The following is a 71,111-nucleotide window of genomic DNA, read 5'->3' as shown; positions in this document are numbered from 1 at the left end:
ACTGAAATGCAAATGGGTCTTAAAGAGCGGGAGTTAGCCCCCACATTCCAACACAGGTCATAGCATAATTCAATTTAATAACATAACATAATCCAATTTAATTAGACAGTGATGAATTATAGTGGTGAAGCACTGGAAAACGTTGCCCAGAGAAGTTGGGGATCCTGGTAGTAGTGTTCAAGGCCAGGTTGGATGGAGGTCTGGGCAACCTGGTTAGGGGGGTTGGAACTAGGTGATCTTTAAGGCCCCTTCTAACTCAAACCCTAACCCTATGGTGACCTCAGAATGCTACAACAGCATTTCCTCTACTTCTTCCTTGCTAAGACAGACAGTTTGCACAGATCACTTACACAGAACACAGTACTTCCTCCCATTCCAAAAGAAACCCCAACTCAGCTCATCTTTTCATGAATTTCATTTCAAACAGTTAAAATTACTTAGATCCCGCTCAACTACTCATTTCTTAAGTATACTTTTAAACGCACCTCTCCAAAAGTTCAGCATCATATTCAGTGAATTCTAGTTGAGTCCTGAGATAGATTCAACTTCTTTAAGAAAGCAAGTAATTAAACGCCTCCATAAAGAGGCCTTGCCTTCTCTTTAAAACATTTTTGCTCATGAGGGAGTCATACTTCACTCCAAATTTTTCTGAATTACACTGTATCCCTGTATTCTACTGTCCAGGAAAAGAGCCTTGTCTGAAGAACCTGAAGTACATACCTTCGGCCTGGTATCCATGACATACATGTAGCGATTTGAAGGATTTGCTTTACTAATGGCTTGCAACATGTGTTCATCTTCCAGGCACCTGGCACTGAAACCTGAGAGAGGTTGACTGCATCTGCAAATTGCAGCCTACCACAGAAAACAAAGAACAAATTAGCATCAGTTTAATATCAGTAGTTGAAATGCCTTGCATAATTCTAAAAAGACATGGAAACAAATTGCTTTATTCAGCAGATAACATCACTAAACTGAATAAAGTTCCAACTTTTTAAGCACATTACTTGGAGACCTTCCAACACAGTACCTACAATTTAAATCTAAAGGTTTATCAAAACATTTTTTCAGGCTCATTTACATAGGCAATGTATCAGTTTACATAATGGACCTAAAAACCCAAAAAAGTACAGGCTGGAAAAAAGTACACTTTAGCAAAGCAACTTACTCTCTTAACATGAAATGGATTATGTTTGGTTTTACTAACACAAGTATGACTTTATTATTGCAAGCGCAATATGTTATTATCTAAATGTAATTTTTGTAAAGTAATTTTCAATAATATGTTCTATTTCGGAAGGTATTGGGTACCAGAAGGTATCTTGCAAATAGTAATTATCTTCAAATCCATCTAGTTTCACAGTCATCATTCATAAATTCTTCAACTGAGCAAGGTGATTGTCCTTCTCTCTCTCTCCATATTACCCCCTAGCTGAGACAGACTGCTTTACACCACTCCCTGTAAAATCTTATTTCTCATCCTGTAGGTTTTTTTACCTTGCAAATAACTCCTTGGAGAACCAATTCCATTATTCTGTTGGTTTGTTGTTGGTTTTGTTTGGGTTTTTTTACCCGCCATTTTGACCTAACAGATTTTATTCCTGATACATCAGGGAACATAGATCCTTTAACAGAAAGCTATCTTCAGTTACTTTAATGTCAGTTTCTGAAAACTTTAGGAGATTCAACTGATTATCAACTGATTACTTAAGGATTTCTTGTAAACTGTCTTAGTTTAACTCAGCATCCTGTTAGGCATGACTAGTGTCAGCTGTATTTAAGGTTATCATGAGTCACACCATTCTCATAAAAGTCACTGTACTAGAACCTCCTTACCTACACCCCTGAACTACTGCCAAGTGTTGAGAAATACTTTTCAGCACATTTATGGTAAAAGGAAGACACATTATACCTCTTTATTTTTATGATAATATGACAACACTGGGAATCTTCCTTTGCTTCTGAACTTGGAGCTACCAACAATTATGGGCTTGCTTGCAGTTCTGGGAACATAAAGTTCTCTAGGATAGGTTTCACAAATCTGAAAGACACAGATACACAAAGAATTTTACATGCAAGGCACAAAGCCTATCTTAGTTTTATTGCATTCAATTTGAAAGATATTAGGTGAAATAAGAAATAAAGGATAAACACTAATATGTTTCTCTCTCTATATGTAAATAACTCAGACGAGGAGACAAGCCACAGATAAAGTAGTACAAACTGGTATCTAAGTTACACAGCAGAATACTGCCATACTGGCATTCAGTCTCAAGAATGTAATTTTTCAGTAGAAATGGTAAGAATATGTTTCAAATAAAATACTGGAATTATTTCCCTCATTTTTTTGTATTTGCAGACTACAAAGTAAGATGAATTCTAATCTAGGAATCACCCAACACTGCAAATGCTAAAGCAGAATCCTGCTCAGTTAAGAGAGAAATCACAAAGCCGAAGAGCAACAGAATCGCTGGGGCTGGGCCTCAAACAGGTAACTGTACTCTAAGAAACAACCCCAAAGAATCCATGCACACATACTCTCTCAATGAGGCCTTGGGAAAAACTTGGGAAAAATTAGAAAGCTGTGAGATTGCACACTGATTAAGCAGTTTACTCTCTCTACCTTGCAAGCCAGGTGATTTCATAGTATTAGGCTGTTTTCTATAGGCCTAGAATTCGAGTATAAAGCAGGAACAGATTCAGAGCAGAACATATTTCCATTACAACACTTACCTTATAATCACGATTTGCATCAGACAACTGCCAGTAAGCATTTGGCACTCCCATTCTTTTATATTCTTCTGCTAGATCAATAAGCTGCCAGCCTTTGACTTGTTCAGATTCATTTTGTTTTGGATTATAGGAGAAGGCATAAAGTTCTTCATATTTTGCTAAAAAGTAAAGAACATGTAATGGAGAGAAAGTTTCAGGCTTCAAGATTCACAGAGGCAAGACTAAATAGATACCTGGCCTGCCTCAAATATTTATTCTGCAACTATCCTACAGTTAACTGACACAGTTACAGATATTTAGAGGTAGGTTATGAGAATTTTCTTGAGTGTACTTGACCTATTTCAGAAGAGACATTTCTAATGCCATAAGGGCAAAGCACAGGTCACAAAATGAAGACTGACAAAACTGAACAAGGCAAAAGGCAGAATTAGAAGACTTCACAAGAGCTGATAGAACAAACTATTTCGAGAGGCAGGAACTGAAATTTATATCTACTGACCTTTAAAACCAGTAAGTTTTAAAGTTCCCTTTAAAACAAAAAAGATTTCAAAAACTTCGTTCTTCCTAATATGGTATTCACTTATCACAGATGACATTTTACACTGTTCTAAACACAAAGCATAAAATGCAAAAGGCCATACTAACTGACAGAAGTCTTTCGTAAACCTGAAACTGTAGTGTTATTCTAGCATCAATATTTCAGCTTTATTTTTGAAACTGCATGAAATTAGTAACAACTTAGTATTTGCTTAGTAGTTTTTTATCTATGGAACACACAGTTAAGCAAGACTATACGCATTTATATTCAGGGACAGAAATGTAAAAAAAAAAAAATAAAAGGATCTTTCATTCTGTTAGGGAATATCAGAGACCTACAAAAGCCAGACAACACATCTTCTGAATTTTTATGTAGATTAATATTTAATCAATAAAATTCTTTACATACTAAATTCATGTAAGACTTTATATAATGCATGTTTTTTAAAGAAATAAATAAAAGAGCCACGGATTTACACACACACACGTCAACTTGTTATCCATGCATATATCCATGCAAAGTCTTTCACAGTGACAAGTATTACCTGTTTTTGACAGCTGAAGCAAAGAGTTATAAATGTCATGACAATCTCTCTCCCTGGGAACAACAAAGTGAACTATCCTGAAGTTCTTGCACTGGATGACAAGGGGGCAGCCAGAAGTAGTCAAGGGAAGTTTTTCCACTGCAGCAATGTGATGATGCAGTATCTGTGACATACAAAAACTCACAGTGTAAGCATGCTGATGAGAAATAAGAACAGCATACTATTCAGATTAGCAGATGTAAGACACATTATGCAATGCTGAATACGGATTTTGACTAATTTTGTTCATCGATTATAAAAAGAAATACATTTAGAAGCAGAAATCCAAGAATGACATTTTGGCTATGATATCATAATTGATAAAAATTTAATTATTCTCTTCTGGCATTTTTAAGTGTTGCCTAATGTTTGTAAGAAAGAGTAAATATTCTTCTAAACGCAAAAGTGAGATGTAAAACGCCACTGTGGTTGGTCAGTTTGCTTTAACTTTGCTAATTGACAGGCTTATATCTAATTAGGCAGTGTCCAGACAGGGTATCTTTTTTTTGTAAGGATCTACAGGAACATACTTCAAAATTTTCAAAAAGTAAAAATAAAGTAAGTCAGGGAAAAAAATTCAAAGTATAAAAGATACAGAAGATTCTGATAATTTTAGAATTCCAGTATTTAACATCTACAGAATGAACAGGAGATAAGAAAAACATCTCCTGTATTACATACTGTGTCACGTAGACATGACAGCCTCTCAGCTAAATGCTTTTTGGCCACTTTAACAGAAGACTGTCACAGCAATGGACAGAAAAAAGTCCTCCCTAGATTTTTATCCGTGTGGCAAATCTACACAAGATTTAGGTAAATACACGGTCAAGTAACAGCTGCTCAACTGTGGGAAGAAAGGCAAAGATACATTACCTAAACAGAACAAGATGTTCTTGATAGAACTTCAATTACCTCACTGAAGCAATCAACTCCTCTTAAATATTGATCAGAATTTGACAGACATCTGAAAACAATGCCCAAATATGCATTTGCAAAGAGACTATACCTTGAAGACATTATGATAATTATACTTGGTACTTGCACTATCATCAGAAATGCAGTACTCTTGAATATAGGTTTCATTTCCCCAAAATGAAACCTTTTAAGGTAGTGCATAGGGAGACGCAAGCAAATAATGCTTCTGAATCGTGTTCTCCCCAAAAACCCATTTTGTATGAAAGGATAGCAGTTTGGTTTGTACAAAGTTGTACATTGTATTGAAGAATAACAGAAAAATAAATTTTCCTGAAAGCACCATAAGGTATTTAGTCAGACAACCACAATCCAGGGAAATATACCCACAGGGAAAAAAAATTAACCACAGCCAGGGAAAGAAGATTTCATCCTGGAGGACGAAAGACTTAAGGCACTAACTCAAGCTAGGTAGCTGGTCTCCAGTGCAAGGCAGAACTTGATGACCACATGTGTGCCACCAGGGCACTGAGTAGAAAAAACTAATAGGAATTGCTGTCCTAGCCAACTTTGATTGTACAACATTGGTACTGGTCAACAAGAAGCTGCAGTCCCTTCTGAAATGTTTTATTCCAGAGATGAATACTTCTGAAGAAACAGATGCTTACTGCTCTAAAAAAGTGCATGTTATCTTCAATATTTCACCAAAACCTAGATTTTTGGATTTTTGCTGTCTCATTTAACCTAGATAGAATCTAATTACGAGGTAGTTAACACAGAAATTTTAAACCTGATACTTAAACTATCAAGCAGTCTCCCACTCCTGCCTCTGAATTGCGATGCAAATCAGTTATTTAGAGAAAACCACCACACATTGACTCAGGAATACAAGTGAAGGCTATGGAAAAAATTACAGCAGCTTGAACAGAAGTGAACATTTTCAACATTACCTGATGTCAACTGCAGCAGTGTCATGCAAGAGTATAATCTGCAAATCGTTAACTTATTATGATACCATGAAGGAGGAGAGTGCAGGGAATAAATAAGAAGAACGTTTTAGTAAACAAATTCAACCTCAGATCAGGAAGAACAAATGTATCTGGAGAACCCGTGCCACAAGCAATCATTATCCTTACCCATGTCTCTTTCTGGCTTGAATCTATGAATAACAGATGAGTTGCTGTAAGGTATAGAGTTCCCGTCACTGACTTATTGCTCGTGCTGAACCTATCTAGTAATTTCACTTGCTCTACCTGTAAGAAAAAAGAGGAGGGGGAACAAAACTTAATTTTGAATTTTTGCAGAAAGTAAAATCCTAACTTAGCAAAAGCTTTGTCAGTTTGTGCAATAATTTTGAAAAGGGTAGAAAACATAACACAGCACACACAAGGCTATTCAGGACAAACTAGAGTGGTCACATAAGCTTTGAGAAGATTGACTAGTTAAAACACCCTGTTTCAATACAAGAGTGCATAATGAAGGCACAACACCAGGCTCGTCAGAATACTTACTCCATACACATCGACTATTGTTACTTACTAGTAAAAGAGACAAGGATATAATTAAAAAAAAAATATTAATTATTAAGTTTTTAGGGTGCTTCCCCAAAATAGAGTAAATACACACTAACAATTTCCTGTTCTTAAGATGCCAGCAGTGAATTAACAGCTGATCTCAGCAAGATGCTTCACTAGCTGTCTGCAGACTCAAAGCTATAAAGATTATGTTCTCCTGACTTCAGTTCTAGGTATGTACTGTCTTTTACATAATCCTCAACTTTAAAAATCTAGAATATCATAACCCTGCCTTATAGTCAAAATACATTCTAATGAAATGAAAGGATTATATTAATAATTATAAAAACTCATAGAAATTCAAGGACTGTGCTGGCATTTGAAGCAGATATTTCAAGCTTGAGTCTGGCAAGGGCAAATGACTCCTGGTATTCCATCAACATTGTTAACTCAATCCTACAGAAAACATTTCAAAAGAAAGTGATTTCTAGATAGCCTGCATTTTATCAGCTGCTTATAACTTCACGGGCTCCAAAGTTTGCTGTATTTGAAGCACACATTACATGATTCTTGGTGTGCAACGACATGAAAGGCAAATGGCTTATCTCCATGCATTCCTCTATTTCTTGGCAGCACTGTCTCATTAATGCCAAGTTAAAGCTCTTCGCCACTATTAAGTGCATGGCAGAACTCCAAAATCTTCCATGCCAGCCAGGCCATCACTGAGATGAGGTGACTAGGAAAGCCCACATCTACTGTGCCGATGTTAAGCCAGTTAATTCATATGTACAAACATATTTATCTCTAAAAGCACATATAAAACAGAAAAAAAAAGTTTTTTCAATTTAAAAAAGCCAGTTAATACAAAATAGAATGGAGGAAATTAAAATATCTACTAGAAGTCGGTATTATTATGATATTATAGATTTCAGTTTATAAAGCAAAAAAATTGGAAGCTACATGCAATCAGTACTTCAAAATACATTATGCTGAAACCAGCAAAGTATCAGTCCTCAGATATAGAGTAGCATAAGTGAATACAGCATAGCCAAAACAGAGAACTCATATTGGGCAGATCTGCAGCAATAAGTGCTCGGGTACCTGGCACTGCACCTCCCCAGCAAATAGAGAAGTGCGCAGAAACTGCTCCAGTTTTGTTCCAGTAACACAACGCACAAAATCCTAGTATGTGAGCTTTCATTCTCCTTCATGTAACAAGGCAGCTATCCTCAAAGTTAGATCAGGGCAGGCATTAGCGCTCTAGCTTCCTCAAACATACGTAAAGACTTCAAGAATCTGAGAACTAAATTGTAGGTATACTTTTCTTAAAGACAACTGAAATGTAATTTAGATTCAGCCTTCATAGATGACACATTCATTCAAACTGCACTCAAGTCCATTTCTATGGGTACTCAGCTAATTATACACTTTTTTTTTGGTTTTGTTTTGCTTTTTAATTGTGAAGTTTGGCAACTCCTCAGTCATGGAAAAAAGCCATCAGTTTTGAAGATGATGGTTTTGAGAGATTGAAGACCGCTACTAAGTTTTAGCACATTTGTAAACAAGGATCATTTAAGTAGTCAGAAGCAGTATTCTGATGGTAGCTAACACTAATAAATTAGTGAGTTTTTAAACCAGTAAGAATTTGAACAGCGATCTCGATCATACAGAGTATTTACAGGCAAAGAGTCACCAAAAAGTTTATCATGACTAGGAGTTACATATTAACAGGAAAAAAACCCCAAAGGAATGTTCTCGTAGAGGAGACAAGTCGAAATGGAGAGGAAGGGGGAAACTACACTTCTGAGGTCTTGCATTAAGAAAGTGAAAGGATTAAATTCGAACAATTAACCGAAGGCAAAATCAGTTACCAAGATTTTTTCACTGTAACTTTGTATGACATTCACTGAAACTAAAAGGCGTTTTCCCTTTCCCATTTAAGTTTTAGGCTTGCAAATGTAAGTTTAGGATTTAGCAGTCAAGTCAAGCAAACTTTCCATCTCCAGTAGAAAATCCAGAAGTATTTTCACTTGAACAGATTTGACTGAAGAACTTCCAGTCTTTTCTACCACATTTTGCTTTAAAATATCTTTAAGAACACTTTAAAGATTAATTGCGAAATCATAATATTCTTATTTGTAATTTCTCCATCCCATGTTGTGAACTGAGTTTCATCATTTGTTGCTACTTTAGTAGAAAAGTCTCACAAGCAATTTTTAAGTTGACCTCACTTCTGTATTCAACATAAATATGTTGGACAGTTAAAGTTTAGCTTTTTGTGAAATTAATTTCAGGTAGCTGTGCTGACAGTTCTAGAAGAATTTTAATGTCAACATTTCGAGCAAACTGAAGTTTGAGGAGGTATAAAACCCACTTCATCATATTCTCCTAAGGATAACAGCTGCCCTGCAGAGAAGCTAACTTGTGCAAAACTACAGTTATTTTAATTTTATTTTACTTCAATCAAATAAATTGAAAAAAGAAGAGTGCTGTCAGATTAGAAAACACAGGTATGTTTCAGAACAGTTGGAATGAGATCCAACTTGAACCTACAAAAACCCTGAACTTTTAAGACCTACAGTGTTGATTGTACTTCAGGTTTTTTTGCTTCCTATAACTGTAATACTCAATTATTACCATCTAGCCTATATGCATTTTAATCCAACTGGATATTCAATAAATCAACAGTTTACAAAAAGCTAGGCGAGCATCACATCTGTAACCAAAAAAAAAAAAATCGTGCTATTTCTAGCCATGAAATTGATGTTTTCTGAACAGATAAATTTTTTTGTATGAATTATAAAAATAATTGCTTCAGGTAGTAAGTCTTGTATCTTACAAGTTGTGTTCAGGCCCCAAAAACGTGCAGAACCACCACTTGCAGATGCAAAGAAGTCAGCTACCTGTAGCCTTTCTAGTCTCAGTTGCAGGTTTGAAACTTCAACAGCTCCTCTGCTCATCAAGAGACTTCGGCTTTAGTCTAGTTATCATTTTGAACTCAGCTATTGACTGTAACCATACAATATTAAGTTCCCAAACAAGGAGTTTCAGGCTTATAAGTAAACAGGTTGTTACGGAAACTTTATCTCCCATCTGTCAGCTTGGTGAAAGATTATTCCACCCAGTGATTTTAAGTGTCACTAACAACAGCTTCATCAGAGACCTTCCTCCAGTTTCACACATAAACATACAAATGTATATAAAAAATAAAAGGAGCTATACACATTTATATAAAAGTTATATAAGTTATTACTCAAAAAATTTAAAAGCCTGTTCCTTTATGTAATTACTGGTTATATATCCACGATTTGGAACCGAAATATGACCACTCCTTTTCTAAACATACCAGTAAATCTACCTAAAAATCAGACTGCCGAGTTCAGGAATTAATCACAATTTCCAGGACCAAACAGAGAAGGGCAGTCTTTTCAGCAGCCCTTGCAGTCAGGGCAAGTCCAAAATGTCAACTACAGCTTAGCTGGTATTTTTCTGAATAGCCTAATACACATTGCACATGCACTGACGGCTTGAGTCCTTAACAACACTCACCGGAGACTCCAAAATAGGAAAAAACAGAAGCGTTGTTTTCACAACAGATTTGCCTCCAAAGCTGGGAAAAGCCGCACGGAGCCACATCCCGAGCACACAAACCAAGTGCAATTCCCTCCCAGACGGCTTCTCCCCGCCAGAGAACCCCCCGCTACACCACGATTTTCAGCATCTTCCCCTCATTACCGAGACGGGGCCCCTCCGGAGCAGCACTACCGAACTCCCCACCGGAGCTCCCACTCCTTCCAGCGGCACGGGCCGCTCCAGAGCCCCGCGGGGAGGAACAGCCACAAAACGGCAGAAGGGAGGGAGGGAGAACAACAACGCCCTCGCCCGCAGCGGACGGGCCGAGCCAGGCAGGCCCTCCCGGCCCCACGGTTACCGCCGCCGTTCCCTGCCGCCCCTGTGCCGTCCCGCGGCGGCGGCAGTACCTTGGTGGTGCGGATGTGCTCCATGGCCCTGCCCGCCCGGCCGCGGCCGCCTCTCGCCCTCCGCGACACAGCCCAGCCGGGGCCGCTCCGCCAGCGCTTCCGGGCACGGGCGGGGCCGCGCGGGGCAAGGGCGGGGCCAGCGCCGAGCGCGCGCCCTGCAGCGGCCCCTCGCGGCGGGCGGCGGGAACGGCTGAGGGGCGGGGAGGGATGAGGGGCGGGGATGGATGAAGGGAAGGGAGGGCTGAGGGGCGGCGTGGGAAAATGACGGCGGGTAAAAAGGTAACGGTACGGAAGTTACAGGGGAAAACACGGTCGCTACGCCCCCGGTTGGAACGCGGTCGGCGCACCCGACCTCCCACACCCAATACAATCCAAGGGGGACTAAACGGAGGGTGGAGCGGAGCGCAGACCCTGCGGCCAGACTCTGTCGAAACCCTTACGGAGGAGGGAACTCGATGGTACTTTCTGAATGATGAACTGCACAGCAAGCAGCTGAAAGCCAAGGGAGGTAAAGGAAGATGACCTGCTGTTGAACCAGCAACCATGACGAAATCACTCCCCTTGGACTGACATGTGTTCCCATCCCAAGGTTACCTCAGATACTATACTGAGTTACCTGCCCCCAAGGTACAACCACTCATCGAGTAAGATGTTAGACTAAAGTCACTCAAGCTTCACCTAAATGAAAGAAATAGTATAACAGTAAGTTAAGACAGTGGAGAAGTTGAGGAAAACTGCATTGTAACTTCTGGGATCAGTCGATAGGCTGAACATGTCTTCTCCCCCATAGGTACGCATTAAGAGCCATTGTCTATGCACACTGAATGATTATCTTGAGCTAACTTTTGTTAGGGATTAGAGCTTGTTAGTATGTTGCTTTGAATTGGTATATTGCTTTAAATATGTTTTCGTAGTCAGATACTATCACTGGCAGTCCTCGAACCTTAGCCTGTAACAATCTTATTAATAAAGAGTGCTGTTCTGTAACCTGTTAATGTGAGTCCTTCAAGAGCACTGGCACTCGCTGGCAGTGAGTAAACGTGTGGAGACCCAGGAGGTGGTCTTGCTGGTGTGTGACCCTGAGCAAGTCAGTCAAACCTCCCTTCGATCTGACAGACTGCTCAGTGAAGAGTCCAGCACTGACAGGCTGGTTGGGCACAGGGGCCTCGGCTTTCCTGGGGCACTGACAGACTATTCAAACATTAAGGGTTTGAGAAAAATCTCCCCTTTTCACGTGATAGGCAGGGATGGCTGAGGGACAGGAGTGGCTGAGGGGCAGCCTGAATGAAGCGTGGAGCTGCAGCGGGAGGCACTGGCCGGTGGGGCAGGGGCAGCGCCACACTGTATCCCACGGGGAATGGCAGCTGTGCTGGCAGCCACGGAGCTCAGTGCTGGCTGTGAAACTGGCCTGGCAGCCAGGTGAAAATCTGGCACTGAGGAGAGAGTGCCCTGGGTTCTGTGGAGGAGTGACAAATAGGTGTGTGGGGAAAAAAGAGCCATTCCCTGGTTATCCAAGTCTCTCTTTCAGTCTGTGTGTCTTGTGAATGGGGATATTCCTGGAAGATTGTTCTTTTTCTTGTAGCATCCCAAAGAGGTGGCAGTGGGAAATGTTTAGTCCAGCCCCACTGCTTGCATGGGGCTACTCGGAGCCAGTTGTTCAGAAACATATCCAGGTAGCTTTTAAATATCATTAAAGATGGAGATTCTGAACCATCACTTATCTGGGCAACCTCGTTAGTGCTTGCAGTGTTTCCCGATATTAAGATGGAACCTCATGTATTTCAGTCTGTGCACACTTGCCTCTGGTCCTGTCACTGGGCACCACCAAGAAGAGCCTGACTGTCCTCTTTGCACCCTCTCTTCAGGAATATACATGTATTGTAAGTGCCCCTTAAGCCTTCTCCAAGCTGCAGTCTCCCAGCTCTCTCAGCCTTTCCTCATAGGAGAGGGGCTCCAGTCGTGCAGACACCAGGATCTTCACCTCGACCTGCTGCTAGTGCTTTGCTGGTCAACAGTGTCTGAACATGAGCCAGCAGTGTGCCCAGGTGTCCAAGAAGGCCTGTATCAGCAATAGTGTGACCAGCAGGACCAGGGCAGTGATCATCCCCTGTACTCAGGGGTACTCACAGCACTGGTGAGGCAACACCTTGAATCCTGTGTCTAGTTTTGGGCCCCTCGATTCAGGAAGGATATTGAGGTGCTGGAGCTTGTCTAGAGATGAGCAACAGAGCTGGGGAAGGGTCTGGAGCACAAGTCTTATGAGGAGCAGCTGAGGGAGTTGGCGTTGTTTAGTCTGGAGGATCCGGGGAGGATGATTTAAAAAAAAAAAAAAAAAGATGATTAAACATCACAATGGATATCCCAGGGAGCTGGTGGAGTCACCGTCCCTGCAGGTGTTTAAGGAAAGGCTGGACGTGGCACTTAGTGCCGTGGCCTAGTGGACACGCTGGTGTTCGGTTACACCTTGGAACCGACGATCCCAGAGGTCTTTCCCAGCCCAGCTCCCGGGCGTTGCTGTCGCTTTAAGGGCCGGCGGGCGGTCCCGTGGTGCACTGCGGCGGGCGCGCGGAGGGAGCGTGGCCGGCTGTGTCCGCGCGCTTGGTGCCGCCGCTGGTCCGGAGCTGCGCCGGGCCCGATGCGGCGCTGAGGGGCCGCGACCCCCGACCCACCCACCCACCCACCCACCGACCCGGCCCCCGCCCCCGCCGCTGCCGGCTCCCGGCCCCGCTCTCCGGCTGTTCCCGCCGCCGCTGCCGCCATGTCTGCGGGCTTCTCCTTCGGCGGGGGCACCCTGGGCTCCGCGGCGGCCGCCGGTGCGGGAGGAGCAGGAGGAGCAGGCGGGGGCTTTTCCTTCGGAGCTGCCACGCCGAGGTAACGCGGCGCCCCCCCCCCCGCTTCTGGGCTCGGCCCTGCCCCGCGGCCTGGGGCTGTCGAGCGGGCCCAGCTTGGGCCCGTGCGTGTGTGAGGGAGCGGGTCAGTGCCGGGGGGGCGCAGGGCCCGCGCTCGGTGCTTCGCCCGCCCCCGGAAGGGCCGCACGGCCCTCGGTGCATCGTGTCTGCCCCGGCCCTCCCGCCTCCTCCGCTTCCCAGGCTGCGCCTTCAGTACATCGTAGGGAGCGATCTGTTCAGCAGCTCGTAGGAAAGGGAGCTGCTCTTCTCTTTTCGCTTTGTTTTGGCTCTGGGTGCCTCCCTTCGCGGTTCTTCCTGCCGTCCTGAGCGCAGGATGTACATCAGATGCCTATCCAGGTGCTTCTTGGCAGTCAGCCTGAGCTTGTGTGTGCGGTACGAAGCTTGTTGGTGTTGAAACCCTAATGTATAGCATTGAAAGGTGAAATTCCATATATCTTTGCACAGTTAGGTTCGACCTCGTGCTCTCTGATAGAACCTTGCATTTGGTGTAGAGTTTCTCGGAGTAAAAGGAGCACTTTGATGTGCATGTGGCATACAGCAGGCTCTGGACTAAAAGCATTATGATTTAGGTTTCTCAGAATACCTGGTAAAAGTAAAGGTAAGGAAGGAAAGTCTTGTTGCTGGTTTTTCCACCCTTTTCTATTTCTTTACACACAACTGTACTAGCAGAGAGTGTTTATTGTGACCAGCTTGTTGCTGTGCCTCAGTTGAAGATTAGGGCTGTTGTAGGGCTTTGCATCAGAATGTTTCCCAAATGTGATCAGGCAAAATTGATCACTGCAGTGTAAACTAAGCGAATAGGGTGGGCTACTCAAAGGAACTTTACCTGAAGCAGATGTATTTGGAAACACCTGTCAGAAGTGTCAGAAATTAGCATTGTGAGGGGAAGGGACAAGAACGTCTGGATCTGAAGCCCATGTGAGAAGGAACAAGTTTTTTGAGGTCCTCGTAATACTGTAAATTTTGTGGTCATTACACGTTGGTGACTTTTCTTGTGTTACCTGTGCTTGGTTTTGCTGGGAGGATTTGTTTAGGGTTTTGTGTGTTTTGGTTTTTTTTAATTGATATTTGTTTATTTTAATTCTCACAGTAAAGCTTATATGGACTTGGTAAAGAGTTTAGATTTCTTTTGCTTCATGCTTTTTTAATACAGGTTTCCTGTGATTAAAATGAGCAAGTTAAAATAATATTTATTTATTAAAAAGCAATTTTCTAAATGTACTGAAACAAGGCAAGCTCTTTTGTCTTGTTGATCTGCATTTGTTAAAAACTGCCTATTGAATTTAAATATCTTTGGTGATTTGTTTGTTTGTTTTTTTTTTCTAGCTGACACTTTTATCTCTTAAAAAAGCTTAATAGGTACTAATTAATAGCAGTATAGCACTCTGTATTTTTATTAATTTGTTTATTCTTACAAGCAGGGCCAGTCTTCAGGGCTGTTGGTCAAGGAGTGTCATAGAGGAAGAGGGCTTTTTACTGCTCTTTGAACATCCCTCTGAACTGGTTTTCTTGAGAATACATTTGAGACTATAAGAAGCTGTTCTTCTTCTGGGTTGGATCTAAGATGTTATTGCCAGGTGTTGGGAGAAAAGGGGCTTTATTGTCTAGTCCAAGCATAAATGTTGTTCATCAGTGTGATGAGCCCAAGATTATATTCTGTTGGCCCAAAACCTCTATGACATGCCAACCCCTCTAATTCCTGCATTGTACAAACAGCCATTCAGGTACTTACGCACTTTCTTAATTGATGTTCTCTTGTATGTTTTAGCCAGGTGCAATGCTTTGTTCCAGGTCTAAAATTGGTTAAGACTTGACTAGAGTGACCCAAGCTCCTCTTCCTTCCATCTGTGGGGAGTAGATAGTCCTTCTGGCCCATGCTTTCTCCTACGGCTGAAAATGCTGCCATTGCTTTGTTCCTACATTTTGAATCTTTCTATCTTAAAATCCAAGCCAAATGCCACTTCATTTTATTTGGGTTGGTTATGGTTTGGGGGTTTTTTTGTCCTCTTGTAGAGCTGAATTGCATAGTTTGTATCTTAGCTTTCTTCTACTGGAATGCTAAAACGAGGAAATTCTTCCCAGAAGAGTCATCTTTTCCTGGACTGGGAGAAGATGAGAAACATAAACTCTTGACTAGGGAGAGAAGCACTGTGTTATATGTTCAAGTTTGCAAGCAGTTAGGTCATGATACTGAAGTTTGGTATGTTGAAATTTTAGGAGTAAACAAAGCTGAAATGCTTTGAATCCTGTGGGACACCTAGGCATGGTGGGTCTGTGTCTTTCTAAACTCCTTGACTATTCTGCTTCCCAAATAACTTCTTTAAGAATAACTCCCACCTAGATTCTGAACTTGGAACCAACTTTTGCTGGGCTTGCCATAAGTGGTTTTATAGATGGCTTGAAAAGTTCTAATGCAAAAGCTAGTTATAGCCTTTTTTTTTTAAGGATTTACTTTTGGGTTTAACTTATATTAGGAGCTACCTTCATACAAAAGGAGAGAAGAGATAAAGGAACAGTGAGAGAATACTGAACACTTGAAACATAAAAGATTCCTTGACAGCTGTTGCCTGGAAGTCTGAATTGCATTTTTTTTCAGTGCTACTGTTATACTTTTGCAAAATGTGTCTAAGTTAGAGAAAACTTACCTTGTTTCTAAACAGACTCACAGATGGGAGCAGGAAGTTACTACAAATACATTATTCACCTGATCTTTCGTCAATTAAGAACAAAATTTTTAAAATCATAGACTCATCTGGCTGTGATTGGAGATAATAATGATTATTGTGTTCTCCTGTGTTTTGTACAATGACAGTGTGTTCTGTGCTACATGTAAAGCTTGGTCTCTACTTGGCATGAAACCTCTAAAATGCGTAGTTACCCAAAAGAAATTAAAAATGCTTAATTTTCCTAGCGATGACTGATCTCTGATTCTTTCCATCCCTTCACCTGTGAAAATAGCTCCGGAAGCTTATTTGTGTAACTTTCTGACACATAGACAGAAAAGAAAGTATGGTAGGCATGAGTCCTCTGTGGTTGGCACCTGTGTAAAAGGATAGTGTTTTGGTTAGAAAATTAATTCATACTTCAGTGTATTTTGATGGTAAGATAGGGCAAAGTTGTGCTATTGCTGTGTATGGTTCTGTGTCGCTGCTTATCACTTAAGAAAGACAGAAAGCAACACTGGTTGAGGTTTCTGGTCAGAGGTAACTAACTGGACTTGTAACCTGCTTTGAAAAGATCTTCCGGATTTGTTGTCATCTTTGTGCTTCCTCTAGCACTTGTTCCCCCATTTCAGTGGAACAGGGAGAATAATCAGGCAGAACTAATGAGATGATCTAACAGAGAAAAATTGAAATTTCCCACTGGTCTAGCAAGATCTAGCACTTCAGCAGGAGTTGAACAAATACTGGAGTTAGTGTCAGGGAAAGAGTGGGAGTTCGAGAGCTGTGGAAGGAAAAAGGGAAATAGGCTTCCTCTTTCTGTTTGTGAGCAGAAAGTGAGCTTGAACTGTCTTGCACAACTAGGTTGTTTGTGGTTTGAGAAAGTGAATGATGGCATTTTAAAGAAATTGAAATGAGGGGGGGTGGTGGATGTTTTCATTTGGAAATATAATTATTGCTAATAGTCTTATTTTGTAATAGCTCAACAGGAGGACTTAATTTTGGAACTCTGGGCTCTTCCACTGCTACAGCAACTACATCGGCTCCTTCAGTGGGCTTTGGGAGTGGAATTTTTGGATCAAAATCAACCACTGGCTTTACACTAGGAAGCACCAGTACAGGTAGAAAAGAATTCTTGTACAGCAGAAATTTGATTCAGCAGTAAAAAAATAAATTATATGTCCACAGAAACTGGGTCATTATAACGTGTTTACTATTTTACAGTAGTTCCGTAGCTCTGAGTATTACTTACATAGTTCTGTAAAACAGTTTAATTGAGCATCATGCAGTACCAGTGCTGCAGAAACACAAATGCAATTAGCAGAAAATTGCCTGGGCTATATGTAAATTGTTCCATAATTTGAATCCTGATGTTTTTTAGAAATCTAAGTCTTGAGTCCTAAGTCCAGGATGCTCAAAATTATGACGTAAGAATGAGTTGTATTTTGAACTAAAAAATATTTTAAAACATTTTGAAATTGTTAGCATTTGTAATGCAGTAAATGTAATCCTACAGTAGTAAACATTTCTGGATTTGTTGGGGGTTTTTAATGTTAGCAATACACATGAAGAAATTGAATAGTATTTTCTTAGGTCTCTAATTCAGCCTATGAACAGATAGCTTCTTATAGGAGTAACGGAGTGCAAAAGAGTAGAACTTCTCTGACTGGAAGTATTTTTCTTCAGCCATCAAACAGACGTAATGTATTTTACTTTGGCTCCAATATTGCTAGACAAAATAGTCTTTTTCTTCTTGTATGCTGCTATGAGTAGATAGGGAAAGTTCTAAGAACCAATCTACTATAAAATAAATTCAACAGTAGACTGAAAGCCTGTATTAATGTGGTTGACTACATTGGGGTAGTTTTCTCTTAGCTGTCAATGACTCTTCTGATATTCTAATCAGATGGTTTTTAAAATATGAGATGGTGTAACACTGTATTCAGAATAATCTCTTTAAATTACCAGTAGGGCAGAACCCTAAACTGAGACACAGGATTTTACAAGGAGTTTGGACTCTATAATCCTCTTCATTATACTGTAAATCTGCTGGCTTACGTGCTGATGTTATACACTACCGTATGACTGAAAAAAATACTTGATGGAATTACTAGTTTCCATTTTTTTACCTTCATTTGTTTGAAGTTTCATACAATTTGCTATTCTGCTGTGTTCAAATCAGCTTCATTGGTAACAGTTTCTTATAAAGAAAAATGTTTTTTAAAGTCAGTTATGCTTTGATTTGTGCTGCTGGTGCTTACAAATACTGTTTTCTGTGTTAGTGTTTTATTTTGAGCACACTACAGAAGAAAACTTGTATAATAGTTGTCTCATAATGTTGCATTATTTCAGTGTTTTGTTTCATGTTTGTTATTGTCATAACTTCTCTGTGGTCTTCAATTACTCTTCTTACTTTATTTATTTGTTCTCATTCTTAAAGCCGGAACAGCAACAACTATTGCTACAGGACTGACACTAGGTAAGGACGTAATTTGTATTTTAATGTTATACAGACACAAGAAAACCCCAGGAGGTAGATCTTTCCTGTAATGCAGAGTTAGTGATCATATCTGAGCATGTATATGCCAGCCCAAAAGTTAAGGCTGCAAACCAGAGTGAGGCCCTGCACTTCTGGGCACTGTTACTTGTTAAAGGGTTATTCAGTTCCTGTACAACAGTCACAGTGAAAAGTTAGACTTTGTTTTTATGTTCCCCTAATGAGCTTCATCCTTCAGCAGAGGGGAGGTAGAATATGTTATCAAAGAATTATTAATACAGAGTTTCTTGGTCTAACGAACTCTGTGTGGACAGGTCTGTTTGGTAATTATCTCTTTTAGAAGAATAAAGAGGGTTGAACTGGAACAGACTTTGAAAATATTTTTGGTTTCTCTGATGCACCTGGGGTGACTGTTTTTCAGCTGTCATTACAAATACGGGAATATGTGAGTTGTTGTTGGGTTGTTTTGTTTCGCATTTGGGTTTTTTTTCTTTTTAAACATGGGCTGCTGAGGTCTGAGGAGTAACTGAGCTTGAGTACCACAAATGTTGGGGATGGGGGTGGTGCTACAAGACTCACCGAAGTCAAAGAACTTAGGAAGCCATACTATAAATAAATAGGAAAAATAGTGTTGAATAAAGAAGCAAATGAAATGGGCAGAAGAAGGGAGGAGCAGCTGTTAACCCAGAAGAGACTGTGTGATGCATGGAAGCCAGTACTATGGACATGACCATTAATTCTTTTCAATAGCTGAATGAAATTATTTCATCCAAAACAAACAGCAGTTACTGAGAATACAAACAATGTGTTTGCTATTGTGGTTTCTGGATGTATGTGCACACTCCTCTTTTACTTTGGAGTATGGATTCCAGAATGTGAAATGTGTTCCTACCATGAAAACAGCACAAAGTGGGAACTTCTATTTATTTTACTTTAGAAGTATTCAAAAGCAAAGTTTGTGACAGTAACATCCCAACAAGTTTTCCTTGTTTGCAAATTGAAAGGATATGTGCATTCATTTTGGTATGCACATCCAATTGAGAATTTTTACTCTGTGTTTTGAGCAATACTGTTTTTAGCTCCAATTACCTATATTTGCATCATCTTCTAGATACTCTTGGTGGAAGCTCTTTTTTTTTTTTTTGTTACAGTTTTTTTAGATTGCCACTAGATATGATTGCCAGTCCATGATTAAAGCCAATGGGATCCCTAGAAATTCTGGAGCTAAAAATGCCTGTGCAATTGATGTAAACGTCAGAAATTTATTGGAAAGTGCTGTGGGGATAGTTTACGTGATGCAAGTGATCTTGCACACTGTGGTGCTCGTGATGGTTAAATGGGAAGAATGCAGAAAAGATGGTGAATTTAGCATTCATTCTCAAACAGAATGTTCCAAGAGCAATAATTGGTTTTGGGTTTCTTTTAGGCACGCCTGCCACCACATCAGCAGCTACTACAGGCTTTAGTTTAGGTTTCAACAAACCTGCAGCTTCAGCCACACCATTTGCTTTACCTGTTACTTCTACCTCAGCGGGTGGCCTGTCATTATCATCTGCTCTTACATCAACTCCTGCTGCAGGTAGGAAAATGTTTAGGGGTTTGGAGGGGTTTTGTTTGCTTTTTTTAACAGGAAATCTCTATTGTAAAACAGTTCTATGTTTTATTTTTTCATTATTTACATAATTTTATGGTCCTTAAATGAAAAGGTTCATTGGGCTTCTTGAGTTCTAAATTTGAGTACTCTAATACAGATAGAATTATGGCCAGTATGCCAGGTGATGTAGATACTATATAATCTAAGTCATTAGAATTGTAGCAAGAGCTACAAAGAGCAATAGCTGTTCGTCAGGTAAAATCATCTTTCATATTGTTGACCCCAGGCTGAAAGCTTCCTGCTTTCAATGGCTGTGAAGTTTGAAAAATGTCCACCTATTGCAGATGGCCTGAAATGGTTGACTAGTAGCAGAAATAAGTTTTTTTCCAAATTACTTCTCGTACTGACATACACCTGCTGTCACATTTAACTCAGCTGAACTGCACCATGCATGATAATAATTTAGACTGGAGTTTATTTTTCTTAGCCTTAGGAGACTGCATTTGAGCTCAGCTATCTGTGCCCTCTGTGCTCTGTCCCTTTATGCCTATGGTCTTTCTCTACTTGATTCTTCTCTGTCCTACCAAAAGCTGGGATGCTTAATTCCAGAAGATAGCTCAAACTACCATGAAAATGTTCTTGTATCATGTGTCTTGTGTAAATATTTTAATACTAAGCATAAACATTAAAATTTCATCATTTTAGTATAAAAATCAGTAGCATTTATGAGTTCCATTATGCTGTAAAGTAAATTCTGTGCCAGATTCTAGATTCTCTAGTGTTCGGGGGGACTGCCAAAATTTCTGTATAGTTGCAGATAAATATAGACTGATCAGGGTTATGAGGTCATATAACAAAATAACATATAATTCAAAAGTCTATGGCTGTGGTTGAAGAATCTGAAGGAAATAAAAATGTCTGAGTTTATTATCCAGTTATGATGAACATGCTGTTCAGACCTTTCAGTTATTTGAGGTTGTCTATGGACACATTTGAATGCAGTGTCTGCATGAAGCTGGTTTCCTTTCTCTGCAGGAACTACTGGCTTTACATTAAATTTGGGTGGCACAACTGCTCCAACTACAACTGCTTCCACAGGCCTTTCCTTAGGAGGAGCCTTAGCAGGTTTAGGAGGTTCACTCTTCCAGAATACAAGCACAGCAGCAACAGGTAAGTTAGTTTTTTTGCTCCTTCTGTCTCAAAACATTGAAATTTAGTGTGTGATTGTACAAATTCATAACTTAAGTTTATACAAAGTCTTAATCCTGCGGAATTGTAATTTTTAACAGTGCTATGGTTAAGAACAGTGTTGCTGTCCATGGACAATAAAAATTAAATCTGAAATAATTGGCTCCTTTCTTATTCTTAAATGTGTTTGTACTTAATACTTTTTTGAAATGAAAATGCAAGGAAATCTTTGTCATTGTCATAATTGACTCAAGGAAGTTGCTCATATATGGGAGAGGGCAATGATACGAAAATATCTATAACTGGAGAAGTTGAAAGCTCCTTATTTTGGTGGGTTTTGGTCTGAATAAAATCTTTTACTGTTAATGTTGTCATTTCATGGCTTCCTGTTTTTTTTCAGCTCTAGAGGAAGAATTTGTGGTTTGTTGTAGTTTTGGTAACACTGCTCTTAAATGCTCTTAAATGAAACAGAAGGATAGTTATGCCATCATAGAATGGTTTGGGTTGGAAGAGACTTTAATGATCATCTAGTTCCAACCACCCTGCCAAGGGCCGGAGTGCCATCCACTGGACCAGGTTGCTCATGGCCCCATCCAGCCTGGCCTGGAACACTTCCATAGATGGGGCATCCACAACTTGTCTGGGCAACCTGTGCCAGTGCCTCACCATGCTCGCAGTAAAGATTTCTTCCTAATATCTAATCTAAACTTACTCTTTCAGTTTGAAGCCATTCCCACTACCCTGTCACTATCTGCCCATGTAAAAAGTCGCTCTCCCTCTTTTTTGTAAGCCTCCTTTGGAAGGCCACAGCGAGACCTCCCTGGAGCTGCCTTATCTCTAAGCTGAACAACCCCAGCTCTCTCAGACTGTCTTCATAGGAGGGGTGCTCCAGCTTTCTGAGCATCTCTCTAACCCTCTGGGCTCACTCCAACAGGTTCGTGTATTTCTCGTGCTGAGGACCCCATAGCTGGATGCAGCATTCCAGGTGGGGTCCCTCGAGGGCAGAGTAGAGAGGCAGAATCACCTCCCTCAACCTGCTGGCCATGCTGCTTTTGATGCAGCCCTAGGATATGATTGGCTTTCTGGGCTGCAAGCACACACTGTTGGCTCATGTCCAGCTTTCCATCCACAAGAGTTCCCAAGTCTTTCTCCTCAACGCTGCTCTCAATGGGTTCTCCCAATCCGTATTCCAATCTGGGATTTCTCCCGAACTAGGTGTAACACCTTGCACGTCATGAGGTTCTCATGGACCTAATTCTCAAGCTCGTCCGGGTCCTTCTGGATGGCATCTGTTCCTGCTGTTGTGTCAGCTGTACTGCTCAGCTTCATGTCCTCTGCAAACTTGCTGAGGGTGCACTTGATCCCACTGCCTGTGTCACTGATGAAGATATTGAAGAGCACCGGTCCCAAGACAGAGCCTTGAGGGACACCACTCATCACTGGCCTCAGTTTGGACATAGAGCCATTGATCATACCTCTGGCTGCATCCAGCCAGCCAATTCCTTATCCACCAAATAGTCCACCCTTCAAATCCATGCTTCCAATTTGGAGATAAGGATGTTGCTTGGGACCATGTCAAAGGTCCCAGACAGAAGTCTAGGTAGATGACAACAGTCAGTCTTACCTTGTCAGCAGTTGCAGTCACTCCTTCATGGAAGGCCCCCAAACTGGTCAGGCACAATTTGCCTTTAGTGAAGCCATGCTGTCTCTCAAACTGCCTGCTTGTCTTGCATGTGCCTTAACATTACTTCCATGAGGGTCTGCTCCATGACTTTTCCAAGCACAGAGGTGAGGCTCAGTGGTTTGTAGTTCCCCAGGTCTTCCTTTCTCACCTTTTTAAGAATAGGAGCAATGTTTCCCTTTTTCCAATCACTGGGGGCTTTGCCTGACCACCGTGACTTTTCAGACATGATGAAGAATGTCCTGGCAACATCATCAGCAAGTTCCCTCAGGACCCTGGGATGCATATTATCACAGACTTATGGCTATTCAGCTTCATCAAGTGGGCTCAAACTGGCTCTTTGTTAAAGTTAGTGATCTAATTAGTTACCAAGTAACATGAAGAAATTGCATAAAACACTTATGTAAAGTTGTATGAAACTTCATGCAGTTTGCTTTCTTCTCTGCTTATTTTGCATGTTTTTCAATCCAAGTGTAAATGGATGCTGAAACTGTGAGCAAGGTTATATATGCTTTTAGTTTAAAATAAGTTTGAATTATCAACACTTGAAGTGCAAAAATGCTGTTTGGATTTTTTATAGGACTTGGGCAGAATGCTTTGGGTTTGACTCTGGGGACAACTGCGGCTCCTTCAACTACTGCCAATGAAGGTCTTGGTGGCATTGACTTTAGTAGTTCTTCAGACAAAAAGAGTAAGTTTTTTTTAAAATCTTCTTTTTTTTTTTTTAATTGAGAGAATTGTCAGAACACTACGGCAAAGACACCATTTCATTGTGTGAGGAGTGGGGAATTGAAGCTGTCGACTTTTCCTCTCCCTTACAAGGCATTTCAGTTAAATTCATTCTTTGATATTGTGCTTGTACAGAAGAACAAGATCTTGTGTGCAAATGCAATGTAATGTAAATGAACTTATTTATGTAAAAATAAGTGTAGGCTAGTGTCATACTTGAGAACCAGGATCTCAACCCTTTAGCTTTCAGGGAGTGAAGACTCACAGGGCTGCTCGCTGAGATGCCGTCGCAGGTTTCTATAGAGCTCTATGTCAGATTGTCACTAGAGGGAGGAACAGGGCTGTTTAAGTAGTGCTAATATGAAAAGTACTGCTTTGAAATCAGCGTTCTCCAGCTGTAAAAGATCTTAAACTTGGTTTCTTCTTTTGAAAGCCTGCACAATTAAAATGGACTAATTTTACGTGTTATTCTTCAAATCTGTGTTTCTGATGGTGCCTAGTTCTATTTGATACATTCTATCAGATTGTTATAACAAGTTACAAAAACTTCTGTGGTAGCTTCAAAATACTTAAGTAAGGAACTATTGAGCATTGATATGTGGACACTTAATAATTTGTCTTGCTTTTATACTTCCAGAGTAAGCTTAACTAAAGCTGATTCTAAAATGTGCATTTTCTCTGGTGAATCAGAGCTGTTAATTTAATTTCTTGATTTCATTTAGGAGTGAAATTTTGAATTGGGTATGCCAATAGCTAAAAGAGAAAAAAAATATAGAAACTCTATGAAACCATTTTTGCAGAGTAACATAAGTTGTGGAGAGAGAGGTCTCCTTACTTGTAGAAGAGAGGGCATATTGTCTGTCCAAAGTGGAGTGCTCTGCATGATGTTGGTTTTGGTGTTAATTACCGAAACTGGGAGTGGTGAAAAGCTTTGATTCCTATGTACTTGTGGGATTTCCATTACTATAATACTGGGATATCACAACGCTTCCATAACATAGAAGTGTCATGAAAGGAGACCAGAGAACCACAGTCTCAAAATCTACTTTGGTAGTAGTGTCATTTTTTCATCTCTTAGGGGAGAAACTTGCGTGAGTATCTGAATTGTCCTATATATTGAAGAGTGGAACCGTGTCAGTCGGACTGTCAGGATAAGCAGAGATCCCTTAGCTAAGCAGTGGGAAATGTCAAAGGAGATTGTGTTTTTTGTGGTTTTGTTTTAATTTAGGAGTGTTTCTCATAATGGCTAGTGCTGGCTTAAGCAGCCCTGACAAATATCCCTATTTAGGTGCTGCTACTTAGTTCTGTCAGTATACTTGTTAGTACTACTATATGAGGAACTGTGTTAAGGTTTGAGAGTGGTGGTTTCTATGATTTTGAGGTTTTTATTTCTTTTTTCCTCATGAAAAAAGGAAGCAGGAGATGTGGCTAGGAAAGAAAAGTACCCTAGGAATCCCAGGGCAGATGGGGACTAGCACCTATATTCTCTCCTCTGCAATTGGTTATAAAAGCTTTTCCTTCTAAAAACTGACTGTCCTGTATTTCTTTAAAATATGGTTGCAGGAAAAAAAAAGCTGTTCTAATTTTTACTCATGTATTGCTAAAAAGAATGTTAAAAAATGTAAAATCTGAAGCACTTGCTTGCCCAGAAAGTAGCAAAATCTGATTTCAAATCTGCATGTTTTACTTTATAAGTATTGTCCTGATGTACAGCAACAACAAAAACAAACAAAAAAAAAAAGAGAAAAAGGTGGCTGGAGAGAGAAAGCAAAGCATATTTAGTTTCCTGCCTAGTTTTTCAGTTATCAGCAGAAAAAGTCCTAAATTCTGGTGTTTATCCCTCCACTTTTTTTTCCTCTCAACTTGCTATAGATTATTTTTTTTTTCCCTTAGCAAAAGGCATAAGGAATGGTTGTGAGTGCAGGATCTCTAATGTACTAGGTGACAGTCTGTAGACAGTTTAAGTAGATGTTGCTTCTAAAAGTAGTAGCTACTCCTGGCAGGAGCACCTGACTTGTGCAACTTAAAACTTAGTTTGTGGCACTAGCATTAACTGCATAGCTACTTTCTGTTTTGGTGGCACTGAGAGCGAAGGCAGAACGTGAATTGGATCCAGCTGAAGATGAAGCCAGTTTCTTGGGCTTTCTGAGTGAGTGTTCTTCCTAGCAGACTGCTGTGGTATGGATGCAATTACTGCCCTTGGCCATAACTAGAAATAGTCATGATCTGTGTTATTCATGGTACTGTTTTCAGCTGTGTTCTGTCACTCAGAGGCATTTGGCATCTTGATCCACAGATGTGTGATTTGGAGTGTGCAGGTGGTAGATAAGCAGTAACATCTTCAGTTCTGTAAAACCTCATTACTGAAGTAGCAGAATTCTTAGGGAACTCCAGTGGGCAAACATTCATTACCTTTGTATTTGAGAGGAAAGTGCTGTTGCTGAATTTAAACACTTGAATGTTTCGTGGGTGCAGGTCTAAGTGAGTTGTGGTTGCATAAACAGGAACAGATTTCTTATGCAACTGCAGTTGTTTATGCATTTGTAGTGACTTACATAGTGCCAAAAGATGTTTTGTGTGCCAAGAAATTAGCACCTCAACTGTTGAAGCATTGGTTGTGAAAAGATAGTTATCTGTGAAGGGGGTGTAAATTAAATCTTTCTTTTATGGCTAGTCTAATCTGTTCCTGCTTATCAAGAGAAACCAAGCAGATGTAGTCATTAGTTCTTCCCTAAAATCTTAAGGTTGTTTTGTTTGTTCTTCAAAGCTTTATTTCTGACCCACAGTTTTTATTTTTCTAGGTGATAAAACAGGAACAAGACCAGAGTAAGTGTTAGATTTTCTTTGCAGTCCATGTCTTATTAGAAAACAGCTAAAAAAATATTTTAGCTTTTCTACTGATTTGATATTGAAAAAAGAGTAGATGTACATAACCAACATTTGCAGTATGAGCAATTTAGTAGTGTTGGTTTGTCATTTTAAATGCGGCAATTCTTCCTTTAAATGCAATACCTACAGCTTATTTGGCAGCTGCTGTAGGCTGGTCATCTGGTCTGAAAAATGGTTTCTGCAAATGTGTATAATGCTTACACCGCAGGCTTGGACCCTGGCATAGTATCAGTAGTGTGTATTAATCCTAATCATTCCTAGCTGCAACATTTCTGCAATGGGTGCAGAACTAATCACTCGCTTGAATGTTTTAGTGATATTTGGTAGTTATGCAAAAATGTTTGGCAATATGAAAGCGCCATCTAAACGTTCATTGTCTCTCATAGAGATAACAAAGCACTGAAGGATGAAAATCTACCTCCAGTAATCTGTCAAGATGTAGAAAATCTACAGTAAGTAGTGGTTTTTATTTGTGATAATTGATTAGCTGAAGTACTGTTGATGCTCTATGTCAGGAACACCCTACTGGAGGCTGCATGGAGCCCAAGGCCTTTTGGCAGGTCAACTTTGAGAACAGAGTAGATGGGTAATTCTAGTAGCTGAAGTCTTAGTCTGACTTTTTTTCAGTCTCTCTTTTTCATGCATTTATGCAAATGGGCCTGCCCAGCAATATGCCCTTAGAATCTTAGCCATCTCTCTCTAGGAGTATTAAGCTTGTTGCACATGTATAGTTAGTATTGAACCTTATGTCCATATTGCATGTGTATTGTGGCTCTCATATGGAGTAGAGAACTGCAAAAGAGCCTTCCCTCAGGCAGGGAGGGAATGGGTTGTAGACTTGGCTGCATGTCACTGTATTTGTGAGTTCAAAATAGTAATTGCTTTTTATAGATGCTATATATTACTACATATATATAGCATTAAAAATATCTTAGTTTGTCACTCAGCATAACATGTTTAAACACTTGCTATTTGAAGTTAAGGGTTTGGGGGAGGGGTTTGTTTTCGTTTCTGTTTTGTACTTTTACAGTATTAGCATGCTAGGAGTTAAGATAGTACTGTGCCATACAGTAATTTTACTGTTCAGTACTTGGTTTTGAAAAAAACAATAACTGTTTAAGTAATGTGACCAAGAGGTAAACAGGTGGGTACTTCAGATTCAATATGTTATGTTTATTTCTTCTTCACCCCCCTCTTTTTACCTTCCCCAGGAAATTTGTGAAAGAACAAAAGCAAGTTCAGGAAGAAATTAGTAGAATGTCCTCTAAAGCAATGCTTAAAGTACAAGAAGACATTAAAGCTTTGAAACAGCTTCTGTCTGTAGTTGCCAGTGGATTACAGAGAAACACTCTTAATATTGACAAGCTGAAAGTTGAAACTGCACAGGTATAAATGAATATAAATTTTGTTATGTAGAGTTTGTATGTTGATTGTTTCATGTAGGAGAACTAGCCTTCTTTATCAGTAAAGTTAACACATGCATCCAAACTAAAACAGTTGTAAAGAAAATGAAAAATTGAATCACTTCTGGTCTATTTGAAGTTATCGGGGGAGACTGAAATCTGTGAACTCAGTATTTTGAGATAAGTACAACAGCAGTAAAAATGACTTTTATTCAGGAAAGCATTCCTACCTAGCAGAGGCAACAGAAGGGAATGTGTGCCCACTTTAGTTCAGTTTCAGTAATATATTCGGCTGCTAGTGAAGACACATTTGTAGCAACGTGCTGGACTCCAGAGCAGCAAAAATGCAAGTATATGTTCTTCTGATGACTTTGAAAATAAACGACCAAACAAAAAACCACCCCATAATATTTCAGGAACCAAAATATCGTAATTAGCACTAGTTTTCATTTAGTGAACTTGAGTCACAGCTCTGTCCACCAGTCTGCATTTTAGCTTTGCAGACAGTTTGAGCTTGAGTTTTGATGCAAGTGCTTTTCAGGTGAAGTTCTGTACCACTTTTTATTTCATCTAGCATGTCAAGTATTGCTATATAAATAAGTAATATTTTATTCTAAAGTAAAAACGTTGATTTTTTTCTGTATTTTATTCTCTAGTTGTGCCTTGCCAACAGTTTTCTGTGAAAACAAAAACTTGTTAATTATATTCTCGTATTTCTGTACGTGACGCAGTTGAGTATAATCACAGAACCAGGCACTGAGAAATTCTTAATGGTAGAGTTATTAGAAATATTAAACAGAAGTGTATGCTGTAATTATCATGCATAACATGATCATTTCCATAGAGAAGCATTTTTCTAAACTAGTTAATATTTTTTAAAAAAGGTAAAATAATCCTTTTTGCTGTTTCTTCTCTTTTAGGTGTGTTACTTCCTTGCATTTGAATGTTCCTTTTTTTCCCCTCTAGTCCTCAGTAATTATAACAATATTTCTGAAGTACAATAGAAAGATCTAATCTCTGACAGCTTAGTGTAATATTTTCTCAACTTTTGAGTGCTTAAAGTGCTTTCAGTATGTGCTATCTTTTTTCCTTCCCCAAACTTCTGTTAGTATTTGCAATTCTCCAACTTTCTTGCAGTCTGTTCTTTGGAGAAATTCTGGTCAGATTCTATCACGATTTTAACGTAAATATATGAAGAAAATACTTTATGTGAACAAATAGTAGAGTCCTAGCTGTTTTTCTTTTTGAACACTCCATACAGAACCTTATATTTTATTAATTTTCCCTATTTATTTAGGAGCTAAAGAATGCAGAAATAGCATTACGAACTCAGAAAACTCCTCCTGGTCTTCAGCACGAAAATACAGCCCCAGCAGAGTGAGTTGCTGTTATTCGTAAAAATAGTCAATGATACAGCTTGAAGAAGAGAAGAAATGAGGAGACCTTATTGCAGCCTTTCAGTACTTAAAAGGGGCTTGTAGAAAAGACAGGGACAGACTTTTTAGGGGGCCTATTAAAACAAGGGGTAATGATTTTAAATTGAAGAGGGTAGATTCAGACTAGATATAAGGAAAAAGTTTTACGATGAGGGTGGTAAAACACTGGAAAAAGTTGCCCAAAGAGGTGGTGAATGCTTCATCCCTGAAAACATTCAAGGTCAGATTGTACAGAACTCTGAGCAACCTGATCTCATTGAAGATATCCATGCTTATGGGAGAGGATTTGGAAGGGACCTTTCAAGGTCATCTAGTTCAACCTAACCATTCTGTGATTCTGTGAACTTATTACAATTTTTTTCTGCTTTTTGTAGCATGGAGTGCTTCATAGAATCAGTGTTTTCTTTCTGCATTTAATTTATCTTAGTGTCTTAGACTTCCAGTAGTAAAGTGATGTCAGTAATGTCATAGAACATAACACTGCAATGAATTGAATGAAAATTGGCTGCTAATACAGATCAGATAAAAAGTATTGGCAAAATAATGAAGTATAATTATACAATTTCTTTGATTTACTCATCTAGCTACTTCAGAATCTTGGTCGAACAGTTTGAAGTACAGCTGCAGCAATACAGGCAACAAATAGAAGAACTGGAAAATCATCTTGCTACTCAAGCAAATAATTCACACATAACTCCACAAGGTAAACATTTCAGTTTTAATCTTTCATACATGAAGAATTAAGCAAACTTATACCTTTAACATAAACTTAGTAATTAATCTCTCTCCTCTCTTGTTATTGTTGGCTTTTCTCATTTAATGTACAGAAATTAGTGTTGAGATGTATTCCTTAGTTCTTCAATGTAAGAATTTGAAATTAAAGGTTAAATTCATAAAGGTTCTTGAGCTTTTGAAGATGGATCCAGTTTCTGAGGTGTGATTTGTAAGCTTGGTTTGTTTTGACATCCATATCTCCCTCCAGCATCTAGGTGATGTCTGGCACCTTCTATCTTGCACTGGGCTGTCTGACCAAGCAAATAGGAGTGCCTCCTCTGCCAGCTCCAGGTCAAAATGGGAACTTTTCCTTAGTTTGGAGCCTGTTGGTATTGCCTTCAGCTCTGATCGACTAAGAAAATTTAGTCTTGTTTGCTGCCACATCATTCAATCTTGAGAAAACCTTTCTGGTTAAAGAATACTTACCTCTGGACAGTAGTCTTCTACTGTTTGGTTACCATTCCTGTGATCGCAGACAGTTTTATCTTTTGGGCCATTTTAGATACAGGTCCTGCAATAAGTAGTGATTTCAAGTGCATGTCTTTCTGTGCTAAATGATATTTGTAAATCTTGCCATCACAGGATGGTACATAAACTATGGACCTTATATGTCAAAAAGAAAGAGGACTGTGTAGACCTAGCTTCCAGAGTAGAAAATCTGCTGAATCTTGAGGGTCCTCTCTTTTTCTGTGTGGCCTTCTTGTTCATCAAGAGTATGAGAGGGATGCCTTCACAGATTTTCCTAAGGTTTTTCAGCAGTTTCTGCTAGAATCTAAAGGTTCCTTGCTTGTGTGGACAAGGCTTAATCTGTTGTGCCAGTACGAGCATACTGTCAACAAATGATGTCAACACTGTATTGCATATGTATCCTTTACCATACAGGAAAAACATAGTTTGCCATGCAGGACTCCATGACTCAGAATGTCCTTAAAATTTTGAAGTGTCTAGTATTCAGTATCAATAAATTGCCTCCAGAGTCTTTGGAAACTTGTGGCCAGTCTTCCTAGACACCACTGCCTTCACAACCCTGCAGGGTGGCATGACGCTAATTCCACAGTTTTTTGATTTTATAATGGAGAATTTCCCCTATGGACAGGCAGACATTTTCAGTTCAAGAATCATTGCCAGACCATGCATCTTCAAGAACTTGATAGCTATTATTTGCATTTCAGTCGGTTATATGCATCCTTCAGAGGAAATGCAGCTGATCTTTTTACAATAAAAGACCACTTCAGCATTCTTCTGTCCTCCACTTTTGTACATTGCTTCTTTGAGAAAAGCATTTTTTTGTCAGCAGATGCCTCATTTTGTCAAAATCTTTGAGATTTCCCTTTTAATACTAAAATTTTATGTTAGTTGGGTCAATGCCCTGAAAATACTTTCATATCTTTGTAGGACGTGGGATATCCTAAATACAAGACTTTTGTGAGCAAGAAGCTCCCTGTTGTTTTTCTTTGTTTATGATGTGCTTGTGGGTTGAGCTAGATTAAGAGTTCCCATGATGCTTGTTAAAATTATGTCTTTTAAATGTAAAAGATCTTCCATTCTACTGCTGTCTCTGACAAAATCAACTGAACACCTAATGGTGCTTTAAGTCAGAAAGAGTGGAAAATATATACAAATGCAAGAAAATTTCACTTAACTGTATATAGGTAAAAGCTGATAAGGTGAAAATGTTCCTTTGTAATTGGATAAAGTTAGTTTAAATATTATTTTTAGCTTTGCAGATGATAGAATCATAGGTAACTATTTACTGTATATATAAAAATAAATCTGAGAAAAGAGTACTTTTCAAAATAAAGTTTGAAGCCTTGTGTCACCCAATTGCTGTAATCCTGTATTTCTTATAGACATTAACTTGTTTACATGCTTGTGCTCTATGGGTTTTGGGTGAGCTTCTTAATTTAGTATAAATACTAAATCTTCTGGTAATGAGATTGTCACTTACCAGCCTTTTACATGCCTCTTACAGATTTGTCTATGGCTATGCAGAAAATCTATCAAACATTTGTAGCTTTAGCTGCACAACTTCAATCAATCCATGAAAATGTAAAGGTATGTTGTTTTCATGTGTTCCTGTGTATTTAGTGAAAGGACTGCAAAGAGTTGTTTTTTTTTGAAAATATATCTTTAGGTTTTCTTTTTTCTTTTTTTCCCCCTTCTGTTAATTTCACTGCTTCTAAAAATTTTCAAACTGTCCTAGAGAAGTGCTTTGATTAAAAAAGTAACTTTTGTTCAAAACTGAAGTCTAATGTGAAGTATTTACTGGTAGTAATGATAGCAACTGGCCTCAATCACTTGGGTTACAAAATGTTTTTCATTTAACTCCTTTCCTTATAACTGTTGATCAGTTTTTGAAATGTCTTTGATTTCATGCTTTTATATTTTGATTTTTGCCTAATGACCTCTTGATCTCAAACAAAGATGATTTAAATCTACTCTTGATCAAATAGGTAATAGGAGAAAAAAAAGTAAGTTTCCATATGTAAGATTTTTCAGCATATCAAAGAATTGAGGTTAAAATTGTATTCTGACTAGTTTAATTTCTTTGAACCTGGATTTCATGGTAAGTTGTATGTATAGAAGGAAAAAAGACTACTGTGAAAAAAATGCTTATGTATCAAAGGTCCTAGTTAGGTCATTTTTTTTCCATCATGGACTCTGGCTTGATTTTTCCCATTTACAATTCTGGAGATGTTGACAAAATGTCACTGTTCTACAATCCATAATTTTTTTGAAAACATCAGAACCCTTCTTGGTTACAAAAAACAAAACAAACCAACTTGGAGAGGAGTACAAGTGTTTGTTTCTGCTTAGTGACTTCCTTAATGGAAATAGATATCTTAAATCTTATTTCCTTCTCTAAGCTTCTTCTGCAAAGTATTGTTAGTTCTCTAAACATCTGAAATTTTTTACTTTTCCTGAATAAAGTTCAGGAATACTGAGGATCTTGTATGATCTAGATTGCTTGGATGGCATTGCTTCTGTCAGCATAGATCTGTAAACCAGATACTCACTGGTTTACAGCTACCTGCCATCAGATATTTGTGCTGCTCTTGGTTAACTCTGTTTTGGTAACAGGTATGGAATATGTAAAATCCTCCATATTTTCAGCAGAATTACACAAAAAATGTCCTGAATATCTTCAGGGCTGTTCACTTCCGAGATGTCTGTGTAGCCTGAACTCATGCAGTGGTCTTTGTGCTGAGTTATTGTTGTTCTTCAGTATGAACAGCCAGATTAGTATGCAAGTATAAGCAATAGTATCTTCAGTACCTTGCCAGTGTGACTGAATAGGAAAGACCTTTCTTCAGTTTAAGTAGTATTCTGTTGCTTGAAACTAAGGAGATGGTTTGAGGATTTTTCTTTTGAGAAATTTTTTTGAGATTTAGTCTAGTTGGTAGATATGAATGCTGATACTTTGGAAGACAATTCAAAGCTAAAGCTTCAAAAACCAGAAAAACGAATGTAATGCTAAAGTGTCAGGTGTCATTATAACCATCTGTTTTAGTTTATCGGCTACAAGATGCTGGGAGGGGAGAGCAGTTTTGAAATTGCTGTCTCTCCCTTATCTGATGGTTGTGATGTGGTTTGTGAAGGCAGAGCTGTGATCGCAATTCATTCCTTTGCCCAAAGTAGGCTTTCTGGTTTGCACATACACTTTGATTCAAAGGTCTGAAGTTGTAAAAATAAAAAAAAACAAACCAAAAAAACCCACCAAACCAAAAAAATAACCAACACATGGCCTGAAACATCTTTGCGTGGGGTTGCTAAATATATTTATATAGTGTATGAACATGCATTCTGTATCCCAGGTCAGTGAAAAGTAAAATATGCTTGGGCACAATTTGAGTAGGAAATGTCATTATCTACTATTATCATTCAGCACAGATTAGCCTTAAGAACTGCTCTACGATGTCTCATGGCATTTGTCAGCTCCTAGAGCAGTGAGTATGGCATTGTATTAAATTTCATCAGAGTTCTACAAATGCCTTTTCTCTCCAAAGACAGTACTCCTGATGTGATAGTGAAGTTATTCTTTTGTGTGTTGCGTGCTGTTGCTGGTAGATTTGGGATTACAGCTGTTCAAATCCTGAGTCAGAATTTTTGGACTGTAAACTCCTTTTCTAGGAAACAAGCATACCTTTGGCCAGGAATACAGAACGTAGTATGCCTTCCGTGAAATTGAATCTGTTGTTCTTTAATAAGTATATTGCATTTAAAGATTTTCTTTTGTAAGATGGAAGTCATTCTATCAGTTATTTAGTAAAAGCTATTTATACTTTTTATGTTACCTAAGATATCCTTAGTTTCCTCATCTGTGACAGGTAGAAATTGCTCATGATCAACAGGCCTTGCTGGTATTGCCACAGAAGGTGGTGGGGTTTTGAGGAGGGAAAGGGCAAGTGGAGGGGGGGGCACAAGACAACAGGCTTGGACTACTTCTTACCCCAAGGCAGAATGATCTATTGCATTTGGACTGTGTAATATCAATAATGAAATGCATCAGAAACAAGAGTGAATTCTAAAATACTGGTAGTTTCTTTAGCTTTGTGCTAAGAAAGAAATGCTAAAGTGAAAGGAAGGAAAGACAGGTGAAGGTGATAGGTGAGCAAAAGCAGACTCCATGAAGAAAGGGTAGCACTGAAGAAAGGGTTGTTATTTTATAAGCTAGTAATGTGTCTTTATTTTGCCTCTTAGATCAGCTAGTACAGTGATACAAATTGAATTGTCCTGATTTGCACCAACTTTGAAAGATTTGGATACCATTTAGTATGTTAGTCTATTATGCTTGAATGCTTTGCAAAATTTAAGTAAGGAACCTGTTCTGGCTGTATCTGATGCAAATCAGTTCTTTCTAGCTCATAGCCCGACAAGGGTTTTTTGGGTTATGGGGGGCCTTCTTGTTTGTTTTGGTGATGGTGTTTGTTGGTTTGGTGGGTTTTTTTTTGGGGGGGGGGGCTTTGTGGTTTTTGTTTTTGTTTTTTTTTTAGGAAATGTTATTCCTTATTAAGTTACGGGTTTATGTCAGATACATGGCACTAAAATGATTCCCTCCCACCCCTTTCAGATGCTCAAAGACCAATACCTTGGCTACAGGAAAAGCTTTCTGGGAGATGCAATGGATGTGTTTGAGGCAAGACGAACAGAAGCTAAGAAGTGGCAAAGCGCGCCACGTGTTACCACTGGACCGACTCCTTTCAGCAACATACCAAATGCAGCAGCCGTTGCGATGGCTGCAACACTTACTCAGCAGCAACAGCCTGCTACAGGTCTGAGTGCATTCAAGTTATAGATTATTAGTGTTACCACAATAGTAAATTTGTGTAAAATTTTCTATGAAGTCTTCCTGTGTGTTAGACTAAAAATCTAAACGTTGTGATAAACAAAGTTACTGATACATAGCCAATAGAAAAATGCAGGGTAGACTTAGCAATAATTATACAACAGATACTTAATCTTGTGAATTTACTTGTATTAGTGATATTTACTGTATTGTTCTAACTTACCCCTTGGAATGTGAGTCTTCACTCTTAAGTAACGTCCCTGAATACACATAGTATAGCCTCTTTCCAGAAACTGTATTGTTATAGTAAATTATTTTAAATTGGCGAGGAGAGAATATCTAAATGCATACTATCTTTTTCCTATGTAAAATTAACAATGCATTTTTATATAGCACTTTGGAACTGTAAAATAAAAAACGCTGCAGAACAGGAAGGATAGTGCAGCAAACATCTGTAGAATAGGAAGTCAGGTGCCTGGCTTATTTTATAGCCAACTCCTTTGTCAGTGTGGTGTTGGAGCAGTTTTTGCTGGCCATTCTGCTGTTGTGAATAAGTAGTAGAGGAAGTAGAGTGGGTCAGTGGTTCCGCATGCGTGTAAGAGGAAGACCAAAACAGAGGAAATCTGTGACCCACTGCTAATGAAGAATGGATATGTATGGCAAAGGAAATCACTTAAGGCACCTTAATTGACACTGTTATTCTAACCAACCCTCTCTGAGAGGGATTCCAGAATGTAGAGAACTGACTTAATATGTCATCATTGAACAGAAATGAGGTAAATTCCATTTAATTTTACTTGAACATGGATATGTGTCTATGTCAGCAAATTATGAAAAGCATTCATTCCACTGTTTATTTTCTAAAATGTTTATCATAGGTGTACTGAAAGTCATATTAGCTCCTTCTCTTGTCTTATAACAACAGTTATATTTTGAATGATTCTAGTTAAAAACTTATGCAGCAATCACCGTAAGTTTGACAAATTATTAGACTGTCCTTGCTTTTTCCTTAAGAGGAAAATACAATGTGCTTCCAGCCCTGGCTCTTCTAAACAGCAAGGAGATGGGTTTAAATGACAAATACGCCAAAATATTTTGAACACAACAAAATACAAAGTCTTTATGAAATACTTCTCTTCTACATTTCAGTCACAGGCCACAGTCTTTTTGTTGCTGCTATGTTAATCCATGGAAATTTTGTTGAAATGATGTCTACAAAAATGTATGGTTTTAAATAGAAAACATGAGATAATGTCACACTTCAGGGTTTTTAATACAGATAGGACTGTGGCTTGTGCAGCTTAATGTTGCCAAAGTAGTTCACCCTTTCTTGATCTTTTTCCTTGTCTTATATTTGGTTTTTTCAAATACTTTTTACAGTCATTACAGGATTAGTTCTTTATGAAAGACATACACTTGGGATGTCACATTTAAAAGTCATTCCTGCATTTTCATGAATTGAGGTGAGGGGTTTGAAGTTCCTGGACTTACTAGTCCAGATTCAAGGGAGCTGCTAATAACTTCAGTTAGCTTATGCCACTTACGGCACGACTTTGTGAATATTCTCTTAGGAATAGGAGTGAAGAGAGGAAGGAAAAAAAAAAAAAGAAGAAGAAAAAAGGCAGAATTGACCTTTACCAACAGAACTGAGGTGACTCTACTATAACATTTTATAGTGAAAGGAGCAAATGGGAGTGTGTGTAGGTTGGTTTGGATTTTTGATTTTGTGTTGGTTTTTTTTTTTGTTGTTGTTTTTTGGGGTTTTTTTTGGTTTGTTTGAACTGAGTATTTCAAAAGCCAAAAATGTGCCAACTACAAGATTGATGCAGATAGAGCAAGGCCATTAACTTACATCAAACATACCAACAGAAGTAGGTGACAATATTTTTTTACTACATTTTCAGTTGGAATACTTTTACCCTCCATGCAGCTTACTTGAAGACCTGGAGAAATAGAGATAGATTGATGTTTTAAGTGGCACTTCAAGAATACTTAAAACTCTTAAAAAGTAGGGTTAGATGAATAGAAAAGGTACTTCGAGTTTCTTCTAGTTCAAAAATAGAATTAGTCAGGCCTAAACTATTTCAGAGATGTCTTGAAGTCCTAAAAGCATGCTGGATGGGAGCATTTCATAGCTTTCCTAAATTACTGATTTCAGTGCTTGACTTTCTCCCAGTTTCAGATTAAGGCTGCCACTTTTTGTCTTAGTTTTAGTGGAAAAGGAGGAGAATCTGTTCTTTCAGTTTTGCAGGAATCTTAGTTTTCCCTCTTATTTTTCTTTTCCTTGTTTGAGTTTTCAGATGGCCATTTGCTGCAGTAGAACTGCAAATGCTTCATGTTTTAACTTTGTATTATGTTATGATTTGGATAAACTATCTTCTACAAGTTAAAATTGTGCATATTTCTATGCAAGACCTAGATCCTGAAGGGTGGGGTAGATGAGGGATAACAGAAGGTTCTGAGAGAAAAGACTGTGAAATGAGGTGTATGTAAAGAAGGGGCAGGGGGTCTGTGTAATACCTGACCTGCTGTTGCTGTTCTTGAAGATAAGAATAAAACAAAAAAACTAATCTGGCCTTTGAAGTTTCTAACTAAAATGTAATACACGGTACTCTAGTATTGAGGAATCAGGATGCTTAGTCTTTTTTAAAAAAATATTTGATGTTTACGCGGTTAAGTCTTTCATAAATGAAGTTAGAGTTAGTTACTGTTCTTTCTCTGAAAAAGATAAAAAATAATTTATTTTAAATTTGCTTTCAGAAGTCAAAAGTTTAATAGCTACATCTAAGCTGTGGGATCAGGGAATGCCAGTTCCTGGGTGTAGATAGGCACCCTGTGTTCTCTCTGTATGCCAAGACGTGTCTGGCTTCTATTGAAATAGATAAAGCCAGTGGATCCTGGCCATATGGAAGAAAGGGAGCAAAGATGCACTCCACTGGGCACCTGGGATGGATAATCAGGACACCAGGACTGTGGTGTGCACATTGAAGCACAATTTTTGTGCAGTTTTTTGAAGCTAGAGTTATTAAAATTATGCTTAACTTTTGTCTGCACACAACCTTTCTCTCTAGTTTAGCGTTTTTGGTCCGAGCACAGCTTTGTTGATAGCAGTGAGGCTGGTTATGCTTTTGTGCCATAGCAGCTGGAATTTTAAGCTCTGCCTCACCTGCACCTTCCCTGGGAAATCTTGAACAGCATGGAAGTTAAAGTGATGGTGGCTAATCTACCTATTATTATTGATTGGACTACAGTAAGATTTTTAGAGGAAATTAAATCCTAGAGCACTGAGTCATTATTTAACTCAGTTGGTTAGAGCATGGTGCTTATAACGCCAAGGTTGTGAGTTCAATCCCCTTATGGGCCATTCACTTAAGAGCTGGACTCTATCCTTGTGGGTCCCTTCCAACTCCAAGCATTCTATGATTTTAATTCTGTGAGACCTGTAAATGTGTGAGGTTGAAACTGATCTTTCTTGGGTAAGACTAAATTGTTTTAAAGAAAGGCTTTTCTTCAAGCTCACCTTTTCTCCTCTAAAAATACAATATCCCCCAACAACTTAGTTACTCTCTCCTTAGCTGGTGAAGTACAGAGTTAGTCAAAGCTTGATCAAGCTGTTAGCATGCTTTGTTATGTTTTGACTTGATTCAGTATGAGATTCAAGTGCTAATGGGAAACGATACTGAAATCCTTATAGCACTTAAAAATTTTATTGTGTGGTTTAATTTTAACCAAGGTTAGTATCAGCCAGTGTATTACTTTGTCAGAATCAGATCTAAGTTGTGACACTAAATTTGCTCACTCTTTGGACCAGCTGTGATTTAAAAATTGCAGAATGTCACTAGGAAATCTGGCTGACCTGTCTGGACTCTCTGTAATGGGTCCTATTCATTAAACTGAAATGCTCTACAGGGCAAAATATATCAAGTTTTAAAATGTTAAAATACTTGTTATAAAGAATTTGTCTCGTACCTATAATAGCCAGAAGTGCCATTTTTTTATTCTTTTTTTGCTAGTGCTTTTGGCATCGAAGAATCTTGCTTGTTTTTTGCCGGTGAAGATTATGTTTATTTACAAGAACTATAAGTAGTGATGATACCTTCATAACATTATGGTACAAAATCAACAAATATCATATGCTGTTGCTCAGTGAAAAGCTTGCTAGCCTAAGGAATAAGATGCTGTTTTATATGATCTGAGGTGTTTTAGTATAATGTTTTTACTGCATGTTGCATTTGGTAAAAAGCTTGGCCTGGAGGACTGTAGTGATTTGTTTAAAAGGTCTTCCACTAACAGTGCCTCCTACTGAGACAGAAACCTGTGTACTTGAGAAGGAACTGGATATGTGTTTTTGAATTCTTTTACTTTATTAGATTACTGATTTGTGTAGGGGGGTTTGTTTTTTTTATTGTTAACAATTTTTTTCTTATTTTTAAAGAGCTGCTAGGTAGACGTATCAGTATTTAAACTGGATGTAAACAACTTTTAGTTTGAAATCTATGTGAAATTTTGTAATTGCAACACCTGATATACTTTTTTAAGTTGAAAAAAATAGCTCGGGTTTCCCAACTATTCCCTGCTAAGCAGAGACTGAAAGCTAACAACTTTAGTTGCCCTTAAAATTTAGTTTTAACACTACTTTGAGTATACAGATGTTATTCAGCTGGGATCACATAAGAATTTTGTGTTCCTAGCAAAAAATGTTACTTTTCAATATACAGTGCCTTTCACTTGATTCAAAATGATTTTCCATTTAGATATTCAAATACTGAAATTATTTTAAAAGCTTGAAATAGTTACATTTTAAAATTCTGTATAAATATTACTAATGTGAAATTTTGTAGTGAAAAGGAAGAAAGTTTGAATGAAAGTAGCCCAAGTGTGATAATGGTTTAGGAAAAAGGCTAAAATCATCTGAGCTTTATAGTAATATTTGAATAAGTCATCACTTTCACAGATACAGTATGTAAAGTATGATCAAAGATGAAGATGCTATCTTGAGCAAAGGTGTGGATGTCTGTGGATTAAGAGTTTGGCACTGTATTTTATCTTCAATGGTTAAACTTTTTAAATAGTGCACTGGAAACTGTTTGAAAAAGACAGGAATATAAGATTGTACTGTGAAAACTGTCAAAATATATTAATTATTTATCAGAATTAATTATTTTAAAATGTGTTAGTAATGGGCTAGCAAGTTGATTGTTTATTCCCCAAGTTTAAGGAGAAAAAAAAAAGGAACTGAGGCTGTAAATTTCATCTTGGCAGACTGCAATTGTTTTTTGACAGTCCTGCATCTTATTGCGAATATGCAGGGAAAGTACTGTCAACTTTTTTAAATTATGGAACAAACTCTGAAATTTTGAATGTATCTAATTCATTAAGGTACACAGAACTGTGCCTTTTGTAAATGCTTATTTAAACAGGTGGTTTTACCTTATTGAATGGTGTTATGTAGCAGAGCTTAACAGAACTCAGTTATCACTTGTGTGGAAAAAAATGAATTGTCATGTTACTGTGTACTTGACTTGCTTAAAAATGAACAATAAATTTAATAAAATAAAGTCATTGTCTTGTTTTTTATCTTAGTGCTCTGTTTAAATTTGGATGGAATACTTAAGTAGTTTTGAAGAATCCTCTTTATTAAATTAACTTTAGGTAATACAGTTTTAGTTACATTAGGGTCAGTTCTTATGTTTTTAATTTGAAGGTTTTCCCTTACTCTGATTCCATTAATAAGGTGGCAAAATATTGTTACTTGTGAGTTATCTCAAAGTTTTGATTAATGTTTTAAAGTTTAAGGTGAGACTAGTTAACTTTTAAAAATACTGAATTGTGTTCTTATGTTATCAGTTTTGACTAGTTTCACCTTATTACAATCAGTGTTTTCTTAGATTTTTACTAGGTGAATGTAGAGTCAGTCAGTTAAGTGAGAAATTTTAATGAGGTAAAATTTGGGATCTTAATGGGATTTGTTGAAAGCAATGATGTTCACATTATCAAATACTTGAATAAGTAAATAAAGGACCTCTTTACTATGAAAGAGTAAGGCAAGTTTGTTCTCATTTTTTTTATACCAGGGCCACAGCCATCTCTGGGAGTTAGTTTTGGAACGCCATTCGGCTCAGGTATTGGCACTGGCTTGCAATCAAGTGGCTTAGGTTCTTCAAGCCTTGGAGGTACACTTTAACTTTTCTAATCTTTCATTGAATTTATTCTGCACATCTGAATCTCTTGCAAACCTTTAACTCTGCTAGGAGGATGATCTGTTTCAGGGAAAGACCTTAAAATTTCAGAGGTCTGTGCTTTCCAGGCTTCTTCCTGCCTTGCAGAAGGAGTTGCTAAGGCTAAGCCATTGTAGTGAAAACTCAGGATAAACAGGAAGAGGTAATCACAAAGAAACTGTGCTCTTAAAGCTAGGGAAGTACATCCATTTGTAACTCCAACTTGACTTAATTTTACATATATGAAAGTTATACACCTGAGACATTAGACTATGCTGTAGCTCATCCATAGAGGTTTTTCACTTGTTAACTATAGGGACACTTTCTGCTTGGATTGAGGCAAGAATGAATCTTAAAAAATTACTACAGTTCTGGGATTCTGCTTGCTGAAACAGCTTTGCTTTAGCAGTCACTCTGTGCCTCAGTGCTGAGGTGGAAGAAAAAATCCTGCCTCCAGCTGAAAAAGCAACATTTGAAAGTGAGGAAAAATACTTACCAAAATATTAATAATGCTAATGGGGAATATATTCCAGGAGGACACATGACTATGAAAGAGTAGGTGGTATTAAAAAAGTTATAAAAGTAATGTAGACCTTTTCATTTAAATATAATGTGTTCTCAGTAGTAGAATTACAGATAGAATTTAAGTGATTAGTAGAAGCTAATGTGCATATAAATTTCCTATCTATGTAGGTTGGGGGTTCCCACAGACACTAATGTCCTCTGAAGCTTTTATAAGATCTGCAAAGAAAATTGATACATCTGCTGAGTGCAAACATAACCTGTTTTCTTGCTACATACTCTCTTCTCTGCAACCTCAGTCCACGCTCCTACCTTTTGCCTGTGAGCAAAACATACAAATCGGTGTTGTAAAGTATTTAAAATAATGAAACATCACTCAGTATTGGAAAGGTGATGTAATTTAAACATTACATGAGTTTTGCCTTAAATAATCACCTTGAAATTATCTTTAAATCTACCAATGTCCTTTCTCTTCAGATTTTAAGCTTTTTCAGATAGAAGAAAATCTGTATACGCCTAAACAAGAAAAAACAGAATAGTGGGCTAAAAGGAAATCACTTCTGATTTACCAGTTTTTCCCACAGTCTTTTAAATGCCTTAAAAAAATCCCTATAAAATTCTTCCATTTCTACCAAAAACATTATAGAGTAAAGATTGTTCACCAGTCTTACCAATGTAAATAAAAGAACATTTCCAACTGCTTCTAGTTTTGTCAGAAAAAGTTGACTTATATTCTTTTTTTTTTTTCTAGTTATCTGCTTAGGAAGGTATTTGCTTGCATTATTGATTTGCAAAATGTTTGTCTTTTGATGAATCTAAAAGACTATCTGATAGAAGCAAGTAGAAAAATAAATACATACCTCCAAAATAGCCTGTAGGTGTGTTCTTGGAAACAAAATAGCAGAATGATTACTTAAGTTTGTTTGGTTTTTTTAATCTTAGGGGTTTGGGTTTTTTTGAATGGGACAATTTTTAATGTATACTCTGGAAACACCATTTTAATTGGGGAAATTTGCTCTCTTGATTAATTTTCTGTGAATTTTGTCAATGATAAACAGAGGCTTTTGCATTTAAGTATGTATGTTTATGTAGCGTAGATCCTATGCTTCATCAAATAATTGCAGACACCTTGCCTGACTATTGGTTATCAGTTTCAACCTAGATAGGACAGAAGATTGTATCATTTAAATGAACTATCTTACATTCATATGATACTTGCCATTATATACCCTGAAACCTCATTTGATTTTAAAACACTTCAGAACACTAGGGAACACTGCTTCAAGATAGTACGGTCAATCCTTACTAGTCTTAAAATATCAAAATTATTTCTGTAAAGGAATAGTAAAGGCTCAGTTTGCAGTAAATGAAAGGATTTTCCCTGACACTTGAAACTTAAGATGGGAGCATAATTTCCTCAAATACAAATACTGTTCTTTTTTGGAAAAGCTCTTGAGACAGCCAAAATCAGAGAATATAGTTTTCTTACAGTTCCTATTGTCTGGCCTCTGTCTCAAACTGCAAGTATCAATTTACTTTTCCTTTGAAGTGATCTTGTATTAATAACATGATTTGAAATCTTAAAAAAATTATATTGTGCAATTATAAAGGACAATTACAAAACTAAAGGAATGAGTTTTATTACAGTTATATGTTTATGGCTGTCCTTTATATGATTTTTCACGTTAAAAATTTTGTTTCTCTTCTCTTTTTAACCCATTCAGTAGTTTCCTAGATAAAGCTAATCTCCAATAGCCTGGGAGAGGCATGACATGAAAATAAACCAAATGTAAACTGAAAAAAATGCTTACTCTGTTTTAAGCATATTTTTTCTCCCAGAGTTGTAGATGAAGATTATGGCTTTCTGTAATAGAAGTGATACAACTTGTATCTGAATTTTCTTAGTTTTAGCACATTTGGTTACCATTTTCCTGTCAATTTATAGCAATTCAATAGAAATTTCTTAAACTCTGATAATTTACAACACCTGTTCTTATAGCTTTTCCTTTACTCAGTTTTGGATTTTGAAGGTAGTATTTTTCTCTAATACTTTCCACTTTGCACTCTTTTCTTAACACAGTGCTGTGTTGAGAATAAAATACTCTTGAGACAGTAATCTTAGGACTATTTGTTTACCAAATATGTTTGGTTTTAGAATACTCACCCAAAACCTATGTGTCTTTAACTGCTGTGTCTCAATTTTTTTTGTTGTATGTCTTTACTATTATTCTACTAGGATTTGGAAGTAGCTCTGCGTTTGGAAGTAGTGCCACAGGAGCATCATCATTTGGGTTTGGAACTACAAGTAAGCCATCAGGAAGTCTAAGTGCAGGTTGGTTTTTTTTCTTTTAATTTGAAATTCAAGGTTATCTTAAAGGAAAAGTCTTATAATCAAACCGCTGCGTTCAGTCTAAGAAAGCTCCCGAAACAAATGTGCTTAAAGGTGCATGTGTATATCACCAGTGAAGTAACTGTTTACTTACTAAATACACATTTTCAGATCAATTTTTAGGTTTGCTAAAGGTCTCCTAGGTAGATAGTATTGAGTGAGCATTAATGTTTCCCATTTGATGGTGTCCTTCTAATTAGGAGTGGAAGCAGGAGATCAGATGCATCAGATTGGATCAGATGCAGTCTGAGGCACAGAAAAGCAGTGGCTACTTGAATGCATAGGCAGCAGTTACTGAGCTATTGAAATTAGTATATAAATTTGTGACAAATATACCAGTAATTTGACTTATTGTATTTACAAGTAAAGTTAAAATTCTTTTCTAGAAACCCAGAAGGTTTCCTTTAAAGTGTATAACTGCTTACTCTTTCTATTTGAATAGTAAGTTATGCGTATGTTATCTCTGTATATATTCCTAAATGATTACATTAACTACTTTGAAAACATTTCTGTGGCAATTGAACTACACAGCATTCATTTCACTTTTTCGTTTTCATTTTGTCGGGGATGATAAAATATGGATCCTATTGCTCCTTAACTCAAATGTCTGAAATCTTAGTAACTTCTATAGCTTGCATCTCTATTTACCTTTTAAATAGGAGTAATAGGTATGAGTAGGTAAATAGATTACTATAGTCTGTCTTACAATCTTTTTTTCAATGGCAGATGGGAGGAGGATCATGTCTCCTGGGATTGTCTTTTGGTAGCATGTGTTTTTTTTAAAAGCAAAGTATTTGTTTAATGGCTATTAATACAAAAATAGCATTTTGCTAGTATTTATTAGGAAGTGCAATGCTTTTTGTTCTGGATTTTCCTTGGTTAGTGATGAGTTGAATGGCCTGTAAAGTATCATAAGGTGGAAATGGCTCACTAAGCTGGTGTAACGTTCATGAATGTGTAACAACCTAGTAAATTCTTGATAGAACTTTCTCTGATTTTACAGTATACAGTGTGTACGCATCAATCTTCTTATACTTTGTTTTTAATATCAGAAACACCTGAAAGACTTAGACTTCTTATGGTTTTATATTGTAGCTTATTTTTCCTGAAACCTATATTAAATTAACTATTCTATATATTATGTATATAAATAATATTGCAGCAGTTCAGGCTGCTAAAGTACAAAGTTCGTAATTTAGTTGTTAGCTTATTAAAAATATAATTAGAAAACCAGTTGTATGGATCAGTTCTCCATCACTAAGGAAGTATCAAACCGAAGTAAATAGCAAGTCTGTCTTAGCTATGTTGGTGGTGTGCAGAGGCAGTTTTAGGTATCATTTCCTTGTATTCCTCAAACCAGGCTTTGTCATGGAGCCAGTGCCACCAGTCTCTCAGTGCCACCAGTCTCTCGTTTGCAAGTGCAGGAATTGGACCCAATAAAATGTAGATTTTCAGTTATATCAAGAGTTTCAGCTGCAGAAGGTAGTAACCAGAAACAGAAAAAGATGAAATGTAATTTCTGTTATTTTGTGCCAGAAAATTAAGTGGTCATGAAGTCCTGATCTAGATTGGGATTATGGAACCGACACCTCTATAAAAAATTAGGTAGCCCAGAAACACACTAACTTTTTATACCCATAATCCTATGTCATATAGCATCTGGAATGCATATGATCTTCAGTTTAATTTTATCAAGGATGCATAAATGGGTTTGAATGATGCCTGAGGCTCGCCAGGTTATATTTTCTTTTACATGTATTGTTTCTCAGCTAACATTTACAGGATCCTGAAACCATATTCTGGTTTATATTACCGTATAATACTTCTGTCTTGTTTCTGAATCTATTTCTTTAGACAAATGGGGTGAATGTGGGTTATGGGATTTACTGTTGCTGCTGCTTTTGTTTAGATATGAGATCTTAAATATTTTCCCAGGCTAATGTCTAGTAAGTATTCCAACACCCTGTTCTTCTAGGCTGCTTAGATAATGCCCCAACTCTCCTCCACGTTTTCCATGAGTTTGTTCTTATCTTAGAATGAAAATTATAGATCTCCAAATTGCTTCTGTCAAGTGTATGAGTTAGATTTAGTTGCTTTAAAAGATTTGAAGATGTTTCTAGGGGTATTACTGCTCTTCTCAATTTCAGTTTGTGTGTTTGAAGAGAAAAATCTGAGTCCTCTGACAGTACTTGAGTGTCTTCTAATAGTAAATTTGGCTTAATCCAGGAGCAGTCTTTGTGTCCACTGTATCAGCAGATGAAAAGCAGAGCAGCCTTCTCGCAGTTCCTTTAGTGCACACAGTAGCAAGATGGAACAGTGTCTCCAGATTCCCCCTGAAACACATACAGGCACAGTGGAAAGCTGACTCCAAACCAAGTCACATTTAATTCCTACTCTTATTTATTTAGTGGCAACTAGAAAGGCCGATGTGAGTGGGCTGTTGTAAAAGGCATTAGGACTCTCAAAGTGATGGAAAAAGGACAAAAATCACCATTGAATTTATAGATAAAATGTTAAGGGAGGAAGGGGTGTACAAACACAATTTTTGTGAAAACACATGCTAAATATTCTTTGAAGAGCTGAGTTCAGAATTTTTGTTGGGGACTTATTTTTATTGAAGAATAGCAGCCTCGGTAAATGGGATAAGAGATAATCAAGTGGGATCATGGCTGGACATACTCATACTGCTGAAAAATGGACCTGAATATAATCCATGGGTACTATGAGCAGCTTTTAGATACAGAGGCTATAATAAATCAGTCAAAGCTGTCCTGGAAATACTTTTAGATCTAGAGCACCCATTGTGATGTGCAGGATGAAGGCAGAAATAGATTGGTTTTGAGATCTGCTGAACTGTTGTTTATCCCTGTAGCATTAAAATAAATTAAAAATACTGTTATGGGGAGGTGTATACCCATCTTTAGCTTACCTAGGTAAAGGGCTGATGGAAGCAGAGATGCAAAACCTCTTAACACCCTTCAGGGAGATGCAGAGGCTGTGCCTTCAAAGGGCAGGTTGTCATTTACTTTCTGAAAATGGCTGTTTACACATAAGTAATACTAATTTCAACAATGAAATTGCTGACCACATTGTAGCTATAGTTCAAGACTCTGTGATTCTTCCCTCTAAAACTGAGCTATTCCGTGACTGATTCTCTTTCTTGCAATGGGAATAAGACTCAATGTATACCTTGTTCAAGGGTTTTTTCCTGAAGATTTTTCATTTGAGTATTCAGCTTTAGGGTTTGGTTTACTTTTAACAAAGTACCATACCATGGCCTTGCTATGCTGTTATGATGGGACAAAACCATTTAGATGAATTTCCCATCTGCTATTCTACACTTTTATGGCTGCCCTAAATGGCACTTCTAACATAACAGCTATTACTTTCCAAATTGTATCTAAATTAACAAGCATGTTTTCAGTCTTCTATCACATAATCTATGCATCTCTTACTCTAATATTACTCAAATAAAGCTCAGGCTGCCTTCCCTGCATGCTTCAAAATAATCCCTGCATCTAGGAGCAGCAACATGGAGGTAATTTATGAACACTTTACTGTTGCCTGCTGAACTCCTGACACTATAGATCACATATAGCTTTATCATGAATGGCATTAATGATGTTTTCTACAGGAAGCAATGCTTACCTGTTATCTCAGGTACATACTTGAAATAAAAAGGTAACTTACCAAGCACAGTTTTGGTTATTAAAAGACTTTTTTTTCATTCATGAGTCTCCCTGATTAAGAACAGAAGACACAGGCTTGTGATAGCTGCTTCAGGATTCTGAGGAGACAACCAGTTTGGTTTTTTTCTGTACTTTCAAAATATTTAAGCATTGAGTTGAAGATACTGATGTGATCAAAGGATTGCTTAACTACTAGAGAACTAATGAAACAATGTTAAGTAATGCATGTTGAGAATATACCCTTTGTTACTTGTGAATCAGTCCCATTTTTCTTAATATTTTAACTGTTTACAGGTTTCCAGGTACAACTTACATGAAGCTCTTTGTTAAAATCGTAACTTGCTTGTGTCGTACTTGTTATTTTGTGTGATTGGTTGCCTTCTTGGTTTCCTGAGAGAACATAAAGGGAAGTTATGAAGCTCTGCTTCTTATTAACTAATCTTGGCGAAATTTCTAGTATTCTGTAATAGTTGCAATTATTAGCCAAGTTGGTTGTTCACAAGTGATATAAATTTATAAATGAAAGTTAAATGAGTTGGTGTTACTGTTGCTGGAAACTAGAGGCAGATTTTCTTCAACCGATATTGTTTCATAGCTGAACCGAAGGTTCACTTTGTTTACATTGATAGAGGAGGGTGGAGGAGTTAAAATACACAATTTGCTTATATAGTCTTTCAGTTTTTCCAAAGCTTTGTCTCCAGTTTTGCTTTTTAGTTTAAATCATAAAAGATATTTTTAAATATAAAGAATTTGGCAAGGATTTTGACCCTTTTCTGCTTCACATTTAAGGTGTGGTATGTGCCATGCATGTTATAAAGCCAGGAAAAGGTAGCCAAGCTAGTAGGAAGTGCTGGGTGCTGGGTGCTCAGACTCCAGCTTTGTCGTTTATCTGTTGTGAGTGAACTGAGTGGACCATGGTCCACTTGTACCTTCTGCCTTCTCTCCCACCTTAGAAGTGCACTGCATATTTATGCTGAGAACTTGAGGAATCTCAAGAAAATGGTTCTTTTGTTGTACAGATTCAGTGGGACTTTTGGGTGTTACTGTTGTAGGATAATGGTATAATAGACTTGTGATTTAGGATATAATTGCACTCACTGAGATAGACTGTGTTAGTGCTGTAATATCCAAGTTCTCTTGGCAAGCCCGAGTGCACTAGCAATGTGTTCTACAATGTTAGTATAAAGTATTACAAATGCTGGTAATAAAGTGCCTGGTGTTCACAACTTCAAGGAGAACAGACTTGCAGTCCTGATATAACTTATGTTTTAAAATATTTTTCCTTCCTTCATAAGGCTTTGGGAGCTCGACTACATCTGGGTTTAACTTCAGCAATCCCGGCATCACAGCATCAGCTGGCCTGACGTTCGGGGTGTCTAATCCTGCATCTGCAGGCTTTGGGACAGGAGGGCAACTTCTTCAGCTGAAGAAACCTCCAGCTGGAAACAAGCGAGGGAAAAGATAGGCACCCCTTTTAGGGAGGGGGAAGTGAATCAACTTTGTTCGTCTGAAAAGTCTATTTTTCTAGATTGATGCATTAATTAAATTGCATCCCAGGAGATTTATAAAAATTTTGCTACTTTTCCCTTGTCTGAAATACAAAATAAAATCATATTGAACAGCTATTTTCTTGTGAATAGAAACTCGTTTATGTATTTTTATTTTGGGCCCTAGTTTTAGAAATGTTCTATACTGCATTATTATAAAAGAATCTTGTAAAATCATCTATTTAACCTAATGTTAGTAGCAGAATATTTTTTGTTAATAAGCTTTATACCATATGAATATATGCATATTTGTTTGGGGGTTTTTTTTGTACAGATAAAATCTATTCTAGTACAAATACTAGAGTTCATATCTTCTGTTCTTGGATATGGCCTTTAAATCTACTTCAGGGTGTCTTTGTGTATATGGATGTAAATATATACAGTACAGTGCACACATCTGTGTGTATGTATGTGTATATATATATGTATAAAACACAGATGTGCATACCTTTCCCCATAGACAGATCTCCTTTTCTTTGTGTGTTCTGTTTCTCCATGTTGCTCTGTGGTCCCACAGAGTTTCAAATAGTGGGTCCTAGGCTATGTCATCATTGCTTCTTGTGTTTTGTTGTTTAAAACCAGCTGAAAATGTTTACTATTTCATGAAGTTCGGTAGATAGTAGTTAGTAGCTCTTTTGTTTTTGGGTTTTTTAAATCTTTTTTCTTGGCCCATTTAGCAGCCAACTCTAAAGAAGTATCTGAGATTTTGACACAGACATTTCATAGGTAGTGTTCCCAAACTGTTTGAATTTTAGGGATTTTTTTCTCCTGAGCTGAAGAGGGAGGGTATTGCAGGATTTCACCTGGAAAGCTGAGGATGCCACAAGGTCTGCGTGCAAGCAGGGCTGGATGAGCTTTTCCCTGCAATTGAGGGAGATGGGATATGCTGTGCTAATTAGCTGAATTAGCCGTTCCAAAACCAAGTTGATTCACTAGCTTCTTAGCACTGCTGGCATTGACTTAAAAGCAGTTGGATATCTGCTTTTAATACAAGGTATAGTCCAATAAGTTGCTGCTAACGAATGGAGGGGGAAAATTATGTAATTTAAAGGTTAAAGCTATGGCAACAGTAGTTTGAGTCTTATATATTACAGCATCATAGCTTGTTGTGCTGCATCTCCAATTCGGTGTGCACTAGGAATATCTGGGAAAAATATCTTAAGGAGGAAATAGATCAATTGAGTCTTTGCAAATAATGATACTGGATTGAAGTGTGAGCATGAAACTTTGGAGTCAAGTTGCTTTTTATGCAGAGTTGTCATTTGCTTTTTATTGTTGAAGTGTTATTACCATTTTGTATGTTTTGGAAGTGTCTGCATTCAGCAGTGATTGCTCTTCAACAAATGTTCAGTTTGTCACTTGATCTGATAAAATTAAGGGAAACTGAGCACAGAATTCTTCACTTTTGTACTTGTATGTTATTGCATCTTTGTGAGCAGTCTCTTAGGAAGGGATATAATGTGGTTTTTCTAATGTCACGGAAAAATAAAGCTCACGGTTTATTTTGATTTTGACCTGTTTTTAAACTTTTATTGGGCTGCAGTCAAAACTGTAATGTTTGTATTCCTTTGTTACTGCTTTTTTAAATAATTAATATGTTAAACCACTGGACTCTCTTATAATGTATTAATTTGTGAAACTAATTCTAAATGTGTACTGTTTGTCCATATGTGCATCTTACCATTGTGTAAACAATAAAACAATAATGCTGTGATCCTTGTAATACATATTTGCCTATCTGAAAGATCATTTCCTGCTGTTTTCCTGCATTATAAGAGAAACAAAAACCCCATTGATGATATGTAGAAATCGTTTTTCCTAGAATTTATATAGTGCAAAATTGTTCTTGCTGAATTTAGGGACTTGATCTCTGGATTGAAAGTGTGGAATGAAGGGAGGTACTGTATTGTGGGTTTGTCTAGAATCTCTTCATAGTGTGCTCTGTAAACCTGGATCGTGGTGTAATGTAACACAGTGCTGGGAATGGCTTTGTAAATTGGGAAGCAGTCTGAGCCTCCCGGGTACTTGTGCTCTGTTTCTTTTCACATTAAAGCAACAGTTATACCCTTAATTTAGTCTAAGTGAAAATGGGATTATAAAATGGAATAATCACATGCTGGACTACAAACTGAAGTCAAAATGGGATTCGAAATAATTATATTCCCAGAATATTTACTTGGGTGGTTGAATGTAGTCATGATGTTCAGGGATCAACATTGTAAACACTGTTTCAAATTATTTTTTTTCTCCCAGTTTAAAGATATGTAATATGATTAGAATGCAAAATACAAATACATTCAAGGTGTGGCTTGGTTTTCTACAAAGCAAGTTAAGAAGATGACCTATACTTAAATACCATGAAATTAAATCAAGTCTGGATTACCTGTTCTATAAAGAAAGAAAAGTATGTACTGGAGTAAGATGGGGTTCTGTGTTAGTTTGTGCCTTGGTGTACAGCTGTGGTGTAAACCTATGTATGTGACCTCTTTCTTTACTAGAATTAACTTGTTTTTTCTTCAGTGTTCTTTCTGTGATGAAGATAGCAGGAGGAGGGAGAGAGTTATGCCTTAGATTGCTTGTTTCAGGAACCTCTTTCTGGTCCAGAACTTTCTTTGCCCTCACATTTGTCTCTGTTTCTGGCAAATCAGTTAGCTAGATACTACACTTACTTACTGCTTTCCTGTAGATTGTGAGGAAGGAGGTTGAGATAAGGTGGAGTGAGACAGAGTTTATGCATCTTCCTCACCACAAAAAATCCAGATGCAGCTGTACTCCTTCCATCTGCATATTTGTAACATAACTGTGTTTTCAACCTTGATTGCTTTTATAACACAATTTTTTGAATTAAAATAATGTTCAGGAATGCAGGTTTAGTGGCCTGGTTTCCCTTTTTGACATCAGTGGTAATTCTTTGGTCTTTTCCAGTCTGCTACTCATGCTAACAGAAGAAATAATCCAGAGTCAATCATGTCAGCTCTCTTACGTGTTATTCCAGGTGATACCTGGAATGTCTCAGCAGGAGATATGAAAGAGGCACCTTGCAGGTACTTAATGAGAAATTAAGAGTTACAATATAAAAAAATCTATCTGTACCATAGAGCATAAATGCTTTATGCTCTGTAAAAAGTTTGTTTCCCTAAAACCCCTATCCAAATTTCTAAGAACAAAGAACTGGCTACCCCCAGAAATTTCCAGCAATAAATTACGTAGGTTTTGGACTAATTGCTGGGAAACAGCTGTCAGGCTTTTTCGCTCTTCCCTCTCATTAAGTACCTTTCAGTGCTGTGGCTGCTGCCTCCAGACACCAGTGGATGGTTGAATTATCCCTGTAGTAGACTGGTACAGCTTCTCATGGAAATGGGCAGGTGGGTTTAGGGAGGGGAGGTGATGCCTGCAGCAGCTCTGGAAGGCAGCGGTTACCTGCTGCGACAGTACCCGCGGAGCTCCAGCCCAGCTGTGACGTGCCATCTCCACCCAACCAGACTGGTAGGTTGCTTAAAAAGAGGATGGAGCTGGTGAGGGAGGAGAAGTGTGGGAAGAGGTGAGGGGATGTAGTGCGCAAGGCTCCCTATTGTGAATGGGACAACTCATTTTAATTCAGTTGGGGATAATTTCTTCTGATCTCAAATATTTATATCTTGATATTTTTCTAGTCCCAAAACAACTGCATTTGTAATATGATTTTCTTGTATTGATTGAATGTTTTGTTTAGTAGGTAGAAATAGCAGTTTTGTTTTCTGCATTGGCGATTCTTTTTTTTTATTTTTTTAACTTTTTTGGGGAAAAAATTATAAATTAACTCCATAACCAAATGAATTAAAATATAAAATCAAGGGGGTCCTGTCAGGATTCCAGTAGCTCTGATGGAGAATGCTGCTTTCACCAGGTGGCAGGAGGCTGCCAGTTACATACCACCACAAAGCCCTGTCATGCAGCGTGTGTAGGGAAATGGTCAGTGTCCTGCTGTGCCATCCCCAAGTCTGCAGGGCCAGATGGGATCCACCCAAGGGTACTAAAGGAGCTGGTGGAAGAGTTGGCCAAGGCACTTTCAATCACTTACCAGCAGCCCTGGCTAACCAGGGAGGTCCTGGTTGACTGGAGATCAGCCAATGTGTTGCCTCTCTACCAGAAGACGCAGAAGGAGGATCCAAGGAACTACAGGCCTGTCACCCTGAGATCCGTGGCGGGGAAGGTCATGGAGCAGATCATGTCGAGTGCCGCCACTGGCAGGACAAGGGCAAGCCAGCATGGGTTTGTGAAAGGCAGGTCCTGTTTGACCAACCTGATCTCCTTCTGTGACAGGGTGACTTGCTTAGCAGAAAGGCTGTGGATGTTGTCTGCCTGGACTTCAGGAAAGCCTTCGACACCATCTCCCACAGCACTTTCCTGGAGAAACTGGTTGATCATGGCTTGGATGGGTGCACTTGTATCACCAATAGTTTGGCCAGCAGGACTGGACAGTGATTGACCCCTTGTACCCAGCACTGGTGAGGCTGCACCTCAAGTCCTATGTTCAGTTTTGGGCTCCTCACAACAAGGACATTGAGGTGCTGGAGTGTGTTCAGAGAAGGGCAGTGAAGCTGGTGAAGGGTCTGAAGCACAGATCTTACGAGGAGCAGCTAAGGGAGCTGGGGTTGTTTAACCTGGAGAAAAGAAGGCTCAGGGGAAACTTCTCACTCTCTACAACTGCCTGAAAGGAAGTGGCAGTGAGGTGGGGGTCGGCCTCTTCTCCCACGTAATAAGTGACAGGATAAGAGGAAATGGCCTCGAGTTGTGCCATGGGAGGTTTAGATTGGGTGTTAGGAAAAATTTGTTCACTGAAAGGCTTGTTGTCAAGCACTGGGACAGGCTACCCAGGGAAGTGGTTGAGTTGCCATCCCTGGGAGTGTTCAAAAAACACATTGACATGGTACTTAGGGACATAGTTTAGTGGTGAACATGTGACCTTTTGTTTTCAGGTCATAAACATTTTCTGAAACGCCTTTAAGGTGGTAGACTTTTGTTAAACTTCAATATTTGAACAGTCCTTCTCACCCATTTGACTCCTGTTGCTAGGAGGTTTATTACTTAATGCTTTTTTTACTCAGCCTCGGGAATTTAATCTTTATAGCCCACGGCTGCAGTTACATGCCACAGTGAGGAGGTGAGTAGACTACGTGTTTCTTTAGCTTTGATACCTTTTCCAAAGAATGGTTTGTTTTCTGTTTTCTCACCTTTTAGAAGTAAGGCAATTCTAGCTTATTATGAACAGGCTATGATTAAGTTTAGAAGCATCTACAAACTAGAAGAGCTTCTGGGTTTATTTTACTTTTGAGTATAGATCAGTCCCCACCAGGATATCAAGTCATTTCTGTTTGAACAGTTTATGGAAAACTTGGAATATGTATTCCTATCCTAAACAGGTCGATAGCTGAAAGAGCAAAAGATACTTTATTGTTTGTTCAATCATGTTTCACAGACTGATGGATTTCTCTCTTTCTTTTCTCTAATGCAGGTGTCACCCTAAGGCATGTGCTTGGGCAGAAGAAGGACAGCAGCTTTTTAGAACGTGATATAATTGCTTCCAAAATCCAGTTCTGATTAGAGGCCGGTATATACCTCCTGGTCAAAAAATCCCTTGTTGGCTCTCTGCATTTAATATGGCACTTTGTGTTAACAGGATATACTTCTGAGGCGAAGTATATCCTTCCAAGCAAGCTAGGAGGATGAGGTTTTGATCAGACACTGTGCTGTAGTAAAATGGGAAAGAAACACAGACTTGATGAATATTCAAAATCAAGCTATTTATTATACAAAACTTGAAATTCTGAAAAATACCACATACTCTTATTAAGAGAAGATGTGGGTAAGTTCTCATGGGGAAAAAAGATGATGACAGGCAGCTGAAGTAGACTTTCAGCTGAGTGAAACCTTGGGGAAAAAAGTATGCACAAACTATGTACAGTTGGGTAGTCTATTAACTCCATGGTTGAGTACTTAAGTAGAAGATACCCTAAACTGAAAAAACATCCAAACCCCTCTCATCCTGTTAAGAGTGTTAGCATTCCTTGGCTGTTTGGGCTACCCTTATTTCTTTATCAACATCCACACAAAGGAATTTAACCTTTGAGCATAAACACTTTCCCTGTTGTTCTATTTGGGGACAAAGTAAGATACATGTGATAAAGGTGTCCATTCGGGAAAAAAAAAAGTCTATCTTTAAAAAAAAGGCTTGGAATGGGGCACAAACGCTAAGTGGATGAAATGGCAGTGAGCAGTTAGTCCTTCATAGTGTAGGGACATCTCTCCATCTCTGCTGAAGACACTCATTTTGTGACAATGTGTGGAGGAGTGATGATGAGCATACCTGTATCTTACCAGTGTGCTGCCTTTGTTGTCCAGTGCAGCTGTGCTTGGCACAGCTCTCCAGCGTTTTGCCTCCTTTATCCTTAAGAGCAATGCCGAAGGCAGCTGTGGGGCTTCTGATTTAGCACCAGGTCAAAGTGAACCGACTGAAGCGATAGCAAAAGGAAAGTGCTAGCCTTGATGCCATGGAAATGAAACTTAGCAATGCACATTGTATCAAACAGGAATTGTCTTTTTTTCTTTTACCTTTTATTTTGGTTGCTGACTAAGGGAACTGGTGGCTGGCTGAAGGAACTCACTGCACCTAACATTGCCTTTGCTTACCCCCACAGTAGCAGTGTAATGCTTAAAGTACAAGAATAGCTTTAAAGAAGCTATGTTCACATACCTCCAGCTGCCAAACCAGCAGCAAGCTTTGTTCCCAGGGAGGGCAGGACCTTTGGCTGCCAACTAAGCTTGTGCAGTACAGACTACAGGGCAAAGCTCCTACTTGATCCTGCAATAGCAAAGTGAAGTTGATGCTGAGCGCTGCTCTGAGAACAAAGAGCAAAGGCTGTTAACATTGTTTTTGTTGGCTTCAGGTATGATGATGCTCTGTCAGTGCCAACAGCAACCTCCTGCTTGCATCAGGGATGTGCAGAAGTGGCTGAAACTGCAGAAAGACTGGTAGCTCATCCAGATTTAATTTCTGTAGTGAAGATACAGGTCTAATACAAATGCCTATTAGCTTAAAATTATACTTCATTAATAACAGTATTTAGCTAGAAATACTCTTCTGAGTAATTTGTGATTTTACACTTCAGAATTGTCACCTTCGTCATCCCCTCTCCCTGTGACTTATTTCTAGTGCTGCAGTAGCTAGTGCAGTCATTACATGTTGCTCTGTCATGGCAGTATCCATGCTGGGGTGGCATCAGGGCTTAACAGGCTTCGGAGCTGTTGGGAAATATGGGGGCTAAAGTGATATAGGGGTAAGATCCTGATCTCAGGCAGACGGATGGTGATACCATTCCAGCAGTGACAGAAACAGTAACATTAAAATGGAACATCCCTGCAGAGTACGGGATGTATCATTTCAAGTTAGAGCCTTGGGAAATGGAGGGGGACAGAAATTCCAAAGCCTCCTTGCCAGGCTAGATCATCTTTAAGGTAAGTCATATTTGAGCTATCGTGTTAACGTCAAGTAAAACAGGAATGACACAATACAGTCTTTTTTGCTTCTTTTGTAAACAGTATAAAAAAATGTCCTGATCTAGAAAATATTCTCATAAATATTGTTAGTTTTCCACAAGTTGCTACTTCTTGCTCATTTGCAGAAATAATCCCTCTATAAAACCCAAAACTGCAAATTTAGCTGTACCAAGTCCTGTTGAACTGTACCCAAAGAAAAAGTGTTTTTTTACTTGCTAGAGCTCACTGAACTTACTGTACAGGCAATAACCTGGGCTACAGCTGTGTGGTGATGCTGCTTTCACTGCATGGTGACTAAATCCTTGTCTTGCACTGTGGCATGAGGAGGTGAGCACCAGTAAATTTGTTTTGAAATTATCCTTAGTTTTCTCTGCCTGCATTTGATAAAATGCTTATGCTTTATGCCCTGTGTGACATAAACTGGAGTGTGAATGTGGAAAATTCCTGTGCTTTCCTGGCTTTTTCTTTTTTTAGTTGAAATAACTTTATAAAAATGGTGCCTTGTCAAATTGGCCAGTGTCACTCTGAGGGCAGGCAGTGGGAAGATGGATTTAATCCACAGGTAATTCTTCCTTTGTTTTTGTCTGTGGAGCTGAAAAAAAAAGGCTAAAATTCTTTTGGTTTTTGCCAGTGTCTGGAGTGGTTGGTTAGTGCAATTTGAAGATGTGCACATCATCTTTGTGTCCAGGGTTTTACATACTGGACAGCAACCTGTTGAGTCTGCAGTAAGTGGAAACTCCCAAAATCAGTGTACTAAGACTTCAGGGAGCCTGACAATTGTACTGATCAGGGCTGAGTAATTGGACAATGCTAACAAACTCCCTAAAGGCTGTGTGTTGGAACTGGGGGGATGTTTTCTGAGAAACAGTCTCCTCCTACACTGGTAAATTTGGACGGAGATGTCCCCCAGCACTCACAGATACTGTTACCCTGCTCACCTCCCTTCAGCCTGCATCCCCTAACCCCATTATCAAGACAGTGTGCATTTTGGAGCCAGACATGCGATAGGGGAGGTGTCTGCGCCGGCTGTGATAAGGTGGTGCCAGCGCTGATTTCTGCTGTCACTGCTGCGTGTTCTGAGACAGTGAGCACTGACAGCAGGAGCCGAGCTTTGCCCACTGACATGCTCAGTGCCAGTATAGCCACTGCAGATCCATAGCCCAGCCCCTGAGGAGTGTGCTAACTTCATATCATTTCATTCAAAGCTATTTTTATAGTCCTTTGCCTCTTTCTGTGTGTTGGTTTTTTTTCCTTGGGTCATCTTGATCTAATTATTTTCCAGGAAATGAGAGCCAATAAAAGAAAGCCTTTTGCTATGAATACATGTGTATTTTAAAATGTAGATATTAAATATGGTCCCTAAGCAGAAATAAAAACCAGTCTGGCTTATGCAACTAATACCACAATCGGAGTGGCAGTTTCAAGCTTTAAATGTATTGATGGTGTTTAAATTATGCTTACCACAGGTACACCTACACTAGTGTAAAAGGTAGTTAATAACCAAGGTGTAAAGAAAAGGAACCCTACTAAGTTAAGCCCATATATTCTGGTAACTATTCTCATCTGGGAAACTACGTCAGTAAAACCTGTCAGTATGGATTGCAGTCTTGAATTCAACAGTTCTCTGGTACAAAACCCATAGTGATGGAGTTTCAATAACACTACCCTTCCCACTAACTTCACATGGGGGCAGCAAGGCATTGCTTTATCAGCAGGAAATACAGTTTTGCCTCAGAAGCGACTTTGCCAGGATAAATGTGAAAGACGCAGGGATTGCTGACCCTTGGCTCAAAGGTGATTTGTTTATAAGTTAAAAAAACACACAAACAACTACATGGGGTCACAGACTAGAATGGCTTCCTTTATTTTATGTTACCAGGAAGAGGAATCTCTGCTGTCGAAGAGGTGTACAAACTGCAATAAAATGCAGCTCTTGTGGTAAGCGTGGCCAAATCATCTAAACAATAGTACCATGATAATGAATTCTAGATTTTCTCTGGAATAAGGGAGGGAGAAGACTTCAGGTTACAAGTTTTAATTTACAATCCTGATTTGCAATGTCGTGGACACAACTTTAGGGCCAAAGAATTCTCAAATCCAGATTTTCAAGGTTTCTCATAAGGCTGCAAAAGTGTTTGATGGTAATGATGTAATGACAGGTACACAAGCTAAATATAATGAGAAAGGTACAAAAGTTCCTGTTTGGCATCCAGGGCTGGGCAATGAAAAGCAGGTAATCTCACTTATACCCAAGTGACAAGGCTATCAAGAATGAAACAGAAAATCCCAAAAGGAAGAAAGCATCCATCCACCATCTAAAGTTTATCTCCAATGGGTCAAAAAGAAAAGAGAATAAGAGTTGCTGCTGGTTTTGTGTCTCTCTGACCATCAAGGGAACGTGGCAAGCTGCAACAGCATGGGTTGGAAATATGATAGGGAAAGCAAAACATCCCTAACAGTGAGAGCCACACACACCTACAGAAGCTCGCAGCAGACTGGAGAGTTGCATTGCAGGGCTTTCCTCTTCCTAGCTCTGAGGAGGTTCCAACCAAAACAGAGAGAGATACAGAATAAGGTGAGAGGTCTGGATTCCTGCATTATCTTGGAGGATGTACACCCAAGGGGGAGAGAGAGGGACTGTTGTTTCTTACTTATTGTTACAAATTCCTCTTATTTGTCCTTTATTTTCTTTCCTTCCTGTCTGATGCATGCTGCCACAGCCAGCCCCAGCAAATGCTTGCGGTGCCTTGCTGTGAACAGTTCAGCAGCTCAGACTCAAAGTGGGGTATCCTTGTTTTTCCCCTTCTTGAACTGCGAGCTGTTCAGGATGAAAGATGTGCTTTTTTATTATCTCTCTTTTCACGCCTTTTCTGGTATTGTCTTTTTTTGTATTAGGAGTAGTTTGTATTTGGAAAGAGCATTAGTAAATGAGGCCTACCAACCTTAGGAAAGCAAGGCACCGTGCTCTGAAGGCACAAAAAATTCCCATCTGTATAGGGACTGTAGTAGAAAAACAGCAAAAATGCCTCTGTTATAATAAGGAGAATGTCTGTCAATGCAGTGACTGAATGAATTTACAAGGTAAGAACATACTGGTCTTACGCAGTCACTTGAGCATATGGTGGCAATTATCCCACAGCAGCTCTACCTGCAAGGATCAGCGGCACAGGGAGCTGTGCCATAGCTCTGTGCCCAGGCATATAGATGTGCAGGTACTGCTCTCACACAGCCAGTGCAACAGCTGAACACTGGGTCCTTTAGAACCTGTAAAGTGCTGTAGATGGGCTTATCCCCTACACTGCTGCACTGACAGTTTACAGCTCAGAATGTTAAAAATTATACGCAAAATGCACTTTAGCAGTTTCAGACAACTAACAAAAGTTCTTTTACCTCTTATTTTCCCTGCTCTAAGGGAGATGATTTTTCAGGAATAGCAGAATAGCGAGTTCTTCAAATTACTGAAGTAAAATGTGGTTATTTGCTTTCCTGAGCTAATGCTTTTGGCTGGAGAGTACAAAGAACATGTCTGCTCACCCAAAGGCCTCAGAAAACTACACCTGGTAGTAGGACTAAAAATTCAGAGGTTTGTAGAAAAAAAAAATTAAAAGAAAGTTGAAGCAGATAGAGATGTGACCATTATTGAATATCTCTAGGCTTTCGAAATCTCTCCCCACTCTAACATCTACATGATGTTTCAGTTATATCTAAAAGCTGCACAACACTCAGTTTGATGGGATAAGTGGGTTTTGTGTCCTACAGGATCTGGGACCTTAGTGGTGAGTTTATTTTATATTGAAATAGATTAAGCTAACTTATGCTAGACACCAGAAAGTGAGTGAAAAAGTCACAGAGTGGAAAAGACTGTTGCCATACTTACATATTTTCACATAGTTTGGTTCTGGATTTTTTTGTGTGCTTTTAAATTTAAATCATACCTGATCAGCTTGTAAAGACAGTGAGGAAAAAACCCCTCCACTAGTTAGTCTATTGCTAAATAGGATCTAAAGCATTTTGCAAAATGCCAAATGTTTTAAGTTTTACAAAGGCATAATGAGGTATGCTATTATCTCTGCTGCTACCCATACAAGTTGAAACAAATCCCAAGCTTGAATATATAAAGTACCTGTTACAGATAATCTCTGCAGGAGATCTGGTGCTGGTACTTTGTTGTGATCGAGGCTCCTAACTTAGAGTATAGATAGGTTAGATTAGATAATTTGCTTTTTACCTATCTTCTCATAGTCTGTTATTGCTATTGAAAGAGATCCACCATACTGAGTATCAGTGAACCAACAGCTCGAAGGACAGGGCTGGGAAAGTATTTTGCTTGCCACGTATAAAAGAACTGAGAAGCTGCTTTTCTTATTATGAAAATGTGACTCCAACTCAGATTTAAAGAAAATGATCTCGTAGGAAGATCTCTGTGAATGTAAGCATTTAACAGCTGCTGTGCTGTCACTTGTGGCTGCCAGACAACCAAAGACAGGTCACTGGCGGGAGCTCATGGTTCTAATTCCTTCCCCAGACAACCCCCTTTCCTTGCTGTGACTCATCGCTGACCCACAGCGCGGGGTGTCTTGGGCAATGGGTGTTGTGGGTGGTGCGGGGGGAGTGTACAAAATCCACAGCTGTCTGTGGTGGGCTTCTCATGCCAGAGCTGACAGGTTTTGAGATGGAGCATCTCAAACTCCATCATTCAAATCGCTGCAAGTTTCATCTTGTTCACCCAGCTGGGTCGATTTGATGGCACAGAACCTGCAATCTCACTTTTCATCTTGATAACTACAGACTTTTCCAAAGGTTAGCTGCTCTGGGGTACTAATCATCTCTGAGGTAAGTAAGGTGTGAGGTGTGTGGGAACCACCTCTGCTCAGCCACTGGCTGAGCTGCAGAAGGGCTGTGGCTGGGAAAGTACTCACTGCGAGCAACAGCGAAACTCAAGGGGTAAAATGCAACTGCCTGGGCCCTAATTTGAGCAGAATCTGCTCCACCGGACCAGCAGCTCCATGAAAGCCTGCAGCGCCAGAGTGTGACTGAAAAGAGAACAAAACAGGTGGATGAAGAGGGCAGGGGAAGGACCGATATGTTGTCAGGGAAAGACAATAATTTCACTGAAGAAGAAAAGCTTGAAAGAATGAGAGAAATAAACAATACTTTGCAGTCACATTCCTTGCAGTGACAGTCCTTACCAGCAGGATTTAAAACCAGTGCCCCTTATCAGAGCTGCCCTGTTTGTGCCTTTTTATTAAAAGAAGTATTATTTTACTTGACGTAATGCGGTTTAAGAGAAATCTGCGATCGGTGCCACAAGAGCTGTCTCAGAGGGAAGGAGAAACACAAACTTTGTTGACACCTCGGGCGTGTTTAAAGGTGCATCTTTGGTTTGCCGCTGACTTTTAAGAAGTCGTGAGGCAAAAATATGGGCGGCCGCTCTTTTGGGGGCGGAGGGATGCTTCGGTCATAGCGCCCGGAAGGGTGGTGGGGAGAACGCCTGTCTGGGACAGCCACAGTGGGTCTTGGGGGAGGGGCAGCGCGACCCCCGGGCTGGCCTCTGGTGCCGCACCCGTCCCCTTCTCCTCGTCCCCTTCGCCCTCTTCCCTTTCTCCCTCACCTCCTTCTCCTCCTCTCCGCCGCGGGAGCGGTACCGCCCCGTCGGGCAGGGGCGGGGCGGGCGCATGCGCGCTGGGCAGCCCCCGCCGCCTATAAGAGCGGGAGCGGCGCCCCCCGCGCTCAGCAGCGCAGCGGGCGCGGTGCCGGACGGGGCGTACAAGGGAGGTGTTGGCGGCTCCTCAGCGCCTGCCCCAGTCCGTCGGTGGGAGGATCGCGGGCACCCGCCGGCCTGCGCCCATGGGCGCGGAGAAGGGCGCGGGCCGGGCCGGCACGGCGCGGCGGCGGCGAGCGAGAGCCGAGTAGCGGCGCCCCCCGCCCCGCCGGTGCCGCTCGGGCGGTGCGTCCCGGCAGCCGCTCCGCACCCCGTCGGCCGGCCCCGGGCATGTGGCGGCGGCGGCGGGACCCGCGGCCACACTCCCCGCAGCGCGGCGGCTGCCTGCCCCGGGGGGCCGGGCGGCGCTGCCCCGGCGCGGGGGGGCTCTGACGGCGCGGCCGCCCCCGCGGCGGCGCCATGCGGGGCTGGCTGCTGCTGGCGGCGCTGGGCTGGCTGCTGCCGGCGGGGGCCGCGGCTAGCGGCGAGTACTGCCACGGCTGGCTGGACGGGCAGGGCGGCTGGCGGGACGGCTTCCAGTGCCCCGAGCGCTTCGACGGCGGCGACGCCACCATCTGCTGCGGCAGCTGCGCCCTCCGGTACTGCTGCTCCAGCGCCGAGGCGCGGCTCGACCAGGGCGCCTGCGACAACGACCGGCGGCAGGGCGGCGCGGAGCCGGGCCGGCCCGGCAAGGACGGCTCCGACGGCGCGGCAGGTGAGGCGGCCCCGCCAAGGGTGGCACCGCGGGTCCCTCCGGCTCGGCGGCTCCGCGCGGGTTTGCGTTGAACGTCTTGCCCGCCCCTTCCCCCCCATGTCGCCGGTTCCCTCCTCCGTCGAGTCGTGGGGCTGGCCGGGCGGCGGCTGTTACACGGGGAGAAGTGCCCAAGCTGAAGGCCTGGCTTTTCCTGCCCTTATTATTGGAAATCCCAGCTACGTCTCCGTTAGAGGAGGTGACACCACTCCCCGCAGTCCCGGCCTGGCGCAGCTCTGCCACCACTTCGAACGGGCTCCTCAGCTCCAGTTGTGCTCCCCATTCAAAAGAGAAGGAAAAAATGAGACAACCGCATAGGAGCAAAAGAGAAAAAGTAACAGGATATTTCAAAAGAACTCTGGCTGGTCCCCACTGTAATTGTGTATGTTCTTCCAGCTCAGATATCCCCACTTAGGACTGGCTTTACAAGATTGAATTTCAAGGATAAACTCAAGTCTTTCTACTACTGTTTAAAAAAGCCTCGGTGCCTCCCCAGCACCCTTGCTCCCATTCACGCATGCTGAGCACACGAGAAGTAGCCTGAAGTGATGTTATAATTAGGACAGATTTACTCTTGCAAAACTTGTGCGTTACTGTCTGTAGCAAGTGTGTGCACCTGCTTAAGAGCCGCTGCAGCATCAAGCACAGAAGTGGAGATGATGTTTTGCAGCCTTTTGTTTAAAAGTGCTGAAATGATGGAAGAATTGTGTCCTTTTGGTTATAACTTGCTCCGTGTAATCAGCTGTGCAAGGAGGTATTCTGACGTGAGCAGATAGATAAACCTTCTTTGCAGTTCTCAAAGCAAGGCATTTTTTTTAAATTGGTGTTTACTGCTCAATAGGTTTGGGAGCCATTGCCCTGCACTGGCACTGTGAACTTGCATGTCATTAGCAGTGGCTGTCTTAGCAAGGTCAGACAGGGTCAAGCAGGGGTCCACAGCCCTGCTGGAGTCTTGGGGCTGCTGGGTTTTGGTGGAGATGATGAACTCCAGGCAGGTTGTTGGGAGCATTCACAAGCACTGAAGGGATGCACCTCTCCTTCGTTATTCTCGGATATATCCATGTACATTTCTTAGTGAGGCAGAGAAAACAGCTTTTTTCCTGGGAGTGGTGCCTGGAGCCCAAGTCCTTCCAAGGATGGTATTTGCCATGCTTGGTGGCTCCTGACCCCACCCGTGAAGCATCGCCCATACTTTCTGCTCCCACCCCTTGCCCACCCTCACTTGTCCTGCCCTGATGTCCCTTCATTAAGCCTTGCAAGGAGTGATGCTGCCCCTCTGCTGGCAGCGAAGCTTTGGAGCATGGTGCAGTCTCCCCAGTGTAGTTTCTCCCTAAAGCCAGGGCTGAAGTGCAGAGCAAGCAGATGCTTATCCCCAGGGCTATGGGGTGTCAGAGTCCCTGTGACTGCTGTCTGGTCACTGCCTTGCTGCCTCCCTTCCCCAGGGGGTGACAACAAGCCAGAGTGGGCTGGTGATGGGGAGGGATTTGATGCAGCACTGGTATGTGACTACCTTATGCTCCTGAGCCCTCAGCAGGGATCCTGCCCCCAAAGTATCTCCCTAAGGCACTGTTCAAACCTAGCAATGTCTTGCCTAATTTTTCTAGCAAGGCATATTGGAGACGCAATCTGATGAAAGGTGGAGCAGTGGTTAATGTGGACTAGACCACCATCACCAGGAGTGAGCTGTCCTCCCTCAAGGTGTGAGCTGTGGGCTTTCATCCCTGCTAATAACTGTAAAGATGCTTCTGGAAACTTAAGCTGTTGGTTTAGGCAGCCCTTTTCATCATTCCAGTGTAAAATGGTTGGCTGCACAAACAGCTGTCAGTGCTTGCCCTACACTGATCTGTGCTGGGAGGAATGGGCTCCGCTTGGATGAGGGAGGACTTCTGCTGGAGCTGCTGAGGTTTGTCTTTGGCCCCAGTGACAATGTTTTCCTTGCTGTTGCAGTGCCCATCTATGTGCCATTCCTTATCGTTGGATCTGTATTTGTCGCCTTCATCATCTTGGGGTCACTGGTGGCAGCTTGCTGCTGCAGATGCCTGCGGCCCAAGCAGGAGCCCCAGCAGAGTCGAGCCCCTGGGGGCACCCGCCTGATGGAGACAATCCCCATGATCCCAAGTGCCAGCACCTCCCGGGGCTCCTCCTCTCGCCAGTCAAGCACAGCTGCCAGCTCCAGCTCCAGTGCCAACTCAGGGGCCAGAGCCCCACCGACCAGGTCCCAGACCAACTGCTGTTTGCCAGAAGGGACCATGAATAATGTCTATGTCAACATGCCGACGAACTTCTCAGTGCTGAACTGCCAGCAGGCCACCCAGATCGTGCCGCACCAGGGGCAGTACCTGCACCCCCAGTATGTGGGCTACACTGTGCAGCATGACTCGATGCCGCTGACCCCGGTGCCCCCCTTCCTAGATGGTTTGCAGAGTGGCTACAGGCAGATCCAGTCTCCCTACCCGCACACCAACAGCGAACAGAAGATGTACCCAGCTGTGACTGTGTAGCGCTGATGCCTTCCTCCCCCTTCCTGCCCAGAAGATTTTAATATCTAAACTGAACAGAGGAGAAATACTTCCTTGGAATGAAGCTCCCAGAACATCACTTGTAAATAATTTTGAAAGGCTCATGCATGTCAGACAGTGTTTATAAACCATTTATTTTCAACGAGGTCTGTTGCCAGAAACTGTAAGGATGATATCTCGGAATTAACGTTGCCAGATACGCTCTCATTCCAGTGCGTGATTTACAGCAGCGGCGGATTATGCTGAAAATGCATATGTATTTCACATTACTGTACTTGAGAGATAAATGCCGGAGCCATTAAGTGCCCTTCAGGTATGACGTGGTCAGAAGTATTTGCCTAATTAATTCGTAGAAAGAGTTTTGTTACACTGTACAAGACCGCAGTACTTAAACCTCTCTTCTCCTCTCCCAGCTCCTTAATGACATTTCCCGATGTTTTACAGACAATCACAACCAAGAGCCAAACAGTGCAATCCCTGCGTGCAGGGTGCTGGTACCAGCCTTCACGGCTTCTTACACACATCCAGTTTGGGATGAAATGCCACGAGAGACTTTGTCTTGCAAAGACCAGTTTTCCTTGTCCCTGGTATTTATGTAGGAATTGGAAGAGTGAATTATTCAGCTCTTCTTCCAGTGCACTTGAAATCCTTGATTTGGTTTTGTCTCAAGATCAGAACCCAGCAGTGGTTTGCACAGACTATCTTTGTGAACATTTTACTAAAAACACAGTACGAGGTGCTTGCTCTTTGTGATACTCAGCAGAGCTTTGGTACAGCTGGCAGCATCTGAGCTGAAACTGCCTTCACAGGGAAAGGTCATACTGTGATTCCAGATATGCCTAGTTTAACCTCACTTCTCATGAAACAGTAAACCTGCAGGAATACGCATGAAGTTGTCAGCCCCAAAGCCTACTTGCAGCTGAGTCTGCCTGTAGGAAAATGGAGTTTGTCCCACTCCCCCGCCAGCCCATTCTGAGTCCCCTGCCCTCCCATGTGGGAGTAGGGGGGTCTCACACAGAATTGCCCTGGCTGGGACACGGTAGGGCTGGCGCAGTTTTGAAACCTGTCCTCTTTTCTTCTTTACCTGTGGGGCAGGGGACTAGGAAGGCACAGCTGTATTTAATAATAAGGAAAAAGGCCCAACCAAAGGACAAGGGTGCTTGCAGTGCCGTGGGGATCAGGGAGATGGTGAGGTGTGGACGGGGGGACACTTCACACTGGAGCTGCTGGCTCTGTTTTGCTTTGCTTCATCTGGAGAAAACACCTCTCCAGGTGGAAAGGCAACATCGTGCTGGGAATAATCAGATCATGCTACTTGTAATATATCAACCCAGATGTAGCAAACTAAGGCTGGTTTTGTCTCTTAAGAAAGCACAGTCTCTGCGTTTCCATCCATTTGTTCTTCAGCCAAAACACTGCAACAGAAGACTGAGGCTCTGTACAAAAGAACAGGCAATTACTGTAACCAGACCAGACATTACAAAAGGTTTCTTATTGTCTGATACTGTATCAATATGTAGCAATAACTGTGATACTGTTATTTTTTGTATGTCTGTTTTTAAATGACACATAAGGTGCAGACACTTTGCCAAATCCAGTGGTTTGCTCATAAACATGCCACACACAGGCAGTCTGCAGTGGGCAGAAATGGTTTGGCCGCTGCCATGGGGAAATGAATAGGTAATTTATCCCAGATCTGTTGTTCCTGGCTGCGATCGCCCAGTCAGTGTGCAGGACCTGGATAGAAAGATTGGTGTATGGGACCTGGCATCCCCTCCAGCCAGGCTGGGCGTCTGGGAAGGCAGTGCCCGGCTGCTGGAGGTGTCAGTGTCCGCCCTGCTCTGCCTGCACAGCGTGGTGCTTGGGGATCTTCAAGGTAGTGGTTGCACCAGAGCTGGGTGCTGCCAAGCTCCTGAAGGACCCACCCTGCTGTCTGGTCTCATGGGGATTTAGGTTTCTACATGCCCACGTTGTAGCGTGATCACTCTGACCTTCCCAAGCTGAGCTGGCAGCTGCCCGTGGCTTCAGAAGGAGCTGGAGGTGCTTGGCCCCAGGTGAGACCTGGCCTGTTCCTGCATGACCAGACAAGCAGCTCATCTCTGTGGTCATGACGTTTCCCAGCTGTGAACCAAATCAGCTCCCCCTGCCACCAGTGCACAACACTGCCTGCCTTGCACAGGCCCTGGCAAGGACACCTTCTCTGACCTATGAAATTCAGGTGAATCTTTGTATGTTGTTTACTTGTTTAAAAAAAAAGAAAAAAGAATAAGTTAAATTTAAGTCTGTAGAAATTAATTTACAACTGAAGGCAGAGAAACCTGAGTTGTAATAGAAGGAATTTTGTGAGATGTGGTGATTTTTTTAATGTCATGTACAATAATGTAAAACCAATGTTACCATTTAATATAGCTTTTAAATCTCTGAAAGAGCACTTGCTTTAAAGTGTTTCTTACAAATGAAGAAAAAAGCCCCCTTTGTTTCTTAATAAATACTTTACAGTGTGACTTTAGTTTTGTTTGCTTTGTCATAGGCTCTTTTTTTCTTCAGTTAATAATTTACTTTCTTCTGTCTACAAAAGCACATCTGACCAGCCCACTTCTCCAGACTCTGGAAAAAAGCAAAGTTTGGATTTTTTGCTGCGTTTTTAAAGACTAACAGTAAACCCATCAACTTACATGGCTGAACACGGTGCCCCAGTGGGGCATGTGTGAGGGTGTATGTTTGTAGAGAAGGGGACCAGGGAGATGGTATCTGAGCATCAGATGAGATGGGGACCCCTCATGTCTCAGCGGCCACAAGGGTGGCTGAGGAGCAGCAGCAGGAGCAGGATGGGCCAGAGCCCATGGACCCATGAGGTTCCCCATTTCCAAATAATACCAAACGCTCTGCAGCAAACAGCATTTTTGGAGGATTTTGGTTTCAGTAGGACTCATGGTTACCAGTTGAGCATTTTGAGTGTACAACTCAGTAAGAGGCCCTGCTGTTCTCACTGCCCTCTGCATGGGGACCCTTCTTGCTTGAGCAAACTCCATCCTCATAAGTGAGACCAAGACCAAATCCAAACCCCTGTTGTGCCAGGGGGCATAATGCAAGCCTGGGACAAGGCCACTTTGCTTTCCTGGTGTTTGCTCCCTGCTGCTGCTGGCGATGCTGGTGCTGCACTCTGTGGGCAGGCAGATGGCTGGGAGAGCCAAGAGGGCATAGATAGGAAACCGGGTCTTTGTTGGATCTGCCTGTTTATGACTCAAATAAGACCAGTTTGGGAAAAAAGTAGCCTTGGTCAGGCTGTACACAGCATGTCCTAAAATGCCACCACTTCCTAGCAACTGGGGGAGGCGAGGGAGCAAGGCTGGAAGCAGAAAGCTGTTAGGGAAGGGGGGGGTCAGCCATGGCTTGGAGTAGATGTGCTGAGGTGGCAAGCACTGCAGCAGGAGAGGCCAACAGTTTGTGTCAAAGCTTTTTCTTGCATTTTTATGTGGGGTGTTTCCCTCCTTGGTAGGTTTTTTCCCACGGTCCAGAGAGGTGGGTTTTTCCTGCTCCATGTGGTGACTATGGATGGCATGGGGAAAGAGAGTGTGGAAACTTGCTGATGAACTCTGAGCAAGTGCAAGTGGTGGTGCATTTACTTTTTATAGGTTACAGTGTCAGTTGAGACCAAGGTCATTTGGACTGCAACTCAGAAGGAATAGTCCACATGCAATACAGGAACTGGAAAACCCTCGTGCAGTGCTGCTGCATAGCACTGGGACACGGCAGTCCAGGGTTGGGCTCGAACCAGGGACCAGGATGGGCACAGCAGCTCTTAGCTCCTACCAAGGAATGTGCAGCTGCTCTGCAGGAGAGATGGTCTCTTCTTTAAAATGCAACAGGCTAAAAAATTCTAAACCTGCTGCATGGCCCATAAATACATTTTTGGCCTTATGTTGCTGTAAGAAGGGATGGAAACGCTCCTGACATCACCCATATTGCAACCTTAGCCGAGTGCTCTTCACGCTAAGTCATGCGGCTTGGTGAGGGATGATGTGTGGCTCAGGAAGCTCACCCCAAGAAGCTGTACACCTCTTTCCTTGCTCAATTTCATCCTGATACTCAGTCCTATATTCCCAAACATTCCTCTTTTTTTCCTGCTGCTTACACCCCTTAAATGTTCTCGCTCACTTGCAGTTTAAAGTGTATGGCATCCTGTTTCTGTCCCTGTTTCTCAATACATTGCTGCCTATTTCAGGCACCGAAGTGCTCAGTCACATGTTGTGCAGGGTGAGCAGTAGTGATGGTGGGCAGAAGTCAGCAAATCCCACACAGGCTAGGCCAGCGCTGGTTTGCCCAGAGCACACACCAAGATGCTGGTGGTGTCCTCACAAGGGGAACTGTGCCCCTGAGGTGGCCATAGGCAATCCCATCAGGCTTGGCCAGTACTGACCACAGTGCCCATACCACTGAGCTATGGAGGGAACAGCAAGAAATCATCATCAGAGACGTGACCCCCTCACAACACACATGTGGAGAACCACTTCAAAATGTCTTACCTATTAGCTGGGCACAGTCAGAGGACAAAGCCCATTAGCAGGGGGTTTTCATGCCCCTGTACAGCTGTTACCAGCCATCATCAAGGTTATTAGTGGAAAGTGGGGAGTGTGGCGCAATTAGAAGCCATTGCTTACATGTGGCCCTTAATGCCCACAGAAGGGCGAGCTGGGGTGCAGGTCTCAGCTCAGCACATTGACCTCAGCACCTTCCTTTCAAAAAATCTCATTCACTGTTCACTTTTGGTCTTGCCGGAACTTTTCTTCTCCCTCCAGATTTTCTGTTTTTCCACTCTTTTCCTCTCACTGAAGTTATTACTAAATATTATTCCCCACTTGTATTCCCTTGTATTTTTCCAAGCTGAATCTCATTTTATTGTTTCCTCCTCATATTTCCTGCTTCTCTGTA

General features: G+C 40.4%; 3 protein-coding genes across 4 annotated transcripts in view; 2 read left to right on the top strand and 1 right to left on the bottom strand.

Moving 5' to 3' along the window:
- The window catches only part of MTMR6 (myotubularin related protein 6), a 22,133-nt gene extending 11,756 nt beyond the window's left edge, over positions 1-10,377 (bottom strand). The window contains exons 1-6 of the mRNA XM_027713679.2: positions 10,261-10,377; positions 5,903-6,019; positions 3,816-3,978; positions 2,734-2,891; positions 1,913-2,041; positions 721-855 (exon numbers count right to left, since the gene is read on the bottom strand). Of these exons, the coding sequence (XP_027569480.1) occupies positions 721-855; positions 1,913-2,041; positions 2,734-2,891; positions 3,816-3,978; positions 5,903-6,019; positions 10,261-10,284 (726 nt within the window). The 5' untranslated portion in view covers positions 10,285-10,377. The remainder of the gene's footprint in view (positions 1-720; positions 856-1,912; positions 2,042-2,733; positions 2,892-3,815; positions 3,979-5,902; positions 6,020-10,260) is intronic.
- Positions 10,378-12,850: 2,473 nt separating this feature from the next.
- Positions 12,851-55,427, top strand: NUP58 (nucleoporin 58). 2 transcript variants are annotated; one of them, XM_027713681.2, is made up of 16 exons: positions 12,851-13,131; positions 16,811-16,950; positions 18,270-18,308; positions 19,753-19,905; positions 20,956-21,090; positions 23,370-23,480; positions 26,320-26,344; positions 26,794-26,859; positions 27,619-27,793; positions 29,108-29,187; positions 29,831-29,949; positions 31,993-32,075; positions 35,092-35,293; positions 41,382-41,480; positions 44,284-44,379; positions 55,167-55,427. In XM_027713681.2, the coding sequence occupies exons 1-16, from the start codon at positions 13,019-13,021 to the stop codon at positions 55,250-55,252; spliced, it is 1,722 nt and encodes a 573-aa protein (XP_027569482.1). In that variant the 5' UTR covers positions 12,851-13,018; the 3' UTR covers positions 55,253-55,427. The 2 variants fall into 2 exon arrangements, with proteins under 2 accessions (XP_027569482.1, XP_027569481.1); XM_027713680.2 differs by lacking the exon at positions 55,167-55,427 and adding an exon at positions 49,421-51,398.
- Positions 55,428-63,329: 7,902 nt separating this feature from the next.
- On the top strand, positions 63,330-68,688 carry SHISA2 (shisa family member 2). The gene is made up of 2 exons (XM_027713697.2): positions 63,330-63,624; positions 65,608-68,688. The coding sequence occupies exons 1-2, from the start codon at positions 63,330-63,332 to the stop codon at positions 66,159-66,161; spliced, it is 849 nt and encodes a 282-aa protein (XP_027569498.1). The 3' UTR covers positions 66,162-68,688.
- Positions 68,689-71,111: the final 2,423 nt, after the last annotated feature.

The sequence above is a fragment of the Pipra filicauda genome, unplaced genomic scaffold, assembly GCF_003945595.2.
Source record: "Pipra filicauda isolate LSUMZ 115617 unplaced genomic scaffold, ASM394559v2 scaffold142_size1944046_pilon, whole genome shotgun sequence".
Lineage (NCBI taxonomy): Eukaryota > Metazoa > Chordata > Aves > Passeriformes > Pipridae > Pipra > Pipra filicauda.
Note: the sequence above shows the minus strand (reverse complement) of the source record. Positions and strands in the feature narration are given on the sequence as shown.

Bases quoted from the DNA above. Each gene is read 5' to 3' on its own strand.
- NUP58 (XM_027713680.2), top strand. From the start codon at position 13,019: ATGTCTGCGGGCTTCTCCTTCGGCGGGGGCACCCTGGGCTCCGCGGCG. The intron at 21,091-23,369 runs GTAAGTTAGTTT...GATTTTTTATAG, and splicing joins TACAAGCACAGCAGCAACAG to GACTTGGGCAGAATGCTTTG. The intron at 26,345-26,793 runs GTAAGTGTTAGA...TGTCTCTCATAG, and splicing joins AAAACAGGAACAAGACCAGA to AGATAACAAAGCACTGAAGG.
- SHISA2 (XM_027713697.2), top strand. From the start codon at position 63,330: ATGCGGGGCTGGCTGCTGCTGGCGGCGCTGGGCTGGCTGCTGCCGGCG. The intron at 63,625-65,607 runs GTGAGGCGGCCC...TTGCTGTTGCAG, and splicing joins CGGCTCCGACGGCGCGGCAG to TGCCCATCTATGTGCCATTC.